The sequence below is a fragment of the Pseudophryne corroboree genome, chromosome 4 (genome assembly GCF_028390025.1).
Source record: "Pseudophryne corroboree isolate aPseCor3 chromosome 4, aPseCor3.hap2, whole genome shotgun sequence".
Taxonomy (NCBI): Eukaryota; Metazoa; Chordata; class Amphibia; order Anura; family Myobatrachidae; genus Pseudophryne; species Pseudophryne corroboree.
In genome coordinates, this window is record NC_086447.1 from 820,313,578 (window position 1) to 820,385,666 (window position 72,089).

Sequence of the window (72,089 nt, forward strand, 5' to 3'; positions counted from 1 at the left end):
TATATTAGACATTTATTACCCCACACAGTGAAGCCAGAGACATGCCCAGCAGCCCAGCCTGTGAAGAACAAATGCCGCTCAGTGCACTGCCGATGCGTCACACGAGCTGAGTGAATGGAAACAGCGACACAGCTGCTCCCAGCAAGGGACACTGCGGGAAAGTGCAATCAGGCTTTTCTCTTCACGCCAGCCACAGCCGCCAGAGGAGGAAGTGTGATGTGATTTCATGACGCCACCGTTGCGCTCCCAGTAACCCTGACAAAGTGGGAGGTGCCGTCATGCTGCCAAGCACCATGGTCTTGTCGCTTTCTGATTGCATTATAATTGTGGTAATTGCGGTCATGGGTGCAAAATGTGTGGCAGGTGGTACTGTGTACCCACTGCCAAATTCTTAAGGGTAATCCATACCTGAGCGTACCTGCATACTTGCACCACTGGTTAAAGGTCAGTTGTTCACTTACAACATACACTCTTTCCCTCTCTCTCTTCCTCTTTGCTTTAAAATGTTAACAACTAGCGTTTGTGGCCCGCATATCCTGGGAGCGTACGCCTTCGATACACACAATTTTACCTAGCCCCACTGACCAATCCCCCATCGTGGTGCCTCCCCTGTCATATTTTCTTCTTTATCCACCCCTGGTGAGATGTACAGCCTTGGAGGAAGATAAAGTGGAGAGAGATAAAGTACCAACCAATCAGCTCCTCACTGTCATGTTACAAGCTGTGTTTGAAAAAAGTTGTGTGCTGATTGGTTTGTACTTTATCTTTTCCCACTTTATCACTCTCCAAAGCTTAGTACATCTGCTCCTGAGATGGCCCTGCTTTAACAGTAAGGACCTGATGCTGAGTCGCTGTGCCAGTATTTAAGGAGTTGAGCTTTTTCTTGATACTGTGCGTGTGTGAAAATCTTTAACATTTTGTACAGCTCATCTGTTACAATGTGTGTACGCACAGAGTCACAGTAGCGATTGAGATGCATGGTGTGTGAAATGTATTTGGCGTTTCTGAGCGGTGACTGGGAGGAGGCTACGCAGACACACAGAAAAGTTCTGCATTATGGGAGTGTTGCGGGCTTTGTGGTGAGCTGGTTGTGAACATAGGGGTACATATACTAAGCAGTGAAAAAAGTGGAGAAGTGAGCCAGTGGAGAAGTTGCCCATGGCAACCAATCAGCTGCTCTGTATATGTTTATAGTATGCAAATTTTAAATGTTACGTCAATGCTAATTAGTTACCATGGGCAACTTCTCCACTGGCTCACGTCTTCACTTTTATCACTGCTTAGTACATGTACCCCCAGATGCTTAATCTCACATTAGATGCTATACTCTGATGGGGCTGGTGCAAGTCTGGTAGCATCTAATGAGGTACCAAACAGAATTTAAGAGTACACAAGGGAAAGGACTGATACCAGTATTTGCATAAATCATACTTGCCTACTCTACTAGAAGATTTGGGAGACTCACAATTTTTCAGGTAGATGCCCGGAAGAGCGGGTGATTTTTCCTAGTGAAGTGGGCAGGATAGGGAAGGAATGTCAGGAATCGTAGGTCCTTATGGATGGGGCGGGGCTAAAATGACACAAATAGCATTACTTTAGCCATGCCCCGTATATTAGAGACCTGCGATTCGCAGCATTTTGCTACACCAAGGGGAGTGGCCTATTGGCATGAGAGCCCAGACGCTCCCACAAAGTAGTACGATGCATCATATCTCCAGGCCTCTCCTGCAAGTTTGGTATAAAGCTGCAGACGCGACTTTGGCAAAAGGTACTGAAGCCGTCGCAGCAGTGTACGACTTTGAATCAGGCCCCAAGAGTGATCATAGTGAAACAGAATGGAAGGGAAAAGCCTGGCAGCTCTGTACATGTGAGTCTCTGCTTAGATTAATATGAATCATGGGGGGTGGCACATCTAATAAGCAAAAAATAATATAAAATGGAAATAAAAATTAGTGCCATGATGTAACTTTTACTTAGTTAAATCCCAGCTACATTAGTAATTAGACTATTGATATCACAGATACCGCAGCAAATCTCAGCTAAGCAATTGCCACGCTACATTTAGATGTATTTGCTAATCGTCATTCAAAGGAGCAAATTGCAGCCTATTTGTTCAACCAGAGCTCGGTTATTATGGAGCCTAAAGGGCATTACTAATATAATAGCTTATATTACTACAAGTAGCAATGTATTCATATTACTACACCCTTGTCATATACTGTAGGTGCTTTTGAGCTGATAAATAACAGTGGACAATGAGAGTGAGACTATCGCTGGTAAATATGAATACATTGCTACTTGTAGTAATAAAAGCTATTATATCAGTAATGCCCTTTAGGCTCCATAATAACCGAGCTCTGGTTGAACAAATAGGCTGCAATTCTGTGTGTCTCTGTTCTATGTACTTTGTTATGGTTTAAGCTACCAATTTACATTTGTTTAGTCCTCATGAGTGACAATTCTGTTTTGTTACCAGAATAAACTGATTCTGATGTATTGTGATACTTTGTCCACGTACTCTTTTTATTGAGTGTCTATTGCTACAGTCTGAAAAATACCGCTGCATATTTGTTTATTGTTGTACTCAAATGAACACTTTATTTAATGGGCTCTATACAGTAGCTGATGCACCATATTTACCCCAAAAAATGTCTCAGTATTGTCATTATTACTTTATTTTAATGTACAAAGTAAATGTTACGTTTTAGAAGCAATAAAGTTTTTCTGTAACGGCAGGAAATTTGGAATAACAAACGGTATAGTGGGCCTAATTCAGCGTGAGTTGTTGTTGTGTGACTACCCCCCGACCCCCAGTTAACATGCGACCGCTTCGCTAAGTAGCAAAGCGGTCGCATGTTAAGGGTAGCCCTCTTCCTATGCAGCCTAGTTGCGTAGCCAGACAGCTACCCACCATCTTTTTGATCACTGCGGATGCGTGTGATGTCACGTAGCCACAGCGACCTGTTGCTCCAACAGTCCGGACATGCTGACTTTGTCCAGGTCGCGCCCCTAAAACGGAGCATCGATGCCCACAAAATGCGGTGCCGATACCCCGTTCACGACCCCTCCAGGTCTTAAACAGCATTCTAAAGAGAACGCAGTTTAAGACCTTGCGCATGCGTGTACGTGCGTACCCCCCTTATGTGCTGAAATCATTCCATAGCGATTTTATCAGATCAGCAGCTGATGCTGAATCCACCCCTGTGATCAATCACTGGAATCTGCAGAAGGAACATCGGCCCTCATTCCGAGTTGTTTGCTCGTTCTTTTTCATCGCATCGCAGCGATTTTACGCAAACTGCGCATGCGCAATGTTCGCACTGCGACTGCGCCAAGTAAATTTGCTAAGAAGTTTGGTATTTTACTCACGGCATTACGAGGTTTTTTCTTCGTTCTGGTGATCGTTGTGTGATTGACAGGAAGTGGGTGTTTCTGGGCGGAAACTGGCCGTTTTATGGGAGTGTGTGAAAAAACACTGCCGTTTCTGGGAAAAACGCGGGAGTGGCTGGAGAAACGGGGGAGTGTCTGGGCGAACGCTGGGTGTGTTTGTGACGTCAAACCAGGAACGAAACTGACTGAACCAGTGGCAGAGTAAGTGTAGAGCTACTCAGAAACTGCTTAGAAATTTCTATTCGCAATTTTGAGAATCTTTCGTTCGCAATTTTGCTAAGCTAAGATTCACTCCCAGTAGGCGGCGGCTTAGCGTGTGCAATGCTGCTAAAAGCAGCTTGCGAGCGAACAACTCGGAATGAGGGCCATCATTGGCCCTCATTCCGAGTTGTTCGCTCGCAAGCTGCTTTTAGCAGAATTGCTAATAGGCTAAAATCCGGCAGTTCTGCGCATGTGTATGCATCTCAGGGCGCACGCGCTAAGCAAATTTACACAAAACTATGCTATTTTACTCACAGGCGAACAAAGCTTTTCAATCGCTCTGCTGAGTGACAGAAAGTGGGAGTTTCTGGGTGGAAAAACTGGCCGTTTTCAGGGAGTGGGCTAAAAAACGCAGGCGTGCCAGGTAAAAACGCAGGAGTGTCTGGAGAAACGGAGGAGTGGCTGTTCGGATGCTGGGCGTGTTTGTGACGTCAAACCAGGAGCTAAACGGACTGAGGTGATCGCAATCTAGGAGTAGGTCTGGAGCTACTCAGAAACTGCAAGGAAATTGCTTTCGTTAGCAATTCTGCTAATATTAGCAGAATTGCTAATCTTTCGTTAGCAATTCTGCTATGCTGAAATACACTCCCAGAGGGTGGCGGCTTTGTGTTTGCATTTCTGCTAAAAATAGCTAGCGAGCGAACAACTCGGAATGAGGGCCATTGTGAAGTAAAAAACCTTGCTTACCTTGCACCCAATTGTGGATTGCCATGGGTATGTGCCCTCCCAATACCCATGATATCCAGTAACAAAAAAGTGGTTACAGGGTTTTCAGTGCTGAAAACCATGCGACTTGTAAAAAAAATACATGACTAAAATGATACCTGTCTGGATATCTCCGGGAGTCTCCATGGCTTCTGGTGATCTTCCCTTCATCTTGCGACTGGGGAGAAGGCTGCAGGGAGGCGCAAGGGTGGCTGGGAGATGTAATTCTCCCAGCAGTCAGTTCCAAGGGGCGTGGGTCAATACACTCACACAGAAACATAGAAACATAGAATTTGACGGCAGATAAGAACCACTTGGCCCATCTAGTCTGCCCCCTTTTTTTTTACCATATTTTTATTTCAAACCTTATTTGATCATTATTTCTTTGTAAAGATATCATTAGGTCTATCCCATGCATGTTTAAATTGCTCTACTGTCTTAGCCTCTACCACCTCTGATGGGAGGCTATTCCACTTGTCCACTACCCTTTCTGTGAAGTCATTTTCCCTCAAATTTCCCCTGAACCTCCCCCCCTCCAGTCTCAGTGCATGTCCTCGTCTCCTATTGCTTCTCTTCATTTGGAGAATGTTCCCCTCCTGGACTTTGTTAAAACCTTTGATATATTTGAAGGTTTCGATTATGTCCCCCCTTTCCCTTCTCTGCTCCAAACTATACATATTGAGATTTCTTAGTCTTTCTAGGTATGTATTGTGATGTAGGCCATGCACCATTTTAGTTGCCCTTCTTTGAACAGTCTCTAATGTATTAATATCCTTTTGAAGATATGGCCTCCAGAATTGAACACAGTATTCTAGATGATGCCGTACCAATGACCTATACAGCGGCATTATTACTTCTTTCTGCTGCTGCTGATTCCTCTCCCAATGCAGCCAAGCATCTGACTAGCCTTCCTCATTGCTTTGTTACATTGCTTACCTGACTTTAAGTCACCTGAAACAGTGACTCCTAGATCCCTTTCCTCCTCAGTAGTTTCCAGTATATCCTCAGTAGTTTCCAGAAGGGTAACATACACCAGGATCACACACACACACACACACACACACACACACACTAACACACACAGACTCGCCATACAACTCACATACTCACCCTGCTGCAGAGGACCCGGCTTCCGACGCTGAATGCAGAAGACACCACTTTCTCTCCTGTGATTGTCTTCCAGGTTCCAGCTCCTGTCTCAAGACTTCCACCATAGAGACCCGCACCAGCATTCCACCTGCGGTGTAGCCTGACTCTCCGATCCATTGTGGATTCATCTGTTTCCAGCTACAACATTACCTGCTTCCAGCCCAGCTTCCAGCAGAGTACAGCTTCTCTTAAAGGGCCGGTGTCCTTTCTACACTTTACCACTCTCCACCGGTATTATTATTTCTCCGCTCTCAAGTTCTACATTTCATTCATATTGCATCGCTCTCAAGCTTCATTTATTATTTAACTGGTTCCAGCCAGTATCCACTCCGTGCTAACAACAGTCTGGTTCCAGCCAGTATCCACAGCAGCCGTTTTATCTTCAGCAACCCAGCTTTTCCTGGAACACCAGCTGGTACAATCCTGGGTTATCTCCATTGCTACAGTCGGGCCTGGTAAGGACTTTACATCTAGAAGATTATAAGAACTATCTCACACTACCAGTGCCCTGTGGCTCCTGCCACCCTGTAGTACCCAGGAACTGTATTTATTCTTTGCTGACTTTTATGTTTTCTTTTACTGCTGCTGTGTTGCGGAGTTGTCATAATAAACATCATTGACTTTTATCCAAGTTGTCGTGGTCACGCCTTCGGGCAGTTATTATTCATGTTACTTACATGTCCAGGGGTCTGGTACAACCTCCCAGGTTCCGGTACATCTCAGCCCCTACAACTGAGGCTGCCTCCCGTCAGCTCAGGCCCTCAGTTGTGACACTCTGGTTCTTGCCATAGTAGAGACAAGCAGCCAAAATCCACCAAAAGGGGAGAGTCTCAGCTTTTGGATTATACCCTCAGACAAACTCTAAGTCAGACAGAACCCGAGATATCTGTCTGGGAAGAGCAATTAACAGGCTTGGATGGGGACCACTGCTTTCAAGTCGCATATCCCCGGTTCCCCTGGGCCGATTTTCAAAATTCTGGTACCCCTGGAAAGAGGGAACCCTCAGCTATCAGCCTAGGGCCCTTATACTCCTGGGGCCCTTGGGCAAGAGCCCATTGAGCCCATACGAAAAGACGGCCCTGGATATGGGGTGCTGTTGTCACATGTTGTGGGGGTTATCATGTCCAGGGTTGGCAGCTCTGCAACATTATTTTTAGTCAGGCATTAGGGGAGTTACCAGTTCAAGGGGGCAATTCAACAGTGCTTTAAATTTATATCTGGCGAGATATTATATCTTTATGTACTGCAATTCTGCACATTGGCCCTCATTCCGAGTTGTTCGCTCGCTAGCTGCTTTTAGCAGCAGTGCAAACGCTAGGCCGCCACCCTCTGGGAGTGTATCTTAGCTAAGCAGAATAGCGAACGAAAGATTAGCAGAATTGCTACTAAATATTTTCTTGCAGTTTCTGAGTAGCTCCAGACCTACTCCTAGATTGCGATCAGCTCGGTCCGTTTAGTTCCTGGTTTGACGTCACAAACACGCCCTGCGTTCGGCCAGCCACTCCCCCGTTTCTCCAGACACTCCCGCGTTTTTCCCTGACACGCCTGCGTTTTTTAGCACACTCCCGGAAAACGCTCAGTTACCACCCAGAAACGCCCCTTCCCTGTCAATCACTCACCGATCAGCAGTGCAACTGAAAAGCGCAGCAGGATCAACAGCAAAACTGCTAAGTTTTTAGTTAAATAACTAAGCGCATGCACGCTGCGTACAATGCGCATGCGCATTTAGCAACAAATCGCAGCATAGCGAAAATCGGCAACGAGCGAACAACTCGGAATGACCACCCTTGTTCTCACTCTCCACCACTAATTCTTTTGGTCATGTGCTTACATTTATATGCATTGTAGATATATAGTGATTGTTTTTAATTGAATTGAATTGAACAAGTATATAGTTAAATACAGCTACTTCCATAGCGGCTCTGCTGTGGTGTAACGCGTATAACAGGTTCTACTGTGTGGCGTAATGTGTATAAGGGGTACTAATGTGTGGTGTAATGTGAATATCATAATGTGTTTACGGAATAACTGCTGTGTAGTATAATATTAACTGTTACTATCCTGTGGCTACGCTCCTTCCCCATTAAGTCACAGCCCTATATATTTGAAGCATGCCTTCGGCATGCACTGTACCTAAATTGAGTATGGGGAGCAAAGGAAACTACCAGCCTGAGCTCCATAAGGTTTTGAACCGGCCCTGACGGTATTAATAATGAGTCAGGTTGACTCATTACAGTTTGCTGTGGCCAGCCTTGGGCCGTAACAGAACAGGTGGAGGCAGTCCGGCTGGAGTAGAAGAGGGGGCTCTTCCCCTCCCGTTTCCTCCCCTCTTCTTACCTTCTCCTCTCTGACACTGCTTGTTGCTGGGGCTCCCAGCAGAGAAGTGGACCAGGCCTGCCTTCCTAGTTTACCCCAATGTACGGCATGCTGGTCCTCGTCTCTGTCACTCGTTGGGCCTGAGCTTTGCCCCTACTTTGTTGGCTGTGTTCACTGCATGCACAAGGATCCATCATTGGGTGAAAGGCAGTGGTGCACGTAGAAATATTTTCTTAGTGGTACTGAGTGGCAAAAAATGGGCGTGGTCATGTGGTGTGAGGGTGTGTGGCCACATACCATAGTGGGAGTGGCTACATGACACTATCGGTGTGGCCACATGGCACAGCCCCTTTTCTTTGCACTTTGGAGACAAGGCCAGAAATATATAGAAATGCCTCCAGTATAATAGAAATAAATAGTGATACCCCCAGTATAAACGAAATATATAGTAATGCCCCCAGCATAATAAATATATATATGTATAGTAATACCCCCAATTTAATAACAATATATAGTAATGCCTCCATTATAACAGGAAAATATACTGTAGTAGTGCCCCTGGTATCATAGAAATATATAGTAATAATAATAATAATAATCATAATAATAGAAATACTGTATATAGTAGTGTCCACATTATATTAGACATTTATTACCCCACACATTGAAGCCAGAGACATGCCCAGCAGCCCAGCCTGTGAAGAACAAATGCCGCTCAGTGCACTGCCGATGCGTCACACGAGCTGAGTGAATGGAAACAGCGACACAGCTGCTCCCAGCAAGGGACACTGCGGGAAAGTGCAATCAGGCTCCTCTCTTCACGCCAGCCACAGCCGCCAGAGGAGGAAGTGTGATGTGATTTCATGACGCCACCGTTGCGCTCCCAGTAACCCTGACAAAGTGGGAGGTGCCGTCATGCTGCCAAGCACCATGGTCTTGTCGCTTTCTGATTGCATTATAATTGTGGTAATTGCGGTCATGGGTGCAAAATGTGTGGCAGGTGGTACTGTGTACCCACTGCCAAATTCTTAAGGGTAATCCATACCTGAGCGTACCTGCATACTTGCACCACTGGTTAAAGGTCAGTTGTTCACTTACAACATACACTCTTTCCCTCTCTCTCTTCCTATTTGCTTTAAAATGTTAACAACTAGTGTTTGTGGCCCGCATATCCTGGGAGCGTACGCCTTCGATACACACAATTTTACCTAGTCCCACTGACCAATCCCCCATCATGGTGCCTCCCCTGTCATATTTTCTTCTTTATCCACCCCAGGTGAGATGTACAGCCTTGGAGGAAGATAAAGTGGAGAGAGATAAAGTACCAACCAATCAGCTCCTCACTGTCATGTTACAAGCTGTGTTTGAAAAAAGTTGTGTGCTGATTGGTTTGTACTTTATCTTTTCCCACTTTATCACTCTCCAAAGCTTAGTACATCTGCTCCTGAGATGGCCCTGCTTTAACAGTAAGGACCTGATGCTGAGTCGCGGTGCCAGTATTTAAGGAGTTGAGCATTTTCTTGATACTGCGCGTGTGTGAAAATCTTTAACATTTTGTACAGCTCATCTGTTACAATGTGTGTACGCACAGAGTCACAGTAGCGATTGAGATGCATGGTGTGTGAAATGTATTTGGCGTTTCTGAGCGGTGACTGGGAGGAGGCTACGCAGACACACAGAAAAGTTCTGCATTATGGGAGTGTTGCGGGCTTTGTGGTGAGCTGGTTGTGAACATAGGGGTACATATACTAAGCAGTGAAAAAAGTGGAGAAGTGAGCCAGTGGAGAAATTGCCCATGGCAACCAATCAGCTGCTCTGTATATGTTTATAGTATGCAAATTTTAAATGTTACGTCAATGCTAATTAGTTACCATGGGCAACTTCTCCACTGGCTCACGTCTTCACTTTTATCACTGCTTAGTACATGTACCCCCAGATGCTTAATCTCACATTAGATGCTTTACTCTAATGGGGCTGGTGCAAGTCTGGTAGCATCTAATGAGGTACCAAACAGAATTTAAGAGTGCACAAGGGAAAAGACTGATACCAGTATTTGCATAAATCATACTTGCCTACTCTACTAGAAGATTTGGGAGACTCACAATTTTTCAGGTAGATACCCGGAAGAGCGGGTGATTTTTCCTAGTGAAGTGGGCAGGATAGGGAAGGAATGTCAGGAATCGTAGGTCCTTATGGATGGGGCGGGGCTAAAATGACACAAATGGCATTACTTTAGCCATGCCCCGTATATTAGAGACCTGCGATTCGCAGCATTTTGCTACACCAAGGGGAGTGGCCTATTGGCATGAGAGCCCAGACGCTCCCACAAAGTAGTAAGATGCATCATATCTCCAGGCCTCTCCTGCAAGTTTGGTATAAAGCTGCAGACGCGACTTTGGCAAAAGGTACTGAAGCCGTTGCAGCAGTGTACGACTTTGAATCAGGCCCCAAGAGTGATCGTAGTGAAACAGAATGGAAGGGAAAAGCCTGGCAACTCTGTACATGTGAGTCTCTGCTTAGATTAATATGAATCATGGGGGGTGACACATCTAATAAGCAAAAAATAATATAAAATGGAAATAAAAATTAGTGCCATGATGTAACTTTTACTTAGTTAAATCCCAGCTACATTAGTAATTAGACTATTGATATCACAGATACCGCAGCAAATCTCAGCTAAGCAATTGCCACGCTACATTTAGTATTTGCTAATCGTCATTCAAAGGAGCAAATTGCAGCCTATTTGTTCAACCAGAGCTCGGTTATTATGGAGCCTAAAGGGCATTACTGATATAATAGCTTCTATTACTACAAGTAGCAATGTATTCATATTTACCAGCGATTGTCTCACTCTCATTGTCCACTGTTATTTATTAGCTCAAAAGCACCTACAGTATATGACAAGGGTGTAGTATGGCTGACCGGCGGTCTCCTGACCGCCGGTCAGCTTACCGACGCCGGGATCCCGGCAGCATACCGACGCCAGGATCCCGGCGGGGAGGGGCGAGTGCAGCAGGCCCCTTGCGGGCTCGCTGCGCTCGCCACGCTGCGAGCTCGGTGGCGACCTGCGGTCACCACGGGTTCTATTCCCACTCTATGGGTGTCGTGGACACCCACGAGTGGAAATAGTCCCTGTTGGTCGGCATGCCGACCATCGGGATACTGAGCTTGCGGGATGGTGGAGGAGGTCATGTGACTGTCGGTCAGCAGACCGGCGGTCACATGAATACCACCCATATGACAAATGTGTCTCTGTTCTATGTACTTTGTAATGGTTTAAGCTACCAATTTACATTTGTTTAGTCCTCATGAGTGACAATTCTGTTTTGTTACCAGAATAAATTGATTCTGATGTATTGTGATACTTTGTCCACGTACTCTTTTTATTGAGTGTCTATTGCTACAGTCTGAAAAATACCGCTGCATATTTGTTTATTGTTGTACTCAAATGAACACTTTATTTAATGGGCTCTATACAGTAGCTGATCCACCATATTTACCCCAAAAAATATCTTAGTATTGTCATTATTACTTTATTTTAAAGTAAATGTTACGTTTTAGAAGCAATAAAGTTTTTCTGTAACGGCAGGAAATTTGGAATAACAAACGGTATAGTGGGCCTAATTCAGCGTGAGTTGTTGTTGTGTGACTACCCCCCGACCCCCAGTTAACATGCGACCGCTTCGCTAACTAGCAAAGCGGTCGCATGTTAAGGGTAGCCCTCTTCCTATGCAGCCTAGTTGCGTAGCCAGACAGCTACCCACCATCTTTTTGATCACTGCGGATGCGTGTGATGTCACGTAGCCACAGCGACCTGCTGCTCCAACAGTCCGGACATGCTGACTTTGTCCAGGTTGCGCCCCTAAAACGGAGCATCGATGCCCACAAAATGCGGTGCCGATACCCCGTTACCGACCCCTCCAGGTCTTAAACAGCATTCTAAAGAGAACGCAGTTAAGACCTTGCGCATGCGTCTACGTGCGTACACGCTGATGTGCTGAAATCATATCATAGCGATTTTATCAGATTAGCAGCTGACGCTGAATCCACCCCCGTGATCAATCACTGGAATCTGCAGAAGGAACATCGGCCCTCATTCCGAGTTGTTCGCTCGTTCTTTTTCATCGCATCGCAGCGATTTTCCGCAAACTGCGCATGCGCAATGTTCGCACTGCGACTGCGCCAAGTAAATTTGCTAAGACGTTTGGTATTTTACTCACGGCATTACGAGGTTTTTTCTTCGTTCTGGTGATCGTTGTGTGATTGACAGGAAGTGGGTGTTTCTGGGTGGAAACTGGCCGTTTTATGGGAGTGTGTGAAAAAACGCTGCCGTTTCTGGGAAAAACGCGGGAGTGGCTGGAGAAACGGGGGAGTGTCTGGGCGAACGCTGGGTGTGTTTGTGACGTCAAACCAGGAACGAAACTGACTGAACTGATCGCAGTGGCAGAGTAAGTCTCGAGCTACTCAGAAACTGCTTATAAATTTCTATTCGCAATTTTGAGAATCTTTCGTTCGCAATTTTGCTAAGCTAAGATTCACTCCCAGTAGGCGGCGGCTTAGCGTGTGCAATGCTGCTAAAAGCAGCTTGCGAGCGAACAACTCGGAATGAGGGCCATCATTGGCCCTCATTCCGAGTTGTTAGCTCTCAAGCTGCTTTTAGCAGAATTGCTAATAGGCTAAAATCCGGCAGTTCTGCGCATGCGTATGCATCTCAGGGCGCACGCGCTAAGCAAATTTACACAAAACTATGCTATTTTACTCACAGGCGAACGAAGCTTTTCAATCGCTCTGCTGAGTGACAGAAAGTGGGAGTTTCTGGGTGGAAACTGGCCGTTTTCAGGGAGTGGGCTAAAAAACGCAGGCGTGCCACTTAAAAACGCAGGAGTGTCTGGAGAAACGGAGGAGTGGCTGTTCGGATGCTGGGCGTGTTTGTGACGTCAAACCAGGAGCTAAACGGACTGAGGTGATCGCAATCTAGGAGTAGGTCTGGAGCTACTCAGAAACTGCAAGGAAATTGCTTTCGTTAGCAATTCTAATATTAGCAGAATTGCTAATCTTTCGTTAGCAATTGCTAATCTTTCGTTAGCAATTCTGCTATGCTAAAATACACTCCCAGAGGGTGGCGGCTTTGTGTTTGCCTTTCTGCTAAAAATAGCTAGCGAGCGAACAACTCGGAATGAGGGCCATTGTGAAGTAAAAAACCTTGCTTACCTTGCACCCAATTGTGGATTGCCATGGGTATGTGCCCTCCCAATACCCATGATATCCAGTAACAAAAAAGTGGTTACAGGGTTTTCAGTGCTGAAAACCATGCGACTTGTAAAAAAAATACATGACTAAAATGATACCTGTCTGGATATCTCCGGGAGTCTCCATGGCTTCTGGTGATCTTCCCTTCATCTTGCGACTGGGGAGAGGGCTGCAGGGAGGCGCAAGGGTGGCTGGGAGATGTAATTCTCACAGCAGTCAGTTCCAAGGGGCGTGGGTCAATACACTCACACAGAAACATAGAAACATAGAATTTGACGGCAGATAAGAACCACTTGGTCCATCTAGTCTGCCCCCCCTTTTTTTTTTAACCATATTTTTATTTCAAACCTTTGATCATTATTTCTTTGTAAAGATATCATTATGTCTATCCCATGCATGTTTAAATTGCTCTACTGTCTTAGCCTCTACCACCTCTGATGGGAGGCTATTCCACTTGTCCACTACCCTTTCTGTGAAGTCATTTTCCCTCAAATTTCCCCTGAACCTCCCCCCCTCCAGTCTCAGTGCATGTCCTCGTCTCCTATTGCTTCTCTTCATTTGGAGAATGTTCCCCTCCTGGACTTTGTTAAAACCTTTGATATATTTGAAGGTTTCGATTATGTCCCCCCTTTCCCTTCTCTGCTCCAAACTATACATATTGAGATTTCTTAGTCTTTCTGGGTATGTATTGTGATGTAGGCCACGCACCATTTTAGTTGCCCTTCTTTGAACAGTCTCTAATGTATTAATATCCTTTTGAAGATATGGCCTCCAGAATTGAACACAGTATTCTAGATGATGCCGTACCAATGACCTATACAGCGGCATTATTACTTCTTTCTGCTGCTGCTGATTCCTCTCCCAATGCAGCCAAGCACCTGACTAGCCTTCCTCATTGCTTTGTTACATTGCTTACCTGACTTTAAGTCACCTGAAACAGTGACTCCTAGATCCCTTTCCTCCTCAGTAGTTTCCAGTATATCCTCAGTAGTTTCCAGAAGGGTAACATACACCAGGATCACACACACACACACACACACACACACACACACACACACACACACACACACACACACACACACACACACACACACACACACACTAACACACACTAACACACACAGACTCTCCATACAACTCACATACTCACCCTGCTGCAGAGGACCCGGCTTCCGACGCTGAATGCAGAAGACACCACTTTGGATGGTGAGTAATAACTAAATAATTAAGCTTATCAGTCGGTTATTACTCACCAGTCGTCCCTGTGATTTTCCTAAAATTAACGATTTTAGGAAAAATCCGACTTGCTCTGGAGGAGCAAGAAAAAAGATGCAATGATTTCTATAGAAATAATCGCTTCCCATTTTCAGTCCCTGTGGCTGCGGTAAAATCCCAGTGCCGCAAGTTTTTACAATTCCCGCCAGCGATTGGATTTCCCCCATTGAGAAAGACAGGAGAGATAACTGTACTGTACCTTCACATACAGTGGCTATCCTATGCATTTACTACCTATGGCAGCTCCTCTGCTCCAGGACTGGATAATACAGTATGTCAGAATGGAGAAAAATATATCCTGGTGGAAAAACTACCCTAGTCTGCCAAAGGCTCTGGACTTGTAAGAAGATTTATATTCTAGGAGGACAATGCTCACAACAAATATACAGCTTTAATAATGTTTTGTAGTGACTCGCACAAAGGGCAGACCCTCATTCCATCCAGAATCTGTAAAAGGATTTAAGGAGGATGCTTTCCACCACTGGAAACAGATTAAGTAATATGAAATAACCTCCAGTTAAGTAATAAGGTGATGACAGTATATTTGAAAAGACAATTTACTAAACTATTGTAACACAGATACTAAAATAAGGACTCGCAGACAGGTATTACGGTAACAGCACAGCGTCTTTACTGGTAGCAGAAACTGTGCAGAGTATATTCAGGCTTGGGCCTGGTCACGCAGGTACAAACAGAAAAATAAAAACACAAACATAAAAAGTCCTAGCACCTCTTGTGCTCCACCATCAGTCCTCTGTAGTGGCTTGCAGCCAAACACATGCCATGCTCTCTGGCACAGCCAATGTCCATAGTCCCTGGCACTGCAAACTAATCCCTGCTCACTGGCCACTAATAGGTATCAGCGTCCAGAACTCTGGGTAAATGGGATTATTAAACCCCTCTCATGCACCTGACTTCCTGCTGTCTCTGGGTGAGCTGGAAATCCCAGACCTCTGTTTCCTCAGTTGCAGCTATGCAGAATGTGCATGTCTGGTTTTCATCTCCCTTGGAGGGAGCTAATTCCACCAAAATGTGAACAAATCAGGTGAGAGACCACCCCTCTCACCACAGTATGTAACATAACAATAGCTAAAAAGCAGCATATCCAATGGATGTAGTACTAATCAGAGCCGGATTAAGACTTAAAGGTGCCTGGGCACCTAAAACAGGTGGGCCCTGGTGGAGGGAGGGGGGGTGAGGGTGTATATTAGATTGTGCATATTGACTGGTGTCACCTGTGTTAAACTATTTAATTGATAAGAAGGTGTTTTAACACAGGTGATAGCAATCATAATTTTAGAAGGAAGTCCATGTAGAGAGCATTTTGTATGGATTGTGTATATCAAAGTTAAACCAATGTTGTATATTAGATTTAAACTAATAGTTTAATAATGCCTGGGTACTGTTTATAGCTCCACCTAATTGAAAGGCAACTATTTTATAAAATATACTTGAGTACAACGAAGGCAACTTAACCAACCTTAAAATGCACATAGAAAAATAAAATCTATAATTTATCTTGTCACATACAAGAATAGCAATATCCTGTGTGCTACTTGCACGCTGGGACAGGACGCAGGAGGACTCTGTGTGTGTTTCTCTGTTTAGACCCTCATTAGATAGCAGGTTACACAGGACCCATATGCCCAGGCAGGGAGAAGGAGAAACTGGGATCCCTGTGTCACTTACAGCTCTCTCCACCCTCCTATCTCTACTCTGGTCGGTATCTCATGAAACCTGATATTCCTGTGTCTCTGCCAGCACTGCATGCTGTCCTGCTTGCATTCTGGCTGCCTGGTTCTGCTTTTGCAAAAGAGGAAAGCTAGTGATGTCAGTGTGCTCTGGCTGATAGGCCCCTTGTACAGTATGCCCTGCATCGCCCCTTAATCTGGCTATGGTACTAATTAGCTGTGAAGCAGAAGGTATAATACAAATGAGCTCTGAAGCAAAAGGTTAAAAAATAAAATTAGCATGTAGTTATCTCTGAGGTACAAAACCTGCCAAACACATGAACTAAAGCTCAAAAGCAGATCACAGTCCAGAGTATCTCAAAGAGGGAGTTTCCACAGAATGTGGCACTCGTATGTTTGTTACTAAACAATTAGCTCTGAAGCAAAGTAGGTTAAAAAAAGTGACACAACAGTTCCAGAGAGTCAGAGCAGCATAACTGTAATGAGCAAGAGAGGTTTCCAAAATGTCTCTGTTTTTCTCACCGTTATTATTCTCTGGGTACCCGTAACAAGATGCAGCATGCACAGACGGGTGCGTTTTCAGCTTCTAGTACTCTTTTTCAAGATAGCACATGCTCTCCAGAAGTGGTCATGATTTCCAGTTCATGTTGGTTTGCATCGGACTGAATGTTTCCTTTAGTTGGTGTTGGACTGGAAGTAGTCATCCTTCTTCGTGCCTGCCGCTGACCATGATTTGGAGATTTAGGTTATGTCACACACTGTCATTTATTACATTGCTTGGTGTGTGTCTTGGAATGAACTTCTTTGCTACAGTACAACGTCAAGGCGAAGATTGCGTCATATTATACAGTAAGTATAGGATGAGACCAGTGCAGAGGTGATAAAATATCAAGTCCTTTTGTGAATGACTATGACTGTGCAACTCTCTGCAAAGCAAAAAATCCCCCTAAAAATGCAGCTTCTTCACCTCTTAATCTGTGCCCTGTAAAAGGAAATCTTGTTTCTGCATTGCTTGTTAGGAGGTGCCCTGATTTACATTCTCTGTACGTTGCATGTGTACTCCCTCACTTTGCTCCACTCCTTCCATGAGCAAACACAGGTGGGAGTGTTAAGGGTTTCTACCAAGTTTGCTATGTGTGTGGATCTGAACTCAGTGCACGGGACCAGAGAGTAGCTGCCAGATAGGAGAGACAGGTGCATTACCATGAGGTGGAAGAATGTGCTTAGAAAGTGCAGTTCTTTCTCCTACTGATTCTATTATATTTGTATATTTATTTATTAATTAAGGGATGGTTAACTTTTCCTGACCACAGATTTTATTGGGTTACATACAATATCTCGGCAGTCGGGATGCCTGCAGTCAAAATACTGACTGCGGCATCCCGACACTGGGAATCCCGACACACCTGCAGAATAAGGTAGCTAACCCTAATCCCTAACCCTCTCTCCCTGCAGCCTAAACCAAACCCTCCCACAGGACTTGTGCAACTTTCTTTTTTTTTTTTAAAGCAGCAATCATTTACAAGGCAAAACCAGGTTGCTGCTTTAAAAAAGCGGACAGACTCACACTTCCAGCAACTCACAGACTATTACATTTAGCCTCATGTCTGTATTGCATGTGTTTCACCACATCGGCTCGTTGGGATCTATGAGTATCGTGCAGCTATCCTGATGTTGGGAGTTGATCTGACGAATTTGTGAATGACAGTTGGCGCCGGTTGTGTACTCACTGTGCAGTAATCGGACCTGAGAACTGGCTGATCTGCCCAGTTATTGCACAGTGCTAACCTACCTAGCATTAGTTTACTCTCCAGCTATAAGAGGGAAACAGGCTAATTCAGACCGGCCTTTGTCTTGCTCTGTACAGTGAGGCAATGAATCACCTTCCCTTTGAAGACCATACTGACCGCCTTCTTGGAATTTATGTGCAACAGGGTGCCTCATTACAAAGGCAACATGTCATCTTCATTATAAAATAACACATCACTGGATTATTATAGAAAGTGTCTCATCTCCCGGCATGTGTTCTAATTAGTCAGCTCTCCAGCTGTAACGTATATAAGATCTTCTTTGAGAATTTTTAATTGCACAATGTTCTCGATTTTATTTCTTTTTTACTTTACTATTAAGTATGGCAGATCCTGTACTGTATATCTATAGTATTATGGTTAGCCCTACAATAATATTAGTGATGTGCACCGGACATTTTTCGGGTTTTGTGTTTTGGTTTTGGATTCGGTTCCGCGGCCGTGTTTTGGATTCGGACGCGTTTTGGCAAAACCTCACCGAAAATTTTTTGTCGGATTCGGGTGTGTTTTGGATTCGGGTGTTTTTTACAAAAAACCCTAAAAAACAGCTTAAATCATAGAATTTGGGGGTCATTTTGATCCCATAGTTTTATTAACCTCAATAACCATAATTTCCACTCATTTCCAGTCTATTCTGGACACCTCACACCTCACAATATTATTTTTAGTCCTAAAATTTGCACCGAGGTCGCTGGATGGCTAAGCTAAGCGACACAAGTGGCCGACACAAACACCTGGCCCATCTAGGAGTGGCACTGCAGTGTCAGGCAGGATGGCACTTCAAAAAAATAGTCCCCAAACAGCACATGATGCAAAGAAAAAAAGAGGCGCACCAAGGTCGCTGTGTGACTAAGCTAAGAGACACAAGTGGCCGACACAAACACCTGGCCCATCTAGGAGTGGCACTGCAGTGTCAGGCAGGATGGCACTTCAAAAAAATTGTCCCCAAACAGCACATGATGCAAAGAAAAAAAGAGGCGCACCAAGGTCGCTGTGTGACTAAGCTAAGCGACACAAGTGGCCGACACAAACACCTGGCCCATCTAGGAGTGGCACTGCAGTGTCAGGCAGGATGGCACTTCAAAAAAATTGTCCCCAAACAGCACATGATGCAAAGAAAAAAAGAGGCGCACCAAGGTCGCTGTGTGACTAAGCTAAGCGACACAAGTGGCCGACACAAACACCTGGCCCATCTAGGAGTGGCACTGCAGTGTCAGGCAGGATGGCACTTCAAAAAAATTGTCCCCAAACAGCACATGATGCAAAGAAAAATGAAAGAAAAAAGAGGTGCAAGATGGAATTGTCCTTGGGCCCTCCCACCCACCCTTATGTTGTATAAACAGGACATGCACACTTTAACGAACCCATCATTTCAGTGACAGGGTCTGCCACACGACTGTGACTGAAATGACTGGTTGGTTTGGGCCCCCACCAAAAAAAGAAGCAATCAATCTCTCCTTGCACAAACTGGCTCTACAGAGGCAAGATGTCCACCTCATCATCATCCTCCGATTCCTCACCCCTTTCACTGTGTACATCCCCCTCCTCACAGATTATTAATTCGTCCCCACTGGAATCCACCATCTCAGGTCCCTGTGTACTTTGTGGAGGCAATTGCTGCTGGTGAATGTCTCCACGGAGGAATTGATTATAATTCATTTTGATGAACATCATCTTCTCCACATTTTCTGGAAGTAACCTCGTACGCCGATTGCTGACAAGGTGAGCGGCTGCACTAAACACTCTTTCGGAGTACACACTGGAGGGAGAGCAACTTAGGTAGAATAATGCCAGTTTGTGCAAGGGCCTCCAAATTGCCTCTTTTTCCTGCCAGTATATGTACGGACTGTCTGACGTGCCTACTTGGATGCGGTCACTCATATAATCCTCCACCATTCTTTCAATGGTGAGAGAATCATATGCAGTGACAGTAGACGACATGTCAGTAATCATTGGCAGGTCCTTCAGTCCGGACCAGATGTCAGCACTCGCTCCAGACTGCCCTGCATCACCGTAGGTTTTAAATCTAGGATCGAGCACGGTGGCCAAAATGTAGTGCTCTGATTTCAACAGATTGACCACCCGTGAATCCTGGTTAAGCGAATTAAGGGCTCCATCCACAAGTCCCACATGCCTAGCGGAATCGCTCTGTTTTAGCTCCTCCTTCAATGTCTCCAGCTTCTTCTGCAAAAGCCTGATGAGGGGAATGACCTGACTCAGGCTGGCAGTGTCTGAACTGACTTCACGTGTGGCAAGTTCAAAGGGTTGCAGAACCTTGCACAACGTTGAAATCATTCTCCACTGCGCTTGAGTCAGGTGCATTCCCCCTCCTTTGCCTATATCATGGCCAGATGTATAGGCTTGAATGGCCTTTTGCTGCTCCTCCATCCTCTGAAGCATATAGAGGGTTGAATTCCACCTCGTTACCACCTCTTTCTTCAGATGATGGCAGGGCAGGTCCAGGATTGTTTGGTTGTGCTCCAGTCTTCTGTACGCGGTAGCTGAATGCCGCAAGTGGCCCGCAATTCTTCGGGCCACCGACAGCATCTCTTGCACGCCCCTGTCGTTTTTTAAATAATTCTGCACCACCAAATTCAATGTATGTGCAAAACATGGGACGTGCTGGAATTTGCCCAGATGTAATGCACGCACAATATTGCTGGCGTTGTCCGATGTCACAAATCCCCAGGAGAGTCAAATTGGGGTAAGCCATTCTGCGATGATCTTCCTCAGTTGCCGTAAGAGGTTGTCAGCTGTGTGCCTCTTATGGATAGCGGTGATACAAAGCGTAGCCTGCCTAGGAACGACTTGGCGTTTGCGAGATGCTGCTACTGGTGCCGCCGCTGCTGTTCTTGCTGCGGGAGGCAATACATCTACCCAGTGGGCTGTCACAGTCATATAGTCCTGAGTCTGTCCTACTCCACTTGTCCACATGTCCGTGGTTAAGTGGACATTGGGTACAACTGCATTTTTTAGGACACTGGTGAGTCTTTTTCTGAGGTCTGTGTACATTATCGGTATCGCCTGCCTAGAGAAATGGAACCTAGATGGTATTTGGTACCGGGGACACAGTACCTCAATCAAGTCTCTAGTTGCCTCTGAATTAACGGTGGATACCGGAACCACGTTTCTCACCGCCCAGGCTGCCAAGGCCTGAGTTATCTGCTTTGCAGCAGGATGACTGCTGTGATATTTCATCTTCCTCGCAAAGGACTGTTGGGCAGTCAATTGCTTACTGGAAGTAGTACAAGTGGTCTTCCGACTTCCCCTCTGGGATGACGATCGACTCCCAGCAGCTACAACAGCAGCGCCAGCAGCAGTATGCGTTACACTCAAGGATGCATCGGAGGAATCCCAGGCAGGAGAGGACTCGTCAGACTTGCCAGTGACATGGCCTGCAGGACTATTGGCTTTCCTGGGTAAGGAGGAAATTGACACTGAGGGAGTTGGTGGTGTGGTTTGCAGGAGCTTGGTTACAAGAGGAAGGGATTTAGTGGTCAGTGGACTGCTTCCGCTGTCACCCAAAGTTTTTGAACTTGTCACTGACTTATGATGAATGCGCTGCAGGTGACGTATAAGGGAGGATGTTCCGAGGTGGTTAACGTCCTTACCCCTACTTATTACAGCTTGACAAAGGCAACACACGGCTTGAAACCTGTTGTCCGCATTTGTGTTGAAATAATTCCACACCGAAGAGCTGATTTTTTTTGTATTTTGACCAGGCATGTCAATGGCCATATTCGTCCCACGGACAACAGGTGTCTCCCCGGGTGCCTGACTTAAACAAACCACCTCACCATCAGAATCCTCCTTGTCAATTTCCTCCCCAGCGCCAGCAACACCCATATCCTCATCCTGGTGTACTTCAACAGTGACATCTTCAATTTGACTATCAGGAACTGGACTGCGGGTGCTCCTTCCAGCACTTGCAGGGGGCGTGCAAATGGTGGAAGGCGCAAGCTCTTCCCGTCCAGTGTTGGGAAGGTCAGGCATCGCAACCGACACAATTGGACTCTCCTTGGGTATTTGTGATTTCGAAGAACGCACAGTTCTTTGCTGTGCTTTTGCCAGCTTAAGTCTTTTCATTTTTCTAGCGAGAGGATGAATGCTTCCATCCTCATGTGAAGCTGAACCACTAGCCATGAACATAGGCCAGGGCCTCAGCCGTTCCTTGCCACTCCGTGTTGTAAATGGCATATTGGCAAGTTTACGCTTCTCCTCAGACGCTTTTAATTTTGTTTTTTGGGTCATTTTACTGAACTTTTGTTTTTTGGAATTTACATGCTCTCTACTATGACATTGGGCATCGGCCTTGGCAGACGACGTTGATGGCATTTCATCGTCTCGGCCATGACTAGTGGCAGCAGCTTCAGCACGAGGTGGAAGTGGATCTTGAACTTTCCCTATTTTAACCTCCACATTTTTGTTCTCCATTTTTTAATGTGTGGAATTATATGCCAGTAACTATCAATAGCAATGGCCTACTACTATATATACTGCGCACAACTGAAATGCACCACAGGTATGGATGGATAGTATACTTGACGACACAGAGGTAGGTAGAGCAGTGGCCTTCCGTACCGTACTGCTATATATCAGTGACGTGCGGTGGGGTGAGGCAGGTGAGGCAGAGCCTTTCCTGCCATACTTACATTTGTATCAGAGTTTTGATTGTATAAAGTCTATGAAAAATATGAAGAATATGTTTGAAATATCTTCTTCGCATTATTCTAATCATTTTTATAGCCAAAACTCTGGAGTAAAAAGTCTTTGGCAGGTGAGGCAGTGCCTCACCTGTGTATCTTTTCTGCCCATCTATGATCAAAACTCACCAAATTTCCAAGAGTTTATACTGCTGCACCTGTGTATAATGCCCATATGTACCCATTGGCTTATATTTTGTGTGTAAATCTGGCTCTGGTGCTAGCTAGTGCCTATTTAGCCTTTTAGCTCACCGCACGTCCCTGCTATATATACTGGTGGTCACTGTCAGCAATCTGCAAAACTAAAATGCACCACAGGTATAGAATGTAGATGGATAGTATACTTAATGACGACACAGAGGTAGGTACAGCAGTGGCCTTCCGTACCGTACTGCTATATATAGTATACTGGTGGTCACTGTGTCAGCAAACTGCAAAAATAAAATGCACCACAGGTATAGAATGTAGATGGATAGTATACTTAATGACGACACAGAGGTAGGTACAGCAGTGGCCTTCCGTACCGTAATGCTATATATTGTATACTGGTGGTCACTGTGTCAGCAAACTGCAAAACTAAAATGCACCACAGGTATAGAATGTAGATGGATAGTATACTTAATGACGACACAGAGGTAGGTACAGCAGTGGCCTTCCGTACTGCTATATATAGTATACTGGTGGTCACTGTGTCAGCAAACTGCAAAACTAAAATGCACCACAGGTATAGAATGTAGATGGCTAGTATACTTAATGACGACACAGAGGTAGGTACAGCAGTGGCCTTCCGTACCGTACTGCTATATTTAGTATACTGGTGGTCACTGTGTCAGCAAACTGCAAAACTAAAATGCACCACAGGTATAGAATGTAGATGGATAGTATACTTAATGACGACACAGAGCTAGGTACAGCAGTGGCCTTCCGTACTGCTATATATAGTATACTGGTGGTCACTGTGTCAGCAAACTGCAAAACTAAAATGCACCACAGGTATAGAATGTAGATGGATAGTACACTTAATGACGACACAGAGGTAGGTACAGCAGTGGCCTTCCGTACCGTACTGCTATATATAGTATACTGGTGGTCACTGTGTCAGCAAACTGCAAAACTAAAATGCACCACAGGTATAGAATGTAGATGGATAGTATACTTAATGACGACACAGAGGTAGGTACAGCAGTGGCCTTCCGTACCGTACTGCTATATATAGTATACTGGTGGTCACTGTGTCAGCAAACTGCAAAACTAAAATGCACCACAGGTATAGAATGTAGATGGATAGTATACTTAATAACGACACAGAGGTAGGTACAGCAGTGGCCTTCCGTACCGTACTGCTATATATAGTATACTGGTGGTCACTGTGTCAGCAAACTGCAAAACTAAAATGCACCACAGGTATAGAATGTAGATGGATAGTATACTTAATGACGACACAGAGGTAGGTACAGCAGTGGCTTCCGTACCGTACTGCTATATATACTGGTGGTCACTGTGTCAGCAAACTGCACAACTGAAATGCACCACAGGTATAGAATCTAGATGGATAGTATACTTAATGATGACACAGAGGTAGGTACAACAGTGGCCTACTGTACCGTAATGCTATATATTATATACTGGTGGTCACTGGTCAGTAAAACTCTGCACTGTACTCCTCCTATATAATATTATACTGGTGGTCCCCAGTCCCCACAATAAAGCAGCACACTCACTGCCTGAGTGTTTTTCAGGCAGACAACGTATACTGGTGGTCACTGTCAGCAAAACTCTGCACTGTACTCCTGCTATATAATACAGCTGCTCCCCAGTCCCCACAATTAAGCAGTGTGAGCACAGATATATGCAGCACACTGAGCACAGATATGGAGCGTTTTTTTCAGGCAGAGAACGGATAACTGGTGGTCACTGATCAGCAAAACTCTGCACTGTACTCCTCCTATATTATACAGCTGCTCCCCAGCCCTCCCCACAATTAAGCAATAGTGCACAATCAAGTTCAACAATAACGGAGAGGAAGGCAGCCACGTCCTCTCCCTAACATTTTCAATGCACGAGTGAAAATGGCTGCGACGCGCTGCTGCTTATATAGAATCCGAATCTCGCGAGAATCCGACAGCGGGATGATGACGTTCGGGCGCGCTCGGGTTACCCGAGCCATACGGGAGAATCCGAGTATGCCTCGGACCCGTGTAATATGGGTAAAGTTCGGGGGGGGTTCGGTTTCCGAGGAACCGAACCCGCTCATCACTAAATAATATCAAAGCATTATATGTCAACTTACTTAAGTCTCTTGCAGGGGCGTAACTAGAACTTTGGGGGCCCCATAGCAAAATCTTGAAAGCCCCACCCCTTAACCATTGTCACTACAATGCCCCTTATGGGAGCAGGGGAGAGAGAGAGAAAGAGAGAGATACACACAGGGGGGTGTCAAGGGAGAGAGAAAGAGAGAGGCGCAAGAAAGAGAGGGCGTGAGAGGGTGGTCAGAGAGAAATTTTTATGGAAAAAGAGGGAATGAGAAAAAGGAGAGACAGGAGCAAGAGAGAGGGTGTCAGGTAAAAAGAGAGAAAGGGATGAGGGGGCATCAGGGAGCGAGAGACGGTGTAAGGGAGGGAGAGAGAAAGTGTCAGGGAGAGAGATAGTGTCAGAGGGAGAGAAAGACAGTGTCAGAGAGGGAGAGAGAGTAATAGTGTCAGACAGAGAGAGGGGGATAGACAGTGTCAGAGGGAGATAGAGAAAGTGTCAGGGAGAGAGAGAGAGAGAGAGAGAGAGAGAGAGAGAGAGAAGGGGACAGTATCAGGGAGAGAGAGGGGGGAGATAGTGTCAGAGAGAGTGTGAGACTTTCAGGGAGAGAGCAACAGTGTCAGGGAGAGAGGGATAGTATCAGGGAAAGAGAGACAGTCTCAGAGAGAGATACATAGTGTGATACATAGCACTCAACGCCCCAAGGTGATCTCCATTTTTAATACAAATTACTACTTTTGGGTGAATTGGGACACCCTATGGGAGGAATTCAAATCTTATCGCGGTTCCCTTCACCCGTGAGCGCCAGCCAGCAACTATTCGAATGTAGCTGCCATCAGGCACGAGAAGTAAACTTCAGCTCACTACCCCGGGGGTGGCGAGCTGAAATGTACATAAAGAGACCCATTTGAGTGTCTAAATGGATCCTTTCACCCTTGCACCCATTAGTTAAGTCTGGATTAGGCGCGCCTAAACCAGACTCTAATGGGTGCATCAGAGTGATAAGTCGGGACAACTGACTATTGCCCTGCGATCTTCCGTCACTTTAGATGGGAAATCGGGCACTATTAAACAGCTGAATTCCCCCCTATGTCTTGACCCAATGGCTTACATATGCTCTCAATTAAATCCTCCACAGTCATTAGCTGTGTTGTACAGGCTGAAAGCTCCAGTCTGTGTATTGAACTAAGACAGGAAAGCTGCTCCATGCTGTGCCCGCAGGCAATGACTAACAGTGGTGTGCGATTACTCATGCAGTGCCGCTGTCTCTGTGAGATGCCCACTGGTATTGTACAGATGCCGAGACCGAAGAGACTCGGAAGGGAAGATTGGTTCAGGCAGCGGGTGACTGGGAGGTGCCGGGACAAAGAGAGCTGGTGGGCGGGCAGCCACAGTTAAACTTTTTGACAGGTGGCGGGTATGCGGGCAGGGTTAGGTCTAAAACCAAATTGGAGAAGGGACCTCGGACATCACCAGGGGAGGAGCCGCGTCAACAAGGGTAGGAGCCATGGCTGAAAAGGGTACCCGAAATGTACCCTCGCGGTCTTGCTTCGCTCGCCACGCTTCAGGCACGGGGACTCGATCCGCTTCGCTTGCCACCAGGTTACTAAAGGGAGTAGTTGGTGGCATGTATAGTAGAGGAACTATCCCGTTGGCCTAGCCCCTCCCCCTCATGTCATGGCTCCTCCCCCTGACATCAGAGGTCCTTTAGCTCACTTGATTCTAGCATCTACCATGCGGGCAGTGGCGAGAGATGGTGCTCTTACAGTTGGACGCCGTATGTTAGTCTTCACGTAATGGGTTGGCTGACGCTGATCACAGATCAAGGGCCCCCATGGCCATGGCTGGAGGAGCTGCTAGTGCTCCTCGGAAAAGAGGTGCGTGGCGCCCAGCAGCCAGACACCCGACAGCGGCGGAAACAAGGTGTTGTCTGCCCCCAGCCCATTACTCCAGCACTGGCTCCTGTGTCGTTGCAATCTCTCTCAACTCGTATGACAGCGGCTCCTCCTCACTGCGTTCTGCTACAGAACAAGGAACATACATACACAGGCAGAGCCTTGAGAGTGCTTCAGCGTTACTGACTTGGTGCAGGGTGAGCAGCGGTCACTTTGGTCTCTTGACAAAATACCATTGACTTGAAAGTGACCCCTAAACTTCATTTGACCCTCTAAATACAGTAGATATGTCACTAGTACTATGTTTTCCTCAGACAGCACAAGCTGTAGTCTGGTGTCCTGTAGGTGGATTCTGTAGATTAGGGGGTTCCTGACACTTTTGCGTAAAGCCCATATGTCATGGTATTGGTTACTCCCAGGAGAGGAGCACTTGGCTGGGGTAGCTATCGGACACAAATTGATCAGTCAAGCCACTTATCCCTGATAGGACGGGTCATGAGGGACAAATCACAACTAACACTCATTTATATTATATATAATTTATATTATACTATCTGGAGTACCCGGCATTGCCCGGGATTTTAAGAATGTTTGTTTACAAAAATTAATTTAAATATTAAACACACAGTATAAATAACAAATTTCCCGATATTCGCTTGTAAACTGTTTTTCTTATATAGCACAGCACATTATGTATCGCCTGATATAGTCTGTGCTGCTGGGGGACTGTGCTACTTCCACAATATAACTCTCAGTGTGTGGGTTCGTGCTACCTCCATTCCCCTCCTCACATCATGTCACTGCCCCTGTCACATGCAGCCCTGTCATCACTGACATATCATACATGTCCTGATATAGTCTGTGCTGCTGGCCCACCCCTAGAGGTGCTAGTGGTGTGTAACACAACTAGCACCCCAAAGTGTTTGTTCACAGATTGTAAGTAATATGTGTTGCAAGTTTGGTGTAAATTGGTCCAGGCATTCCAGAGTTATGCTGTCTGCTGAAAAACTCTGTGCTGCTGTCTCAAATCTAGGGGTGCTAGGGGTGTCTTACCCCCACAGTGTTTGTTCCCAGCTTGTAAGTCATATGTGTACCTAGTTTGTTGTAAATTGGTGTAGGCATTCTGGAGTTATGCTGTCTCCTGTAATATTCTGTGCTGCTGTCCCACCCCTACGGGTGCCAGGGGTGTCTAACCCCCACAGAGTTTCTTCCCAGATTGTAAGTCAGATGTGTACCAAGTTTGGTGTAAACTGCTCCAGTCCTTCCACAGTTATGCTGTCTGCTGACATACTTTGTGCAGATGGCCCACCCCTAGGGGTGCTAGGGGTGTCTGACCCCCACAGTGTTTATTTCTAGAGTGTAAGTCATATGTGTATACCCAGGTTGTTGTAAATTGGTCTAGCCATTCGGGACTTATGCTGTCTCCTGAAATACTCTGTGCTGCTGTCCCACCCCTAGGGGTGCTAGGGGTGTCTAACCCCCACAGAGTTTGTGCCAAGATTGTAAGTCAGATGTGTACCAAGTTTGGTGTAAATTTCTCCAGCCCTTTCATAGTTTTGCTGTTTCCTGAAATACTCAGTGCTGCTGTCCCACCCCTAGGGGTGCTAGGGGTGTCTAACCCCCACAGAGTTTGTGCCAAGATTGTAAGTCAGATGTGTACCAAGTTTGGTGTAAATTGCTCCAGCCCTTTCATAGTTTTGCTGTTTCCTGAAATACTCAGTGCTGCTGTTCCACCCCTAGGGTTGCTAGGGGTGTCTGACCCCTATAGTGTTTGTTTCCAGAGTGTAAGTCATATGTGTACCCAGTTTGTTGTAAATTGGTCTAGCCATTCGGGAGTTATGCTGTCTCCTGAAATACTCTGTGCCACTGTTCCACCCCTAGGGGTGCTAGGGGTGTCTAACCCCCACAGAGTTTCTTCCCAGATTGTAAGTCAGATGTGTACCAAGTTTGGTGTAAATTGCTCCAGCCAGTGGCGTAAGTTCGTCACAGTTGCCCGGAGGCAAGATAAATATTGGTGCCCCCCTATTTCCTATATTAAGATAGATGTGTGTGTGTGTGTGTGTGTGTGTGTGTGTGTGTGTGTGTGTGTGTGTGTGTGTGTGTGTGTGTGTGTGTGTGTGTGTGTGTGTGTGTGTGTGTGTGTGTGTGTGTGTGTGTGTGGAGTGTTCTGAAAAAAATGTATATACTATATTTATACATTTAATTGTCTTTTATTTTAAATCACACATTTCTTAGCAGTCATACCCAGGATTAGAAACCATGACCTGTTACACTAACAGCAGACACTTTACTGATGGAGTTATTTGCTCCTGTAGAGGTAGCATGAGAATTCTAACTATATGAAGTTACGTGTAATTGTCAGAGAAGTATCTTCATATAGGCCCTCATTCCGAGTTGATCGGTCGCAAGGCGAATTTAGCAGAGTTACACACGCTAAGCCGCCGCCTACTGGGAGTGTATCTTAGCATCTTAAAATTGCGACCGAAGTATTCGCAATATTGCGATCACAAACTACTTAGCAGTTTTAGAGTAGCTCCAGACTTACTCTGCCTGTGCGATCAGTTCAGTGCTTGTCTTTCCTGGTTTGACGTCACAAACACACCCAGCGTTCGCCCAACCACTCCCCCGTTTCTCCGGCCACTCCTGCGTTTTTTCCGGAAACGGTAGCGTTTTCAGCCACACGCCCATAAAACGCCGTGTTTCCGCCCAGTAACACCCATTTCCTGTCAATCACATTACGATCGCCGGAGCGATGAAAAAGCCGTGAGTAAAAATACTTTCTTCATAGCAAAGATACTTGGCGCAGTCGCAGTGCGAATATTGCGCATGCGCACTAAGCGGAATTTCACTGCGATGCGATGAAAAATACAGAGCGAACGACTCGGAATGAGGGCCATAGTTAAAATTCTCATATTTCCTATACAGGAGCAAACAGCTTCATCAGTAAGGTGTCTGCTTCCAGTGTAATAGGTTGTGGTTTCAAACCCTGGGTGTGATATTTGTAAAATGTGTATATTCAGTATAATAAAGAGGGTGTGATTTGTAAGGTGCAGGGACCAGTGAGGAAGTCGGCCACTGAAAAGACAGCGACAGCTATCACGTAACTTAATTCAATGGTGTCACAGAATGGGAGGAGAGGTGCCCCCTTCAGAGCCGGAGCCTGGCGGCAGATGACTCCATTGTCTTCCAGAGTTCTGCCTCTGGCTCCAGCCCTTTCATAGTTTTGCTGTCTCCTGAAATACTCAGTGCTGCTGTCCCACCCCTAGGGGTGCTAGGGGTGTCTAACCCCAACAGAGTTTGTTCCAAGATTGTAAGTCTGATGTTTACCAAGTTTTGTGTAAATTGCTGCAGGCATTCCAGAGTTATGCTGTCTGATGAAATACTCAGTGCTGCTGCCCCACCCCTAGGGGTGCTAGGGGTGTCTTCCCCCCACAGTGTTTGTTGCCAGATTGTAAGGCATATGTGTACAAATTTTTGAGTACATTGCTCCAGCAATTCCTGAGTTATGCTGTCTCCTGATATACTCTGTGCTGCTGTCTGCCCCCCTAGGGGTGCTAGGGATTTCAAATTGTTTTAGTTGCCTCCGCCATGTTTTAATATGCTTGTATGTAAAAATTTCACGATCTTTGCTTGTAAACTGTGTATTTGTATAGAAATACATTACAGAAAGACAGAATGACAGAAGGACAAATTTTCATTTTTATAAATTAGACAGGGACGTGCAGTCAGGGGAGGCAGGGGAGGCAGTGCCTCCCCTGTCATAATAATTAAAATAATAAAAAGAAGATATTTATAGCAGAGTCTGTGATAAATATCTTCTTTTATTATTTTAATAATTTCTCCCCCCCGTGAAAATGTTGGGCTGGGAGGCAGCGGGAGAGGTGCCTCCCGCACCTAACATTAAAGTCCGGGCAGCGGGGGGCGGGCAGTGGGCGGGGCGCTGCAATGGGCTGTGAAAGCCCATTGAGAAAGTACAGGGAAGCGGCACCTATACTGGTGCCGCAATGACAGGGGAGTGCATTCAGCCCCGACGAATGCACGCCCCTGTCACTGCCCCAGATGTGATTGGCCCAGCGGATCCAGTGCTGGATCCGCTGTCCAATCACTAGCGAGCCCCCTTCCCGGCTGCAGCAGGCGCCGTGGGCTGTGTGGGCGCCCGCTGCAGCCAGCGCCGCTGACTGACAACAGGGGTCATAATTGACCCCTAGTGTCTGAGCGGCGCTACAGTGGGAGAGACGTCATGAGTCATGACGTCTCTCCCATAGTACAGCAGAGACGAGCCGGCGGCCGGAGACGGAGGACGGCACTGCAGGAGCGGTAAGTATGTTTTTTTTAAATATATGTGTGTGTTTGAGGTGCAGCTACAGGGGCACAACTACCAGGGGCGCAGCTACGGGGGCACAACTATCAGGGGCGCAGCTACGGGGGCACAACTACCAGGGGCGCAGCTACGGGGGCACAACTACCAGGGGCGCAGCTACGGGGGCACAACTACTAGGGGCGCAGCTACGGGGGCACAACTACCAGGGGCGCAGCTACGGGGGCACAACTACAAGGGGTGCAGCTACGGGGGCACAACTACCAGAGGCGCAGCTACGGGGGTACAACTACAAGGGGCACATCTACGGGGGCACAACTACAAGGGGCGCAGCTACGGGGGTGCAGATACGGGGGCACAACTACAAGGGGCGCAGCTACAGGGGCACAACTACCAGGGGCGCAGCTACGGGGGCACAACTACAAGGGGCGCAGCTACGGGGGCACAACTACAAGGGGCGCAGCTACGGGGGCACAACTACAAGGGGCGCAGCTACGGGGGCACAACTACAAGGGGCGCAGCTACGGGGGCACAACAACAAGGGGCGCAGCTACAGGGGCACAACTACCAGGGGTGCAGCTACGGGGGCACAACTACAAGGGGCGCAGCTACGGGGGCACAACTACCAGAGGTGCAGCTACGGGGGCACTACTACAAGGGGCACAGCTACAGGGGCACAATTACAAGGGGCGCAGCTACTGGGGCACAACTACCAGGGGCGCAGCTACGGGGGCAAAACTACAAGAGGCGCAGCTACGGGGGCACAACTACAAGGGGTGCAGCTACGGGGGCACAACTACAAGGGGCGCAGCTACGGGGGCACAACTACAAGGGGCGCAGCTACGGGGGCACAACTACAAGGGGTTCAGCTACGGGGGCACAACTACAACGGGCGCAGCTACGGGGGCACAACTACAAGGGGCGCAGCTACAGGGGCACAATTACAAGGGGCGCAGCTACAGGGGCACAACTACAAGGGGCGCAACTACAGGGGTACTACTACAAGAGGCGCAGCTACAGGTGGCACAGCAACTGAGGACACAGCTACAAGGGGCACAGCAACTGGGGGCACAACTACAAGGGGCACAGCTACAGGGGGCACAGCAACTGGGGACACAGCTACAAGGGGCACAGCAACTGGGGGCACAACTACAAGGGGCACAGCAACTGGGGGCACAGCTACAAGGGGCACAATTACAGGGGGCACAGCCACAAGGGGCACAACTACAGGGGGCAATGCTACAGGGGGCACAGTGACTGGGGGCACAGCTACTGGGGGCACAACTACAGGGGGCACAGCTACAGGGGGCACAACTGCTCAGGGCACTGCTACAAGGGGCACAGCTACAGGGGGCACAACTACTGGGGGCACAGCCACAAGGGGCACAGCTACTGGGGGCAAAGCTACAGGGGGCACAGCTACAAGGGGCACAGCGACTGGGGGAACAACTACAGGAATTACAACTACTCGGGGCACTGCTACAGGGGGCGCTGCAACAGTGGGGAAAGCTACTGGGGGCACAGCTAGAGGGATCACAACTACTGGGGGGCACAGCTACTGGGCTCATAACTATTGGGGGCGCCTGCTCCATCCTGCCAGCCGGCAGCAGCAACTGGGGGCACAACTACAAGGGGCACAGCTACAGGGGGCACAGCAACTGGGGACACAGCTACAAGGGGCACAGCAACTGGGGGCACAACTACAAGGGGCACAGCCACAGGGGGCACAGCAACTGGGGGCACAGCCACAAGGGGCACAGCTACTGGGGGCAAAGCTACAGGCCAGCCGGCAGCAGCACTCTCCCCTGTCTGTGCTAACGTCTTCCCGTGTCAGCGAGTACATAATATTCATTCATTTCTCTCTCTCTCTCTCTCTCTCCTCCTGTGGATTACTACGTTTGGTAAGTATAATTTTCATTTTTACAGGTACCCCTATTGGAATCTACTGGACAAGTGGACGTGACCGGCGTGGGATGTAGGTAAGTAATCTCTCTCTCATTTTTACAGGAACCACCTATTGGATTCTACTGGACAAGTGGACGTGACCAGCGTGGGATGTAGGTAAGTATGTGTGAGTGAGTGTGTAAGTGTGTTTTAATAAATTTTTACTTTCACGGTGTGTGTGTTGTGTTTTTATTTGGGTATTTTTGTTGTTGTAGAACTACAGGTACCAGCGGGCCCGTTATTTCCCCACATGCTGGTACTTGAGGTTCTCCAAGTACCAGCAAGCGGGGGAGGCTTGCTGGGCCTTGTAGCTCCACAACAAAAAACAATATTCTTTTTTTTACACACTTATGGCTATCAGCCCGGCACCCACCGCCCAGGGGTGCTGGGGACAGCCTCAAACTTCACCCCTAGCCCTTGGGTGCCTGGAGAGGGGAGACCCCTTGATTTAAGGGGTCCCCACTCCTCCAGGGAACCCCGGCCAGGGGTGACTAGTTGGGGGGGTAATGCCACGGCCGCAGGGACCTACATAAATGTCTACCCCGGCTGTGGCATTATGTCCCTGGCTAGTGGAGCCCGGTGCTGGTTTTAAAAATACGGGGGACCCCTACATCTTTTGTCCCCCGTATTTTTGGAACCAGGACCGGTCTAAGAGCCCGGTGCTAGTTGTCTAAATACGGGGAACCCCTGTCCAATTTTTTCCCAGTATTTAAACAACCAGGACCGGCTCAAAGAGCCCGAGGCTGGTTATGCTTATGAGGGGGGACCTCACACATTTTTTTTTTTACATTTTTTAACCTATTCAGACCCTTCTCCATTAAGTTAATGGAAGCCCTGGACAACAAAATTGCATTCATGTCCTCCTCCCACTCCCTTCCCAAACACTAATTTTTATTTATTTTTCTATAAAAATGTACAATATATCACAAGTATGATGAGCAGGCAGGCAGCGGGCATTGGCGGCATCGGACTGAGATGCAAATTAGTGGCAGAGGGCTGGGTCAGTTGATGGTAGGCAAGTTTGTAAGCCATTGGCGGTGGCAGCAGACATTGGCTCAGAGGCAGTAGTGGGCATTGGCTCGGCGGCGGTAGGGGTCATCGGCAGGATCTGGCGGACATTATGGCTGTAGTGCCTCACCAGCCACTGACCTCACCGCACGCCACTGAAATTAGATTAGCCACATACTGTACTCAGCACATTCACATTGCTAACACACAATAATATCCTCTTGTCAGATTAAGCACAAATTATTGAATTACAGGTTATTATTAGGGAAGGTTATATGTTTACTGTGTGGTTATTCCTATTAAATATGCTATCTGTTCAAAACAGTCGTGTAGATAGGAGGTCACAATAGAGACAGATATCTGTCTCTATTGTGACTTCCTATCTACACGAATTGAAGGAGGAGACATAAAGGATATCTGTAAATGCAATGAACACTACTGTTGCCTAATTTCTATGTATTTTAAATAAATAAATGTATTAAGTGGAACTTCTATTGTTTTAAAGTGTTCTAAACGCTGTATTCCGCTAATAGGTGCATTGACTGATGGTGTGAACGGTTTGAGCCGTAACAGCTTGAAGGCGCCAATTCACTGTTGTTACATGTATTCGCCATTTCAGTTATTTCTAACAGAGAACTTAGTGTAATACGGCTGCCTATCGTTATTTAAAAAGGGATGCGGTCAGGATGCCGCCAGACGGAATCCCGGCGGTCGAAATACCGACGCCGGAATCCCGACCGCCACAATCCCGACATATTCTCCCTCCGTGGGTGTCTACGACACCCATAGAGGGAGAATATAATAGTGTGCCGAGCGTAGCGAGCGAAGCGAGCCCGCAAGGGGCTTCGTTCCGCTCACCACCCCTGTCGGGATTGTGTGGTCGGGATTCCGGCGTCGGTATTTCGACCGCCGGGATTCCGACCGGCGGCATTTAGTACTGATTCCTTTAAAAAAAATCTAAACATATATATATATATATATATATATATATATATAAAAACAAATACTCTCCCTCTGCGCTTTTACACAACAAGAAAATGGGGAATATAGATATGGCTGCCCAAATTCCGCTTAGACCCTTGTTAGGAGGGACTAAAAATAGAAATATGTAGCAATAGAGGAATAGGCGCCCTTGGGATATACTTCCTCCCAATAATAAATAGGATTCAGCAGGAATCTCTAGACATGTATAAGTATATGTTTGCTCAATATTTTAGAGCATAAAAATCACATTAACATGTTCCATATAAAATTTATTAAAACATAAAAACACAAGCAATGGTACAGAGAATTAAGTATCCATCCTTAACAAATGACACCAAACAATTATACAGAGGACAAGTAGAATAACTTTTACAGACTCCTCCTTCTCCTTATAGCAAGTTTGGAGATTGGTGAAACAAATAGAAAAACCCAACGCGTTTCGTCTTGCTCAAAGACTTCATCAGGGGTATATCTCGAATGCTTGATAAAAATTGATAGAATGTCAAATGAATTAACAAATAGGCGTTCAGGATACTTGAATACTACCCACACATCAGTGGGATATATAGATGAAAAATAGATTGGGCCTTTTATTTCAAATGAATATTTGTTCACCTACTATGTCCATATCTAAATCTATTTGCCAGGGGGCACATATCTTTGACCAAATGCGGGGAGTAGAGACCTGAAATAGGTCTTCATACAGGTACCTTGTCGTGTAAGGAATTGTTTTGATTAAGTTCAAAAGCGTCCACAGTGGATCTGAAGACACCGGGGGAAGACCAGACCCATATACAGACATAGCATAGTGTTTGACTTGAAGATATGGTAATAAATACTGATCAGATAAACCATACGTATCTTTAAAGGTTAAATAGGTCATCAGCCGCCCCCCGGGGTCAAAAACGTCAGTCGTAAGCCTTAACCCCTTAGCCCTCAGCCGAACAAAAGCCGTGGATTCCAACCCCGGTGTGAATTGGGGTTTACCCCATAAAGGTAATGCACGGGAGACACAAGGGTCCCTGCCTAAACTTCTATTAATTGCCCAGCACGTGTAGTGAGGAGCATATTTATTGTTATGCCTCGATTATATTGTACAATACCCGTATTCATTATTTAAGCCTTTTTTATACCTGAGAATGTATGATTTTTCTTAAGTACTGTTTTTTCGGCATTGTTCTATTGCTGTACTTGCATAGTGTCAAAGTTTAGCCTAGAATTATAATGTAATAATGCTTCGCTGCCCAAAATTTATTATGCAGTATTTACTACATTCTAGAGGGTGAATTGAATTAGGCGCGTTTAACTACCGCTTGCTAATTGATAGGCTGTGGTTATTCAGTTATATCCTGCGGCAGCCCACGAATGCCCGAATGCTGTAGTAAACCTGGATTTCTGTTTGAGCCTGAGGAGGCTCGAACATAAAAATGCTTTAACTGTTCTGTATATCTGTATACGAAGTGCTATGGTGCCGCTTCTTTTTTAAACGCCATGTTCGTTTAAGCTTCCTATTCAAATTCAGACTCCATGGGATATAGATATATAGGTCTCGAACATCAAATTAATACATATCAAATTGTATGGCACTAATTACTAGTCCGTCAAAATGACGCAACAACATAACCGTAATGTGAGCGCCGGCAGCTGTGTGTGCCCGAACAGAACAACACTTGAACTGCTCCGTCAGGTGCCATCCAGTGGCCACCAGCGAACACAACACTTGAACTCCCCATATAGAGGTGAGGAGCAGAGTTAGCCTTTTATTATATAGGATATGTCCAGGGCCGGCTCTGGGTTGAGTGTACATTGAAAACATTATGTTCATAGAATACAGGCTAAAGATTGGATAATACAGATAAGTTCTCTATTAGAACACTCTAGAGTAAAGATCTTATCTTAAGCGCTTAATAACGATTCCAGCTGTGCTTTCCAAAGGAAACTGATCAGCTAATCAGTAAACATAGAATCCACACAAAAAAAAAACCTTATAGAATTTTCACAGCGCCGTTAAAATCAGCTCCACATTAAAACACCCTGTAACTTTCCATGCAACAGATTAAGAAAAATTCTGTTATCTCAAATCTGGTGCTTTCTATTTTGAATGAAACTTCCAGACATAATATATTTCGAATACACACTGTCCTCCAAAGGGAAATCCAATGAGGAAAAGGTTTCAATGTTTCAAAAACCAAACACTTAATGTTCTGAATCCACAAATGCACAATCCAGGCTCTCCAGATCCAAAGAAAAATTAAAAGTTTATTTATAATCCACTATTAAAAACATCTAAAACGACTTTCCGGTATGAGGCAGTAATAAGCAGTTACAGTTCGGTGATAAACTTTTTTGATCTCACCGGACCTCCAGGACACCAGCGTTTTTGCCGTGCAGGTATTTCCCCTTTATCTGGTTTTAGCTGCCAGAAGTTTCTTGCAATCACAGGGGAACCTTACGTCCCGCTGGGCTCCGTCCTGACGTTTACCGTGTTAACCGCTGTACTTAGCTATGTCAATGCGGCTTCTGCTCCCGGCTTCTTCCCTCATAAAATAAAATAATGACCGAAATCACTCATTAGCCGCCGACGCGTTTCTACCCTCCAAGCGGGTCTTTGTCAAGGCATGAATGATTCCGGTCCGGTCACTATTTATGGATTCCAAGGACCTGGCACTATACATTAGTAGCATACTATTCACCAAAAACAACAAGATTTCTAATTATTACTGTTTACTAAATGCACTGATCTGATTGGTACACATCTACCATGCCAATTAGATTCTTGTATTGACAGTCACAACCTATATTCAATACTGCAAAATAAATGTTCTAGGCGTACTTTACACTACCAGAGGCTAATAAACAACTGAACAATTGAACACTCTATTTACCCTGTACTCTGTAATGTTAATAACCTATATAATGCAGTATACAGTATATATAAAACATACCCACAGTGTGCGATACCAATCCAGACACATACTGTCCTATGCTCTACGGTGGCAATATATTAGCAGTCTATACAGCGAATAATAAAGGAGATATATATATATATATCTTCTTTTAGTTGCACAGTGAAGTGTATTTGAGGCATTGCAACATAATAACCATACGTTAATTCTTTAACAACTGTATAACTGTTACTATCACTGTGTTACCAATTTACTATTGAACAATCAAATAGACACTTCTGAGATTCAGGCTGCAGTGTTACTAAGGATATTTAACGCCTAATATTCATTCTTTCCATAAGGGTGATAAACTGATTGAGATGCAATGTATTTTTGGCTATTGGTAATGGCGATATTTGCCACAGTCCAAAAATACACTGGTAGGTTAATTGCCGCCCAAAAAAATATATAAATAACCCTAGAGTATACATGGGCAGAATAGATGTGCCAAGTGGTTCTTATCTGCCATCAAATCTATGTATCTATAAGGAGTGCCCAATCCCAAAGTGAGTGTAAGTGGTTCTACCTCAGTGGCCTCATATGCCGGCACTGTGTGTAGGTTAATACTGTCCTGTTTGGTGTGTGTGTGTGTGTGTGTGTGTGTGAGTGTGTAGGCTGGCACTGATTCCTGTTTGTATACTGGCACTGACGCATGTGTATGTGTGTAGGAATGGCACTGACCCCTGTGTGTGTAGGCTGGCACTGACCCGTGTGTGTATGTGTAGGCTGGCACTGACTCCTGTGTGTAGGCTGGCACTGACTCCTGTATGTGCAACTACATATACCACCCATTCACACACACACCCTGGCAGCATGGCATGCTGCTCTAAGTTATTTAGTTTCTACCTACAGGACATCCCCCTGAATGGCAATAGACACACCCATGGGTGGTGCTAGACACACTCTTTAGGTGGAGCATGACACGACCCTTCAGTGGTGTGCCAGCAAGCTCTCATACCATCTTGAATCTCCCTGAAACTAGTTTCCAAAAGTAGGCAAGTATGCTGTAGACCTAGTTTTCTTCTGAGTAATGTTTATAAGCCAGGACAAAAAGCATTTTGGGCATGGGATAAGCAGCTTAATAGCAAAGTTCATATGTAATGTCGTAGTACTTTTGTTCCATTTGCTTTTTAAATGAATGGTATTATAGAACATTGTGTTTAGACTCAGATTGAGTTACAGATAAAATCATGTCAATTTAATCCACAATTTAAGAAAACATTCATGACGTTCTCGTCTTTTTCATCAAGTGCTGAAAATAACAAGTGATTTGTACAGTGGTAGGAATTATCTCCCCTTCTTCTCAATCTAAATGCTTTTATTTCTAAAATGCTTTTGTTTTTTTGTCACTAATCTCCCTCTCTTTCCGTCCACCATACAGTACATACAGGTCATACGTGAATCTAGCAAGGCATGCATAAGCATCAATAAGTTTGACTCTTGTATTACTCTGTTACACTGTTACTCATCAGAAGTACTGCTTTTCATTCCAGGGTTGTCCTAGAATTGTCTCTTCAGCCAGCCATTATTCCTACTGGCCAATCACCTATACTTCAGGCTGGCCCTGTTGTTCCTGCTGATCTGGACCAATACTTCAGCTTACTCCTGTTATTTCTGCTGACAATCACCTATTCTTCAGCTTACCCCTGTTTTTCCTACTGACATCACCTATATTTCAGCTGGTATACATTCAGGATCCTGGCTGTTGGGATCCCGGCAGCAGTAATACCGACACCGGAATCCCTACAGCCATCAGAACACCAACGACGGAATCCCGACAGTCAGGATCCCGAAGGTAAGTATTAACGCCCATCTTAGGTTTAGGCTGCAGGAGGGGGGTTAGGTTTAGGCACACTCCCAGGAGGGTTAGGGTTAGGCTGCGGGGTGGGGGAGGCTAGGGTTCAGTTGCAGAGAGGGGTGGCTAGGGTTAGGCACCAACGGGGAGGTGTTAGGGTTAGGCACTAAGGTGGGAGGGTTAGGTTTAGGCTGCAGGAAAGGGGGCGGGGTTATGTTAGGTTTAGGCACTACCGGGGGGGAGGTTAGGGTAAGGTACCAATAGAGGAGGTTAGGGTTAGGCTGCGGACAGGGAGGTTTAGGGGGTAGGGGAGGGATGTTACGGTACCTAATGCACCGCGATCGGGATGCCACATCGGTATACTGTCCACTGGCATCCCAACTGCCGGCTTTACATACTGAATCACTTCAGCCTATTCTTCTATCATCACCTGAATTTGTGGGGAAAAATGCTACAAAGTAAGAATGCTTTCAGAAATAGAAGTGTTAGTTCTTTGTTATCAATTAACAAAATGCAAAGTGAATGAACAGAAGAGAAATCTAAATCAAATCTATATTTGCTGTGTCCACCCTTTGCCTTCAAAACAGTATCAATTCTTCTAGGTACACTTGCATACAGTTTTTGAAAGAACTTGACAGGGAGGTTGTTCCATACATCTTGGAGAACTAACTACAGATCTTCAGTGGATGTAGGGTTCCTCGCATCCTTCTGTTTCTTCATGTAATCCCAGACAGACTTGGTGTTGTTGAGATCAGGGCTCTGTGGGGGCCATATCATCACTTCTAGGACTCCTTGTTCTTCTTTACGCTGATGATTGTTCTTAATGACATTGGCTGTGTGTTTGGGGTCGTTGTCCTGCTGCAGAATATATATAAGGAGCCAAATAGACGCCTCCCTGATGGTACTGCATGGTGGATAGGTACCTGCTTGTATTTCTCAGCAGTGAGGACACCATTAATCCTGACCGAATCACCAACTCCATTATACCTTCAACACATTCATTTTAGCCTCTGTACATGTCACACTGATCTTTAAGATATTATATGGTCATTATCTTCTATTTCTCAGTCTTCCACAGACTTTCATGAAGCTGTCTGCTTTACCGAATCAATGCTCACTCTAACAAAGTATTTTAATAACAGCCTGGCTATCCTGTAATACAGTACATTGTCACACCTAAAAAGCTCTGTTCCAAAATGGCACTTGTAAAGCTAATTGAAGCCTAAATTAAACTCACTGCACCTAAGTATGGTTGTATTAAAAGTATAAAAAATATAAACATTTGACATACAATTATACATTCAGTGCCACAGTGTGAGATCGTTATTGTATATATAATGTAGGATTTTCTTTAGTTTATTTTTGAAAAGCTAAAATACAGTATTTTGCAAGCACTCAGACTGTATTTAGTGTTAGATTTGCTACATTCTTTGTGGTTTTCATGTAACGGACAAACTGCTTTAGTGCAACCATTAGCTAAATGTTATGATCTTGCAGTAATTTTGCAGAAAGATATGACCCTCACAGATTCTCATATCAAGCTTTCAACTGCTTACAGTTTTGCATATTATTTTTTGAAGTTAAATATACCCTAATAGAAATGTGACATTAAGTACTTTATTTTGTCACATGCTGACATACGTACCTAAGAGTCTATTATATAGTCTTAGGAGCTCTAAAAACAATCTCATACTTATACTAGAGTGTGGATTATTAGATCTACACTAAAAAGGTGTACAGTCAATAGGTCCACCACTAATGGTAGACATGCATTAGGTCAACAGGGTCAAAAGGTCGTCAGGGTCAAAAGGGTGACATAGAATAGGTAGACAGTAAAAAGTTCACCAGAGTAAAAAAATCAACATGAAAAAAATGGTAGACACAAAAAAGATAGACACAATTTTTTTATTTTGTTTTTTTTTTGGGGGGGGGGGGGGTTGTCACTTTTCTGCTACATACAAGCCCCATTAGTGCACCATATCCCCTCACATGGTTCACTTTGCTCGCCATGCTTTGGGCAAGGTGCCTCGCTACGCTACAGCTGCACTCAGCACATGTTTCTATTCCCAATTGGAGTCCACGTGGATGGTAAAGTATGAAAAAGTTGAAATAAATGACATTTCTTTAAAAAAAACTTGTGTCCACCATATGTTTGTCGACCATTGTCATGTCAACCTTTTGACCATGCCGACCTTTGAACCCTGTCGACCTTTTGAACTGTCTACCTTTTACAGGTCGACCTTTTGACCCTGTCGACCTAATGCATGTCTACCATTAATGGAAGACCTACTGACTGTAGGCCTTTTTAGTGTAGATTTATAGTCCGGATACCCTTATACTAAACTTCATGACCTTCAAATGGAATACATACAGTACGTGATCCTGGCTGACGGGATCCAAGCTGTCACTTTAATGACAGTGGCATACTGCCAGCCTGAATCCCAGTAGCGAGCACAGCGTGTGCGCTTGCAATGCTTTGGGCCCGGTGGCGAGCTTTGCTCACCACAGGTTATATTCCCACTCAGGGGGTGGCGTTGACCCGCCACCCGAGTGGGAATACCGGGCTGCTGTCAGTATTCTGTGAACGCTGGTATCCCGACAACCAGTATATTAACTGCATCCCCCTTCAAATATTTGGTATCCCTGTAAACATCAGCAGGCGTGGAATAAAACAAGGGGAATAGTTAGAGGTTTGGATTAATTACTTGGAAGAACAAAAGTAAAATAAACAGATTTTAATAACTATTTCTCTTGTTTAATGCCCACTGATTAAAAATATATTTACTCATCTTAAGTACCACATGCTCCTCCCCCCCCCCCCCCCCCCCCATAAAAAGGAACATTTATTTAGATAGATTTAAAAAGATGAAAAGAAAAAAGTTATTCAGAGTGAAGCAGATGCAGCTTAAACAGCCAAACTATGGTGGGTTCCCCTGTGCACAGACGTCTCTGGCAGTGAGATTATGAAAATTTATTTCGTTGAGTAACTAGCAATTTTTAATGACAACTGACTCCATACCGTGGAATCCAACATGCTGCAATGGAGCTTTTTCAATTGAAAACATTGTGTCAAATCAGATTATATTTTCTGTTTCTTTTTGTAAATAAAACAAATACCATAACATGTTCTAAAAAGACAAAGAACAGAATTCCTAATCAAATCTAGTTTTTTTTAATTCGTATCCCAGATTCTTCTTCTTCTTTGAAAAATAAGCACACTGACATGTATAATTTATTTTGAAAAGACACAGTTGTAGTCTCTCATCCTATTTACATATTTTTCTACAATAGAACTTGGTAGGCAATCAAGACTGCTATTATTTGTTTAAAATAGTTGCAATAATGCTGCATAACAATTAACTGTTGTTGAATCAGAGCAGTTTGATAGAGTAGAACCAGGACCTGATTCATATTTCAAGCAGATATCCTTTATTTCAGAGCAGATATCACCTGACAGTGTTCTCCAAGGTAATATCCCAGGCCCATGACTCTCTCTGCTTGTGGTTTCCCAAAGGACCATGCAGTCAAGCTGCCCTTCCATTTTGCGACCAACTAATGTTGCATTTTTGCAGCACAGGAACCAAATCAGTCAGGGGCGACTATGAGAAGTCCTCTGTTGGGAGCCTATACTCTGCTCACAGTCATACCACACCCCCTACACACTGTATTGCATAATGGTGCAAGAAAGGACACAGGGGATGCATTTAAGATTACAATAGTAATATTACTGTTGTGATATTTTTTGATCCATAAATAGCTTTAACTGCCAGCGGTGCCTTGTCCACAGCGCATGTGAACTGTGGACGCATCATACGGCAGCACCACCCGCACAGCGGCTCACTACTGCCGCCACTAACGCCTACGCCCATTTCCACGCACAATAAGACTCTCCACTAGTCTCCAAACCTTTAAACGTTCCCTGAAAACTCATCTCTTCAGACAAGCCTACCAAATTCCTGACCCACACACATAACCTTCAATGCTTCCCTATCCAGTTACATTCCCTCTGCACAGTCCCATAACCTCACATTTTGTCTTCCAACATTGCTGGGTGATCATATCATATACAACCCATTAAGAACCTAGCAATCTGGGGAAACATTATGTAACAGGTTGCATCTATCCTTGTGTATCAATACCTATTTCCCTATAGATTGTAAGCTTGCGAGCAGGGCCTTCCTACCGCTATGTCTGTCTTTGCCCTGTTTTGTTCTATAACTGTTGTTCTAATTGTAAAGCGCAACGGAATATGCTGCACTATATCAGAAACTGCTAATAAATAATAAATAAATTTCCTGCAGCACTACCCACTGTCCTGTATGAAGTGGTGCAGTTGGCTCTTTCTCTGCTGAGCGCACCACTATATAAAAGGTAGCGCGCCCGTCACGCAGTGATGCAGCTTCTCCCCTGATTCTCCGCCCCCTGCAGTGTCTCCAGAGTCCAGGGAGAGACGTGATGATGTCTCTCGCAGCCCAAGCTCACTCCCTCAGTGCCCAGCGCTGCGAGGTCAGGAGCGGAGCCTCTGCGTTTGGTAACTCAAGAAGGTTATTCAAGTACAATTCATTTATTACATGAATAGATGAAGAATGTGATTTTTTTTTAAACCTATCTATACTGGGAAAACGTATGCTTTTCATTCCAGCTCCAGCTGTTCATATATTTTGGATATCTGTGCAATGCTCTATCCCCAGTAGCCTTAATTATTTGATTTAAGCTTACCACTGTATTAGTCATTAGTTTCCCCTGTGTCTAGCATTACCACAATACAACATGTGCATGGCCATTGGCTCTGTACCAAAAGGGACTGTATATTACTAATTATGCAGTGTAGATTAATATTCAGAATACATATAAAAGAACTAAGTATATCAATTTATTTTGTCTATCATGGACTAACTCTTTTATTTTACATCAAATTGAAAACAGATGCCTTTAGATACTGCTTTTAAAAAGTGGGTAAAATCTTGGAGTATAAATGATTTTGTTTTCCACCCTAGAATCCCACTTTTTTTACATCTCTTTCATTGTATGTAGTTAATGTTATTATTATCATCAGGCCCGTAAGTAGCATTGTGCCAGTACTGCCTTGTCCCCAGCGCATGTGTACTGTGGGCGCACCATCCAGCAGCACCGGCATAGCGGCTCGCCACTGCCACCTGCCTGTTACTCCTGTTCTGACCCTGTTCCTCTTGGTCCTGTCATCTCTATCCTAGACCCTCTGTCCTGGTCCTGTCCCTTTCATCCCTGTCCTGGCCCTGTTACCCCTGTACTGGTTCTGTCCCTCCTGGTTCTGTCTCCTCTAATCTAGCCCCTCTGTTCTGGCCCTGTCCCTGTCACATTTGTCCTTATTCTGTTTATTTCACCTCTGTCCTGGCCCTGTCCATGTCACTTTTATTCTGTGTCTTTCACTTTTGTCATGTCACAACTGTATTTAAAAATGATGCTCTTAATTATTATAGCAGGGACAGATATACTGCACTACACTACTGTACGGTGTAATGTGAATAACGGACACTACTGTGCGGTGTAATGTGAATAACGGACACTACTGTGCGGTGTAATGTGAATAACAGTCACTACTGTGGGGTGTAATGTGAATAACGGACACCACTGTGGGGTGTAATGTGAATATCGGACACTGTTGTGCAGTGTAGTGTGAGTAATGGGCCCTACTGTGCAGTTTAGCTTGACTAATGGACACTACTGTGTGGCATAGTGTGACTAACAGACACTACTGCATGGTGTAGTTTGACTAACAGACACTACTGTGCTGTGTAGTGTGACTAACAGACACTACTGTGTGGTGTAATGTTAATTATGGACACTACTGTTCGGTGCAATGTTAATAACGGACACTACTGTGTGGTGTAATGTTAATATCGCACATTACTGTGTGGTATAATTTGAATAACGGACACTACTGTGGTGTAATGTTAATATCGCACATTACTGTGTGGTGTAATTTGAATAACGGACACTACTGTGTGGTGTAATGTTAATAATGCACTTTACTGTGTGGTGTAATTTGAATAACGGACACTACTGTGGTGTAATGTTAATATCGCACATTACTGTGTGGTGTAATTTGAATAACGGACACTACTGTGTGGTGTAATGTTAATAATGCACTTTACTGTGTGGTGTAATTTGAATAACGGACACTACTGTGCAGTGTAATGTGATGGTGTACCATTATGTGGCCACGCCCCTTCCCCACGATGTCCAGCACCTTTACTTTTGCTATCCATTTAATGCATGTTGGGAGGGGGTGGGGACACCAAGCATCAAAATGTCCAGTTACGGCACTGAGAATTAATATAACATCTAATAAATGAAATATAGTCATATTTTGGGAATCTTCATAGATGGCAAAATATATATTTTTTTAAATTGGATAGTAAAGAAAGAATAATTATTTGGGAAAAATAGTATTTCATTAAGACATTGCTGCAGCCACTAATGTTCAGTGTAGCCTATAGTTATAAACAGGGCTATATTTGTGCCCGAACGCTTCAGAACGCTGTTCCTGAAACTCTTTTGGAAAATGCCGTTATCAAGAATGGTGTTCCAGAATCTCCCGCAGCGCCACTTTTTTTTTTGTCCAGGCATGGGGTGAAGGACACAGTGGAGGAAGCCCCCGCTTCCCCCACCGTGTCTTGGGAGGATCAGGTGCTGCAGGGGAGGGCCTTTTACACAGGGGTGTAAAAGGCCCTCCCAAAATGGACGCAGTGACACAGGAGACAGATGCTAGAGCTCTTACTTGACCTCTAGCATCTGTCAGTGATGCTGAAGTGCCGTGAGAAGATGCAGAAATACATCTTCTCCTGCAAAACCCCTTGGAAATGAGCAGGAGCCCCTATCAACAAGCAGGAAACCCCTTGGCAGAGAGCAGGAAACCCCTGACAATGAGCATGAAACCCCTGCAACAAGCAGGAGACACCATAAAATGAGGAATAGACCCCTGGCAGTGAGCATAAAACCCTTTGCAATGAGCAGGAGACCACTTTGCAATGAGCAGGAGACCCCTTGACAATGAGCAGGAGCCCCTGGCAATGAGCATGAAACCCTTGGCAACCAGCATAAAACCCCTGGCAATGAGCATGAAGCCCTAACAATGAGCACTGGACTCTTGACAACGAGCAGGTCATTTAAAACTATTTAGAAGCCTTATTGTAGGGCATCATTTGTAAGGGGCATTATTGTGTGTGGGACATAAAATGGTGTCAGGGGCATAACTGTGTGTGGCATAATGTGTAATGGGCATTATGGTGTGTGGCATAATGTGAAATGGGCATTACGGTGTGTGGCATAATGTATAATGGACATTACCATGCATGGCCTATTGTGTAATGGGTATTACGGTGTGTGGCATAATGTGAAATAGGCATTACAATGTGAGGCATATTGTGTAATGGGCATTACAGTGTGTGGCATAATGTGAAATGGGCATTATGGTGTGTGGCATATTGTATAATGGGCATTATGGTGTGTGGCATAATGTGAAATGGGCAATATTGTGTCTGGAATAATGTGTACTGGGCATTACAGTGTGTGGCATAATGTGTAATGGGTATTATAGTGTGTGACATAATGTGTAATGAACATTGTTTGACTTAAAATATCATCTCTATGCTGGTGATACTCAAATCTGCCTTTGCTCCCCTGACCTCACCCCTGCTCTCCTCACTCGTGTATCCAACTGTCTCTCTGCTATCTCTTCTTGGATGTCAAAGACTGAGCTGATCATCTTCCCACCCTCCTGCACAACCTCACCTCCCACAATCTCATTATCTATAGATGGCACTACTATCTCCTCTAGCCCCCAAGTGTGCTGTCTTGTAGTAATCCTTGACTCCTCCCTCTCCTTCAAACCACACATTCAGCACCTATCACAAACCTGTCATCATCTCAAAAATATTTCCAGGATCAGACCCTCTCTTACCCACGATGCCACTACGACCCTTATTCACTCACTGGTCATCTCCAGACTGGATTACTGTAATATCCTCCTGACTGGCATCCCTGATAAATACCTCTCTCCACTCCAAACTATCCTCAATGCTGCTGCCCAGATCATCTTCCTCACCAAACGCACTACATCCACCTCTTCTCTCTTACTAGCCCTTCACTGGCTTCCCTTCCTCTTCAAAATCCATTTCAAGCTACTCACGCTCACAAAGCCCTCACTCACTCCTCTCCCAGTTACATCTCTGACCTTATCTCCCTTTACACTCCTGCCCATCCTCTTCGCTCTGCTAATGTACGCCGCCTCTCCTGCCTTCTGATTACCTCCTCCCACTCCTACCTCCAAGATTTTGCACATGCTGCTCCCTTTTTCTGGAAATCTCTACCTCTCCCCCTCAGACTCTCCACCTCTCTACAAAACTTCAAACGGGCTCTCAAGACACACTTCTTCACCAAACCCATCTGTCTTTCATTCTAAGCCTTCTGTGGCCCACGCTTACTTTCTACTCCACCTGTGTCACCCCTGTTTGTGTACCCCTCCCCTTTAGAATGTAAGCTCTCACAAGCAGGATCCTCTACCCGTATGTGCTTTTATGTCTCTTACTTAACCTATCTTCTTTTCAATATTCCCTTTGATGGCACCAAATCCTTTGGTTTTCTGCCACCCTAATCCTTATTTCAGTGCTGTTTACTGATACAGCTATGTTTATATACCCGCTACTTGTCCTATATTGTATTGAACTGTAAGTCACTGTCTTCATGTTTTGCTTATTTGTTTACTCCGTAATTGGGCACTGCGGATCTCATGTGGCGCCATATAAATATATGATAATAATAATAATAATAATAATAATAATAATAATAATAATAATAATAATAATAATAATAATAATCATGGTGTGTATCATTTTGTGTAATGGGCATTACTATAAGGAGAAAAAAATGGCAAATAATGTAAGGGCATAAATCAGGATTTTTTTTTTACCTGTGGTGGTCAATGACTGGGGGTGCAGGTTGCAAAACTGGGGTATAAGGTAGTCTTTTCCTGCAAGGTCACGGCTCTTACAGCAAGGCCACGCCCCCTTTTGGCACGCACAAATTCTTTTTTTTTTTCTAGGAAAATTCTTTATTCTTACAAAGGTGACTTGTCCACTGTAGTTTCACCCACATTACCCACAGCTCCGCCCACCAGTGCCCAGCCCCGGGAGTTCCTGAACCTTTTTTTCTACAAAAAAAGCACTGGTTATAACTAATGATATTATAATTTACTGCCTTATGTGGCATAGTTCTAGCCAATCAGCTTCTAACTTCACGTCAGTTGGAAGCTGATTGGCTAGAAGTATGCTACAGTCTGTGCTTGAAAAATGTCAGGAGCTGGTTGGCTGTTACATTATCTACTTCCAAGTCTTAGTACACAGACCCCTATATTTCCTTAATATCATATGGATGTAAATCCCCGATATATCCGAAATACCCCTCATTAATTGCTTTAATACAAAGCTTCCTACAGCCAGAATATGATAAGGCTGCTCAGTTATAGTGTATCAATTATTATTTTACTTTTGTATTAAGGTGTATTATAGTCATACTAAGCACTATCCTTATAATATTATCATTGCTCTGCCAATAGTAACTAATAAGGCAGTTAATTAATTGCACATCTATTAAATTGCAGTTGAATTTTGTTTGTCAATTTTTCATAAAGTGCTCATAGCAGACTACCATGCATAAATATTTACAACCATGTCAATAATTAGATTTTATTTAAAAGTTGTTTGCTGTTAGTTATTTGAATTCAATAGCACGCTGCACAAAAGAGAGAGACCTTCCTGTATCAAAGGGTTACAGGTCTCATTAAAGCGCTTTCAGTTCATATAGTATATACAATGTTAATTTTTAACCTCAACTATAGTTGTTATTTCTGTCTCCCATCAAGAAAGTTGCAGCTTTGTTCCAAAGTGTTTGCTTTTCAATTTACAGCACAATGATCCTACATAAGAAGCTTTTATGCGCAATGTTGCTAGGACAGGCTTGGTAGCTTAGCTTCACTGTTTGTCTCTCTGACCATGCCTGTAAGTAGTAACAGCTTTGTTAAAAGTTAGCATTAGAGTACAGTTATAGCTTAGCATCCAAACAAACTACCTGTCAGTTTCAACTAATAACAGCTATATTACAAAGATAGCATTGGAGTACAATCATAACATCTCCTGGCGCAGCCCCAGGCGAAACGCGTGATCATTATCAGGCTGTGAATTGAAAAGCAAACACTTTTTAACTAGGCTGCAACTTTCTCAGTCTGAGAGAAATAGCAGCTATAGTTGCTGTACAAAATAACATTGGGGGTCATTCCGAGTTGATCGCTCGCTAGCAGTTTTTAGCAGCCGTGCAAAAGCTATTCCGCCGCACACTGGGAGTGTATTTTAGCTTAGCAGAAGTGCGAACGAATGGATCGCAGAGCGGCTACAAAATAATTTTGTTGCAGTTTCAGAGTAGCTTCAAACCTACTTAGTGCTTGCGAACACTTCAGACCATTCAGTTCCTGATTTGACGTCACAAACACGCCCTGCGTTCGCCCAGCCACGCCTGCATTTTTCCTGGCACGCCTGCGTTTTTCCGAACACTCCCTGAAAACGGTCAGTTGACACCCAGAAACACCCTCTTCCTGTCAATCACTCTGCGGCTGCCTGTGCGACTGAAAAGCATCGCCTGTGTAAAACTACATCATTCGTTGTAATAGTACACCGCGTGCATTGCACCGCATACGAATGCGCAGAAGTTCTGTTTTTTTGCCTCATCGCTGCACAGCGAACGAATGCAGCTAGCGAACAACCCGGAGTGACCACCCTTATTGATACTTAACTGAAATAGCATAATGACCCCCCCTCCCCCAAAACGGTATCGTTCGTACACAGTGAACGATATCAATTGCTTCTTGTTAGTGACGGCATGCACCCACATTCAGGTGCATGCCTTCTTGTACAATATCTTTAGATTTCAAGGTGAAAACTAAAGATATTGCACATCGTGAACATACCCGCAGGAGTGCGCATCGTTAACGATATAGTGAATACACACCGGACGATGTGAACGATATATCGTCCGATCCAGTGGACTGGACGATATATCGGGTGCACATCACCAAGTGCCTTAATAAGACGAGTAACCCTTTGATACGGGCAGATCTGGCTCCTTTGCGCAGCGTGCTATTAAATAAAAACACAAACCACAAACTACTTTTAAATACAACCTAATTATATAAATGGTTGCTAATGTGTAAGCACTGTATAAGCACAGGGGTGCATGGTAGTCTGCTATAAGCACTTTATAGAAATTGTCAAACAAAATCCATTTACGATTTAATGTGTAAATAATTAACTGTAATAAATTAATGTCATAAAAATTATAAAGTTATAAGGAATGATTCAGCTGTGGTTGGAGGTGCGTCCACCGGCCCAAAGTACCAATTTTCAGTACTTTGCGCATTCGCAGAACTCATTCTGCACGTGCGCAAATGGGTTCTGCGACATAGGACGCAGAGCGGCCGCAGGCTATCAGTGATTGACAGTCTGCTGACGTCTGGAGTACAGGGAGGGAGTGGCGAGAGCCTCCATTTAGCAAGAGGGAAGAGGCCAGGAACCGCCATCGTAGGAAGGAGATTTCCTGGCCCCTGCGACGGGCAGCTTGCACAGCAACATGGGTGCTACAGTCTGCCAGGTGGTAGGTGAGAGATCCAATGCTCCGTTTTAGGATGCAGGTCAGATCACTGCTGCAGCAGGTGGCGTCTGCTTGTAATAGAGGCCTTCTGCTGCATCACCATACAACGCCAAAGAAGCAGCAGTGATAGCAACTCCAACCACATCTGAATGACCCTATAGGTTCCTATGACTATAATACATCTTAATAAAATCGTAGAGTAATGGCACCTGATTATCATGTTCTCGTTGTAGGAGGTTCTGTATGAAGGCAGCAATTAATGAGGTTATTTATGGTTTATCTAGGATTCATACCCTTATGATATCAGTGAGCTGTAAGGCCCAATTTAGCATGGAACGCATCTATGAAGCCCTTTTCCAGTGTGTGCAGGCGCAGAAGCCGCACTACAGTGAGATGCGACGACATCTCACATATGCGGATGCCTCTGCCTGATTGAAAGGCAGAGGCGTTCGCGGGGGGTTGTCGACGAGGCATTTAGGGGGCGGCATTGGGGTGCTAGGGTTATGGTCTGGACAATGCAGGCGTGTCCAGAAACAGTGTGGGATGGACAGCGGCAGCTACATGACATCACACGCAGCCTCTGTGACCCAGAAGATGGCTGCCAGCAACCCTAAATCATACAAAAGTTTTGCTGCTGAGCAAAGCATTCACATGGTAGCGGGCGGGGGGTTTCAGGACCCGGCATGTGGGGCAGATTTGCACTGTGCTGGGTGTCCCCCCGCATGTCAGTGTTAAGAGTTGTAGTTGTACGATTTTTCGCACAACTAGAACCCATGCTGAATTAGGCCCTAAGTCCCAAATCTTGAAGCATGCAACATGTAGCAATAAATAATTTACAGCAGCACTGGATACAATATCATTATTTGAAACTATAGTACAGTGGTTCCCAAACTGTATGCCTAGGCACCCTGGGGTGCCCCGAGGTTCTTGCAGGGGTGCGTTCGGTTGGTGGACCAGGACCAAATCAAATAATTTATGGTCAAAATGATAGGAAAAACCAGTGCAAGTGGCTGCCAATCATACAACATGTGGACGATCAGAAGCACAATTGTACACCACCACATAACTAACCCTAAGGTTAACAGATCAGCACAATTTACTTTTTAAATAAATTTATTAATAAAAAACTTTTATCCTAGGGGTGCCATGAAAAAAATGGTGATACTCTAGGGTATCGTGATTCAAGAAAGTTTGGGAACCACTGCTATAGGATATTCTGGACATCAGCCCCCGCAACATATGTTTATAAAAACAAATGAAACCCTTTTCCTCTATTTCCCACACAATTATGCTTTCTTTAAATTACATTTAAAAAAGTATTTTGCGGTCGTTGAAGATCCCCAAGATATTTTACTGCAGATTAATAAAGATATATGAGATTTTACCGCAAAGTCAAGAATAATATATTGGCTCTATAGTATACCACACTAAGGTCTCTTCTGTGTGTTTTCTCTCTCTCTCTCTCTCTCTATCTCTCTTTTGTGCTGTTGAAAGCCTGGCATGAGATGACCACATGAGAGCTGTTCCTCGAATGTACCTGCAGTTGTTTTCACTGCGGGAAGTCTTACTCCACTGGGAATTTCTCTTCCTTCATCACTAATGAAAGCCTGAAAGCTGTCCTTGACCGAGTGATTGCTCTGGGGAATCCTATTACATTGCTTCTTCAGTCTTTTATAGCATTCAAATCAAGGACCCTCTTATTATTTATTTATTAACAGTTTCTTATATAGCGCAGCATATTCCATTGCGCTTTACAATTAGAACAATAGAAATAGAACACAGCTGGGTAAAAACAGACAGACATTGGCCCTCATTCCGAGTTGTTCGCTCGCTAGCTGCTTTTAGCAGCAGTGCACACACTAGGCCGCCGCCCTCTGGGAGTGTATCTTAGCTTAGCAGAATAGCGAACGAAAGATTAGCAGTTCTGCTATTAAATATTTCCCTGCAGTTTCTGAGTAGCCCCAGACCTACTCCTGGATTGCGATCACTGCAGACTGTTTGGTTCCTGGTTTGACGTCACAAACACGCCCTACGTTCGGCCAGCCACTCCCCCATTTCCCCAGCCACTCCTGCGTTTTTGGCTGGCACGCCTGCGTTTTTTAGCACACTCCCGGAAAACGCTCAGTTTCCGCCCAGAAACACCCACTTCCTGTCAATCACTCACCGATCAGCAGAGCGACTGAAAAGCGTCGCTCGGACCTGTGTAAAATTGCATAGTTTTGTGTGAAAATACTTAGCACGTGCGCCCTGCGGCCCGTACGCATGCACAGAATCGCCCATTTAGATTGGGATGAAAAACCAGCCTTGGAAATTTATGGAAGCAGCCCTAATGGGGGTGTGGTCTGATGGGGGGGTGGGTGGGGTCTGTTGAGGGAGGTGGGATCCCTCCTCATAGGGCTTGTTTGTACGCAATGGCGGCCTTCCTTGCGATTTTTGCTTCAGATCAGGGGTAGATTGGGAACTACAGGTAAGGCCCTCATTCCGAGTTGTTCGCTCGCTGGCTGCTTTTAGCAGCCATGCAAACGCTAAGCCGCCGCCCTCTGGGAGTATATTTTAGCTTAGCAGAAGTGCGAACGAAAGGATCGCAGAGCGGCTACAAAATAATTTTGTGCAGTGTCAGAGTAGCTTCAGACCTACTCAGTGCTAGCGATCACTTCAGACTTTTCAGTTTCTGTTTTGACGTCACGAACACGCCCTGCGTCCGGCCAGCCACGCCTGCGTTTCCCCAACCACGCCTGTGTTTTTATCTGGCACGCCTGCGTTTTTCCACACACTCCCTGAAAACGGTCAGCAGTGCGACTGAAATGTTTCGCTAGACCTAGAACAACATCGTTCGTTGTAAGAGTACGACGCGCGTGCGCATTGTGGCGCATACGCATACTTCGCTAGACGCTAGAACAACATCGTTCGTTGTAATAGTATGATGCGCGTGCGCATTGCGGCGCATACGCATGCACAGAAGTGCCTTTTTTTGCCTGCGAACGAAATCTGCTAGCGAACAAGTTGGAATGACCCCCTAAAAGAGACCATGGAAAAGTTTGTAGAAGTGGCCCGACATGGGCAGCACAAGAGGTATAACCTATGGCAGCATCCCTGGATGGCAGAGTTGCTGTAGTGCAGAGATGGAATAACAGATTGAATGGGGACAATGCACTGTACTGAGGGCCTAATTCAGACTTGCTTGTAGATGTGCAAAAAAACTCAATAACTCTGACATGCGGGGGGATGCCCAGCACAGGGCAAGTCCGCCCCGCATGACGAATCCAGCTAACCCCCCCTCCCCTCCGCTGACATGCAAAAGCATTGCACGGTGGCGATGCTTTCGCATCTGTCGAGTAGCCCTCTGCCTATGCAGACGGCAACATGCCATGTTTAGGGTCGCAGCCCAGGCATGTGACATCACACAGCCGCCGCAGCCCACCCCGCAAACAGTCCGGACATGCCAGCCTTGTCTGGACCGCATACCCAGAGGTGATCGCACAAGTGAGATGCCGTGGCATCTCACTGTGCGCGCACGCACAGTGCGGCTTCTGCGCGTACGCACGCTTCACCAGGCATCAGACTGCGAACGCCGCCGCAGCAGCGTTCCAGTCTGAATTGGGCTCTGAGTGCGGTGGGATGCCTGTCATGTGGGGGGGGGGCGCCATCTGACAACACGCAAAACAGGTCCCACAGACACATCGGCCTACCAGGAATCTTCCTGGTGAGCCCTATGGCCAATCTGTCCATGATATGTAGAAACCTGTGTATGTGCAGTGTTGTAGAGTTATATAGGGGCTATGAGCAGGAGTCTGTGGCCACTTTTCCATACAGCCGTGGCAGCCTGCTTATTGGTTTATACTAATGTGGGAAGTTTAAGCGCCACAAGTTTGTGCCGCCCACTGTTGTTGCTTAGCTTAGCCATCCGGCTACCTTGCTGCAACCTTTAGGCCTAAAGTGGATGAAAACAATATTGTGAGGTGGTCAAAACTGACTGGAAATGAGTGGACATTAATATTATTGAGGTAAATAATACTGTAGGAACAAAAACAGGCCAAAATGCTGTGATTTTAGCTATTTTTATGATTTAAAAAAAAATTCAGATCAGAAACCAATACAGATCCAAAACACGAAGAAGATACAGATCCAAAACCAAAACACAAAACATCTCTAGTAATTATTAGAGATGAGCGGGTTCAGTTCCCTGAGAACCGCCCCCCCTCCCCCCCCCCCCCCCCCCGAACTTGATTACCCGAGTCTGGATCCGAGTCAGGCTCGGGTTTTCCTGCCTGACTCAGAAACCAGAAGGAGGCAAAACGTCCTCATCCCGCTATCGGATTCTCGCAGGGTTTAGATTTCATACAAGGAGTCGCGCGTCGCAGCCATTTTCACTCCGGCATTGGAGAGTGTAGAGAGAGGACGTGTCTCCATTCTCAGTGTCCTGCATCAGTTCAGTGGTAGTGTCTTGTGCTGCATCAGTCCAGTCACAGTGGTGGTGTCCTCTGCTGCCATATGTCCAGTGCTGCTGTATAAGTCCAGTCCATTGCAGTGGTGCTGTGTCATCCTACATCAGTCCAGTGGTGGTCTCCCTGTATATGTCCAGTGGTACTGCCGTATATGTCCAGTGATACTGCCATATATGTCCAGTGATACTGCCGTATATGTCCAGCGTATATGTCCAGAGGTACTGCCATATAATTCCAGTGGTACTGGCGTATAAATCCAGTCCAGTGATACTGCCGTATATGTTCAGTGATACTGCCATATATGTCGAGTGGTACTGCTGTGTATTTCCAGTGATACTGCCGTATAAATCCAGTGGTACTGCCGTATAAATCCAGTCCAGTGATACTGCCGTATATGTCCAGTGGTACTGCCGTATAATTCCAGTGATACTGCCGTGTAATTCCAGTGGTACTGGTGTATAAGTCCAGTGATACTGTCGTATAAATCCAGTCCAGTGGTATTCGTGTATAAGTCCTGTAATACTGCCGTATAATTCCAGTGGTACTGCCGTATAATTCCAGTGATACTGCCGTATAATTCTCCAGTGGTGCTGCCATATAAGTTCAGTGCTGCTGTCCTGTGCTGTATATTATATACTCCAAATAAAGGGGTTATTAATATTTAATCAAAATAATTTTCACAGGGTTTGCTCTGTGTGGTGTAGAGGTACTCTCTCCTGTACTGCATATTGTTATATAACTCCAGAAAAATAATGAAGAACAAAAATTTGGAGGAATAAGTAGGGAAAGATCAAGAACCACTTCCTCCTAGTGCTGAAGCTGCTGCCACTAGTCATGACATACTGTAGATGATACAAAGGAGAAAGAAATGCTCTGCGCACCAAAAATCACTTTGAATTGATTGATTGATTAATTAAGTGCAGTCTAGCAAGGAGAATGATTGACTCAATGAAACTTGACCTTTTTTATAGTGAAAAATATTTTATAAAACAGTTAATGACACAAAACAAAGTAAATAAGACAAACAATACATATATATATATATATATATATAGCAGTATAAAAAACGGAGGTATTTCACCTCTTGCAAGTGTAAATAGAAACACTGTATCTAACTTTTATAAACGTGCTGTTTAAACAGCATACACTGTATCTAAAATGCAGATCGGATATCTTAAGTGAAAGAGGCTCTATACAAAGAGCAACAATCGATTCTAACACTGGCGTCCCAGTGTGGAATCAAATAAAATGTCCACAGATGGCTCCACAATAAAATTATTAGAAGCAAAGCAAGTAATAATAGTTACCCTCGTGCTGATTCCTGAGATGTAATGCAGAGTCCTGTATGCATTTGCACGGGGAGAATGTAAAGATTGGTAGTTGCTGCCACAATGGTAATTAAAAGACAGACTTGTTGGAATATTTATTCTCCGTAATAATAGCCGTCAGTTGACCGTCAGATGATGACATGTAGGGAGTTTCCCAGCAAGGGACCTGATCCGTATGGCTATCGGTAACAGCATGGAACGGCAAAACCGCTGATGGCTGGCGCCGCACTGGTCTCAGTGAGGAAGTCTCCGTTGCTAGGAGACGAAACGCGTTGACGCCCCTTTCTACGAGTGCAGTGCAGTGGATATCAGTTACTCCACAGACGGGCTCCTACCATCTCGGTCCTGCTATTCCGGTTCCGTCCACATCTAAGCCAAGTGACCTACAGTAATTATACCTCCGCAGTGAGGTTAAAGGGAGTCCAGCTGCTAACGGCACTTCTACATCAGAATCCCGCTGCGACAAGCTGGATATAGACGGATCTCCGCTGTGAGACCAGTGCGGCGCCAGCCATCAGCGGTTTTGCCGTTCCATGCTGTTACCGATAGCCATACGGATCAGGTCCCTTGCTGGGAAACTCCCTACATGTCATCATCTGACGGTCAACTGACGGCTATTATTACGGAGAATAAATATTCCAACAAGTCTGTCTTTTAATTACCATTGTGGCAGCAACTACCAATCTTTACATTCTCCCCGTGCAAATGCATACAGGACTCTGCATTACATCTCAGGAATCAGCACGAGGGTAACTATTATTACTTGCTTTGCTTCTAATAATTTTATTGTGGAGCCATCTGTGGACATTTTATTTGATTCCACACTGGGACGCCAGTGTTAGAATCGATTGTTGCTCTTTGTATAGAGCCTCTTTCACTTAAGATATCCGATCTGCATTTTAGATACAGTGTATGCTGTTTAAACAGCACGTTTATAAAAGTTAGATACAGTGTTTCTATTTACACTTGCAAGAGGTGAAATACCTCCGGTTTTTATACTGCTATATATATATATATATGTATTGTTTGTCTTATTTACTTTGTTTTGTGTCATTAACTGTTTTATAAAATATTTTTCACTATAAAAAAGGTCAAGTTTCATTGAGTCAATCATTCTCCTTGCTAGACTGCACTTAATTAATCAATCAATCAATTCAAAGTGATTTTTGGTGCGCAGAGCATTTCTTTCTCCTTTGTATTTCAATTAGTTGTTCAGCCTAACCAGCTGTTTTTGCTCAGCAGCCCTAGAGATCACAATTTTCACTGATTACCATCTGGTAAATTACTACCATACATTATTTTAGCGCCAGATATATATACAGTTTGAGATTTATCTCTAGCTGTAGGTATATATAAGTTTTCATACTGTAGATGATGAAATGCCATTGTCGAAGTCGAAAAATATTGCAATACACACATCACGTACAAACTACACACAGATGGCCTCCGTGTGTGTACTTGTTCTGCTGTGCGTGTGCATATTCGCAATTTGCGTATGGTCGCTCCCGCGGTCCTGCGCATTAGCGCGTGGTATGTGTATTTACGGTAGAGTTTGTGAACGCATGAAAAAGCCATCAAAACACATTACATATTTAATCCAAATAGTGCACAATGTACACATAGTCTCCCTGCACCACACCAGCAAGTAAAAATAGTTTAAATGGTATCAGAACAAAGGGATTCACCTTTACAGGATAGGAGGGAACAGAACAAGGTTATAAGGTGGTGTTTGGTATCCAGCTGTAGGGTATTTTAAGGGCAATATTCCAGTGTTGGTTTGCAGAAGATCGCACGCTCCTGCGAATAGTTATGCGCAGGAGCAGAATATGAATATAAACTGTATTTACTGTACATTTGTTATGCGGCGGGAACCCAGTGGAGACCACCTACAAGTGCATCTGGAACAGACATCGCCCACCTATTCAAACCAACCTATGACCTCTCCTGTACTGTAAATGACCATCCCTGTGTCCAATGGACAAAGAGATTACAGTATCCATTGTGTTAGGTTTTGGAAGATTGTATAAAAGAGCCAGCTGCATGCCTGGTCACACACAGACTCTTAAGGTCATCTACCCTGATGACTGAGGACCAGACTGGGAAGCGCAGGCGAAACTAAACAAGTATGTATCATTGCACAAGACAGTAGTACAGCGCCACTAGTGAAATTAAAGTCTCAGTAAGGCTATGTAAACTTTAAAAGTTTCACCACACAAAAATACTAAAAGCCCATTTTCCCTTATAAAAAGGTGTCAGCCAAACCCTAAAAATACAACAATGGTAAAATGTTGTTAAAAGTGCATAAAAAAGGGGGGGGGGGGGGTAGGGATACCGGCGACTAATGTGGCTAAAAGACCGTGTTTAAAAAATGTTTCTTTTAAAAAATTAAAAGCCAAAAAATATATATATAAAAGCAAAAAGTTTTTAATACATGAGAGTAACAAATGTTTGAAGTAAAAACAAAGATTTCATATAAAACCAAGATTTCATATAAAACAGAGTACAAAAACATACAAAGGTTAAGGGTAGGAAATTAACTTAGCTTGAAAACACTGAGTGGTCAGTACAGGCCCAACGCGTTTCGTCTCAACAGACTTCTTCAAGGGGTCAAATGGACAAAGATTACAGTATCCATTGTGTTAGGTTTTGGAAAATTGTATAAAAGAGCCAGCTGCATGCCTGGTCACACACAGACTCTTAAGGTCATCTACCCTGATGACTGAGGACCAGACTGGGAAGCGCAGGCGAAACTAAACAAGTATGTATCATTGACTGTAGCCATTATTGTATTGTATTGTTTTGTTATTGTAACCCCCTTTCAGTAATTATATGTTGGTGTGTCAGAACCCGGCATTTTAAATACAATCTGGTGTCGTGTTTCCTTTCCTTGCTAAGGTTATAAGTGTATTACAATCACATGTGTAGCTGCTAAGGGCTCACGGAGTATTTTTGGGAGTGTACGCACTGAGTGTACTTTGTACAGCCAGCGCGGCGTGTTTACGCAAAGTACGTACACGGTACGGGGCTCTGTACGCTAATGGTGTAATAAGTACGTAGGTTAAGGATTGAGTATAGCGGCCGCAGCGGCTCCATTTAAAGTGTATTAAATGTATTTTTAAAGTGTTGCTTTTAGTCCTGTAAGTAAACCAGCGTTTACACCATCAACGTCGTCTGCCAAGGCTGATGCCCAATGTGATAGTAGAGGGCATGTAAAATCCAAAAAGCCAAAGTTCAGTAAAAACACCCAAAAAATAAATTGAAATGGTCTGAGGAGAAACGTAAACTTGCCAATATGCCATTTACAACACGGAGTGGCAATGAATGGCTAAGGCCCTGGCCTATGTTCATGACTAGTGGTTCAGCTTCACATAACGATGGAAGCCCTCATCCTCCTGCTAGAAAAATTCTAAGAGTTAAGCTGGCAAAAGCACAGCAAAGAACTGTGCGTTCTAAGATGGTATCACAAATCCCCAAGGAGAGTCCAAGTGTGTCGGCGGTTGTGATGCCTGACCTTCCCAACACTGGACGGGAAGAGGTGGCTCCTTCCACCATTTGCACGCCCTCTGCAAGTGCTGGAAGTAGCACCCACAGTCCAGTTTCTGATATTCAAATTGAAGATGCGCATTCATATGAAGTCAGTGTCAAGTTGTGAAACTTTGGGTAAGAGTGTAAGCAGTCCATTGACACCTAAATCCCTTCTTTCTCTTGTACCCAAGCTCCTGCAAGCCACACCACCAACTCCCTCAACGTCAACTTCCTCCTCAGTCAGGAACGTCAGTAGTCCTGCAGGCCATTGTTATGAGCCACGGCTGTGGCTCATTCCTGTTTTGCATTTTTGTTCTGTATTTTATGTTATACTTCTGTTTATGTTCCCCGTGGGTGTCATGGGGTGCTCGGAGCTCACCCTTAAGGAGGGGATACTGTTATGAACCACAGGTAGTGGTTCATTCCTATTTTATGTTTATAAAGTTGTCTTGCATGCCAGGATTTACCGTTGCTCTGTTTTAGAATACTCTTGTCTGCTGCCGCTGGTGAGTCTGTGTAATTGCAGCTTGTTCCCATGTGTTCAGCCTCACCTGGCTGCTAATTGCATCTTGTCAGTTTAGAGTCATGCAACAGGGCAGCTGCATGGGATTATTAATTAGGCCTCTCTGTTATATGCTGGCTGTTTGCAATTCACAGATGCTGGTGATATTTCTTGGTTTTCAGTCTGCTTGAAGTCTGACCTGGTTCCTGCCAGTCCCTGAGCTCCTGTATAGCAGTGTCTGATTAGCTGCTTCCTGTGTTGATTCCTGTGTCAGTCCCTGTGTCGATTCCTGTGTCTGATCCCGTGCCCTGCTGTGAGGCGTTCCTGCCCTGAGGTCCAGTGGCTTTGCCTATCCCTGGTCTAGTTCCTGGTTTCCTGGTATCCACCGGTCTGTCATTTGGGATTCTGCCTGTCCTCCAGTTCTGAGAGTGTGTGTCGGCATCATTGAGGGTTCCTGTCCGTTTGCCAGTATTCGTACCGGTTCCGTGAGTAGCGGCTCTGCCGCGTCCGTTGGCCTAGGCCGCTGTATTCCATTATTGTTTCTGTCCCTGGTGTTTTGCAGAGGGTTCTGCTTATGCTGTCACCGCCGGTACACAAAAGGTATTGTGTCGGCGTGTGATCAGCATTTCCTTTGTTGTTATTTTCCTTTGGCGGTTTCTCCGCACATACTTTAGGTTTTTAGTTAGCTTGTAGCCCCTGGCCTGTTTGCTTAGTTAGAGGGCCTCTTGTTATCATCCTGTCTCGGATTTCCCTTTGTCTCTCACTAAGACCGGGGGGCATCAGAGTTGGGCAGACATAATCCGCCCTTCAAACGCGGCTGCCAAGGGCTCAAGAAACCATAGGGATTTCTGACAGCACGGGTGAGACAACAGAGTTAGGGCGCCAGGGTCTATTCCCTTTCCATTCCCCTTTCCCAGCGTTACGTCCTGGTGCTCTGGACTCACTTCATGAACATCTCCCTTGTTCTGAGCACCAGGAACCTAACATTATCACCAGCCATACCACAAAAAAGAAATAAAACTTTTTTTCTTTTTTGGCCCAGTCCAGTGTCTAGTCTAGAATCCAGTCCTGTCTAGAATTCAGTGTGCAGAATCCAATCCGGTGTTTAGAATCCAGTCTTGTCTAGAATTCAGTGTGCAGAATCCAATCCGGTGTTTAGAATCCAGTCCTGTCTAGAATTCAGTGTGCAGAATCCAGTCCGGTGTTTAGAATCCAGTCCGGTGTTTAGAATCCAGTCCGGTGTTTAGAATCCAGTCCGGTTTAAAAAAAAAAAAAAAAAAGTCTTGTTTTGTTTAGCAAAAATTTAGTCTTGCCTTGTCTTGCCTTGTCTTGCCTTGTCTTGTCTTGTCTAGTTTTAAATCCTCCTATGTCTACTATGCAAGCCCTGCAGGCATCTCTCGCAGCCCTGAACTCTGTATTCAGTGCTTTGAGACCAGAGCGACTAGAAGTTTTGCAGCAATCCCTAAAGCAACTGCAAAACCTTCTGACTAAAATCTTGCTCATCTTGCCAGAAGTCGTTGAGAGTACATCTATCTCTAAAGAGACTCTTGTTCACAGTATGGTGACAAGAGAATTGTTAGGGTCTCCTGCCCTGTGCTGCCACGTCGTCATGGCAACCGGGAGACAAGTGCTAGCGGAGTAACCTGAGCGCAGCTGATACTCCGGTTCGGGTCTTTTGCTGTGCAGTGGTTATAGGCTCTGTGCATGGCAGGGGATCCGGTGCTGGTTTTTGTGCTCACAGTCTGTGAGGTCTGAGTGGGGCGTGGACAGCACCTGCTTTATAAGGCCTCTTTTCAGGGTAAGCAGATGCTGCTGAATCTTTGTTGGTTAGTCAGTTTCTGAAAGTTAGCCAGTACTGTGTAGCTTTGTATTTGTTTGTTGCTTACTGCAAATAGGCCTGGGGATTTGGTATTACACTCTGCCAATCCAGACCTAGCAGTAAGACTGGAGTCAGTCGTTTAGCTTGCTGGGGTTCTGTTACTACTCTGTGAACTTAGCAAGTTTGCGGCTGTATTCTAAGACTTGCCTGTCTAATCCTGTCTCACTGTGCTAGGTGTCAGGGGTCAGTTTAGTGGCAGTAAACCGAACCTGTGCACTGCAAGTGAGAATTAGGATTGTGGAGAATCTCCTTGTGTCTATCATTCCATCTCTGACCAAGGAGTTTACTGCCACACCCGTTTGTATAACCCTTTAGGGTTTTGCTGTTGCCCTTAGCAACAGCATTTCGGGTTTTCTATGTATTAAAACACAACATCTTGCTTTTCACATCTGAGCAGTTCTAATACAAGGGAGATACCCAGTTCCTTAGCCTCTGGGCTTCTCTGTTCACGTTGTGTGTATTTTGTTACCCTACCACCTTCTGTGTACGTTATGTCATATTCCCTAGTCTGTCTGTGAGTCCATTTGTTTTGCATAACAGTTCAAACACCAGTACATTCCTGCAGGCACTGGAGTGCATAACAGTCCTGACACCAGTACTTTCCTGCAGGCACTGGTGTGCATAACATATTCAGCAGCCCAATACTCCTGTTGAAATTTTGTGGGAATATGGAGCATACCCCTCAAAATACGTTGCAACAGGTGGTTGATCAGGTGCAGGTCCTGACTCAAAAATTTAATGATTTGTCCATTAAAATGCACACCTCCCAGGCTGCTGGCGGAGCTCCCGCAGCAGCAGCACCTGCAGGGGTTAAGGAGCCGAAAGTAAATCTCCCGGATCGTTTTTCTGGAGATCGCTCGCAGTTCTTTTGTTTCAAGGAGAGCTGCAAGCTATACTTCCGGCTTAGGCCTCAGTCTTCTGGGTCGGAGATTCAGCGGGTGGGCATAGTGATTTCCTTGCTACAAGGAGACCCACAGGTCTGGGCATATGGGTTGCAGCCTGACTGTCCGTCGCTTAAAAGTGTTGATGCTTTTTTTACGGTACTGGGCATGTTGTATGATGACCCTGACAAGACGGCCTCAGCCGAGGCTCAGATTTCGATCCTTAAGCAAGGGCGAAGGCCAGTTGAGGTTTACTGTACGGAGTTTCGGAGGTTGGCCCATGATACCCAGTGGAATGACCCAGCCCTGAGACACCAGTACCGAAGAGGTCTTTCTAACCAGATAAAGGACCAACTGGTACAACATCCCTTGCCTGATAGCTTGGATCAGCTCATGCAGTTATCCATCCGGGTGGATAGACGGCTGAGAGAGCGTAGGCTTGAAAGGGAGACTGAGATTTCCTTCCTTCCCAAGGGAACCTCAGACTCTGAGGAATTTTCCGAGGAGCCTATGCAGATTGGGGCTACCTGCCTCTCCTCGCGTGAGAAGATGCGGAGGAGACAGCAGGGGTTGTGTTTGTACTGTGGGAATAAAGGTCATGTGGTAGTATCATGCCCAGAAAAGCCGGAAAACTTCAGGGCCTGAGGGTGATGGGAAATATCCTGTCAGGCCAGAAGTCAGAATTTCCCAAGAAGACTTTTATCATTCCGGTGACCTTGAAGATCCTCGGTCAAACTGTCAAGACTGAGGCCTTTGTGGACAGTGGGGCCGACGGGGTTTTTATGGACCGCCAATTCGCCCTGAAACACTCTGTTCCCTTAGTACCCTTGGCATCGGAAATTGAGATTTGTGGGTTAAACGGGGAACCATTATCCCAAGGTAAAATTACCTCTTGCACTAGCCAGATTTCTTTGTTTATTGGAGCCACACACTCTGAAAAATTGTCCTTTTATGTGACTGTCTGTACTTTTGCCCCATTGGTGTTGGGGTTACCCTGGTTAAGGGCCCACAATCCTCAATTTGACTGGGTCTCTGGGGAGATTCTTAGTTGGAGTACTGATTGTTTCAGGAGTTGCTTGAGCCTTCCAGTCAGGTTCTCGCAGCTAAATTTGCCAGGATTGCCAGGGTGTTATGCAGATTTTGCGGACGTGTTCTCCAAAAAAGTTGCAGAGGTACTACCTCCCCATCGCTCCTATGACTGTGCCATTGATTTGTTGCCAAATGCTAAGCTTCCCAAGAGCAGGTTGTACTCCCTGTCACGTCCTGAGACTCAGGCTATGGCAGAGTACATTCAGGAGAACTTGGCTAAGGGATTTATCAGACCTTCACAGTCTCCAGTTGGGTCGGGGTTCTTCTTCGTGGGTAAAAAGGACGGTTCGTTGCGACCCTGCATCGACTTCAGGGAATTGAACCGTATCACGATTAAAAACTCATACCCACTGCCTCTCATTTCGGTCTTGTTTGACCAGCTTCGTACTGCCACCATTTTTTCTAAGATTGACCTACGCGGTGCGTACAATCTAATCCGAATAAGAGAGGGGGATGAATGGAAGACTGCCTTTAATACCCACTCGGGGCATTATGAATATTTGGTGATGCCTTTTGGGCTCTGTAATGCCCCGGCAGTCTTCCAGGATTTCATGAATGATGTGCTCAGGGAATATTTGGATAGATTCTTAGTTGTATACTTAGATGACATCCTAATCTTCTCCCATTCTCTGGAGGAACATCGGAAGCATGTACGCTTAGTCCTCCAGAAACTCAGAGACCACCGGCTTGGGGCGAAGCTGGAGAAGTGCGAATTTGAAGTTCAGCAAATCGCGTTTCTAGGATATATTATCTCCCCAGAAGGTTTCCAAATGGAGGGTTCCAAGGTACAGGCAGTCCTGGATTGGGTGCAGCCCACTAGTTTGAAGGCGCTTCAGCGTTTCCTGGGCTTTGCGAATTTTTATAGACGATTTATCGCTGGATTTTCGTCTATAGTGGCGCCCTTGGTGGCACTCACTAAGAAAGGGGCGGATGTTGCTCACTGGTCTTGTGAGGCTAAAGCGGCTTTTGCCCGTCTCAAAAGGGCATTTGTTTCGGCCAAGGTGCTGCGACACCCAGATCCAGAGCGTCCTTTTGTGGTGGAGGTGGATGCCTCTGAGATGGGTATTGGGGCAGTGCTTTCTCAGATGGGAGTGTCAGATAATCGCCTTCATCCCTGTGCTTACTTTTCCCGTAAATTTTCGCCTGCCGAGATGAATTATGACGTGGGTAACCGGGAATTGTTGGCTATTAAGGATGCACTCGAGGAGTGGAGACACTGGCTTGAGGGGGCTAAGTTTGTGGTCTCAATTCTCACTGACCATAAGAATCTGGCATATTTAGAGTCAGCGAAGCGTCTCAATGCCAGGCAGGCACGATGGGCTTTGTTTTTTGCTCGCTTTAATTTTTTGATAACATATCGCCCTGGGTCAAAAAACATCAAGGCTGATGCGCTCTCGCGGAGTTTTGCTCCAATCCAGGAGACCACCGAGGAGCCGTTGCCCATTGTTTCCCCATCATGTATTAAAGTGGGCATTACCCAGGACCTCTTATCATTAGTCCTTAGAGCACAGGAGCAGGCTCCTCCAGACCTTCCGGTAGGTCTTTTGTTTGTGCCTCCTAGGTTAAGACAGCGAGTGTTCCTGGAATTCCATGCCAAGAAGTCGGCAGGTCACCCGGGTATTGCCAGAACTCGGGAGTTGCTATCTAGGGCGGTGTGGTGGCCCTCGGTGGCTAAGGATGTGGATCAGTGGGTTCGGGCATGTGACATCTGTGCCCGAAATAAGACTCCTAGAGGGGTTCCTGTTGGCCCACTACATCCACTCTCTATCCCATCTAAGCCATGGACCCACATTTCAATGGATTTTGTGGTGGACTTGCCCAAATCCTCGGGGATGACAGCCATCTGGGTTATCGTTGACAGGTTTTCGAAGATGGCGCACTTCGTTCCACTGGTTGGGCTGCCATCGGCCAGACGCCTGTCTGAATTATTTATGCTGCATGTTGTGCGTCTCCACGGGTTGCCACTTGATGTGGTCTCTGACCGCGGATCCCAGTTTGTGGCCAAATTCTGGAGGGCATTTTGTTCCGATCTCCAGATTTCTGTCAGCTTGTCGTCGGGCTACCATCCGCAGTCTAATGGGCAGACTGAAAGGGTGAACCAGTCCTTGGAGCAGTTCCTCAGGTGTTATGTCTCCAAGTGTCAGACTGACTGGGTTGCTCATCTGTCCATGGCGGAGTTTGCCTATAACAACGCGGCTCACTCTGCTACAGGGATCTCTCCCTTCCTTTGTGTGTATGGGCATCATCCTAAGGCCAATTCTTTTGACCCCCTGGACTCCACGCCTGGTGGTTCCTCTGTGGTTTCGGTCCTTAGAGGTATTTGGCGGAAAGTGAAGAAAGCCCTTGTGTCTGTGTCATTAGTGACCAAAAGGGTTTTTGATAAGCGGAAAAGACCCTGCAGCTTCAAATTAGGAGACTTCGTCTGGTTGTCTACCAAGAATTTGAAGTTGAGACAGCCATCTCATAAGTTAGGCCCCCGGTTCATCGGCCCTTATAAGATCACCAGGGTTATCAATCCGGTGGCATTTCAGTTAGATCTGCCCCGTTCTTTGGGTATCAATAAAACATTTCATTGTTCCCTTTTAAAACGGGCGATTAGTAATCCTTCTTCCAGTGGAAGACCTTCCCCTCTTCTGATACGTGGCCAGAGGGAGTTTGTTGTTGAAAGGATTCTTGACTCCAAGGTGGTTCGGGGTCGGCTGTCATTTTTGGTGCACTGGAAGGGGTATGGCCCGGAGGAGCGGTCGTGGGTGCGCAGTTGTGATCTTCATGCCCCCAGACTGATACGCTCTTTCTTCTCGCAGTTCCCCGATAAACCCGGTGGTAGGGGTTCTTTGACCCCTCGTCAGAGGGGGGGTACTGTTAGGGTCTCCTGCCCTGTGCTGCCACGTCGTCATGGCAACCGGGAGACAAGTGCTAGCGGAGTAACCTGAGCGCAGCTGATACTCCGGTTCGGGTCTTTTGCTGTGCAGTGGTTATAGGCTCTGTGCATGGCAGGGGATCCGGTGCTGGTTTTTGTGCTCACAGTCTGTGAGGTCTGAGTGGGGCGTGGACAGCACCTGCTTTATAAGGCCTCTTTTCAGGGTAAGCAGATGCTGCTGAATCTTTGTTGGTTAGTCAGTTTCTGAAAGTTAGCCAGTACTGTGTAGCTTTGTATTTGTTTGTTGCTTACTGCAAATAGGCCTGGGGATTTGGTATTACACTCTGCCAATCCAGACCTAGCAGTAAGACTGGAGTCAGTCGTTTAGCTTGCTGGGGTTCTGTTACTACTCTGTGAACTTAGCAAGTTTGCGGCTGTATTCTAAGACTTGCCTGTCTAATCCTGTCTCACTGTGCTAGGTGTCAGGGGTCAGTTTAGTGGCAGTAAACCGAACCTGTGCACTGCAAGTGAGAATTAGGATTGTGGAGAATCTCCTTGTGTCTATCATTCCATCTCTGACCAAGGAGTTTACTGCCACACCCGTTGGTAACCCTTTAGGGTTTTGCTGTTGCCCTTAGCAACAGCATTTCGGGTTTTCTATGTATTAAAACACAACATCTTGCTTTTCACATCTGAGCAGTTCTAATACAAGGGAGATACCCAGTTCCTTAGCCTCTGGGCTTCTCTGTTCACGTTGTGTGTATTTTGTTACCCTACCACCTTCTGTGTACGTTATGTCATATTCCCTAGTCTGTCTGTGAGTCCATTTGTTTTGCATAACAGTTCAAACACCAGTACATTCCTGCAGGCACTGGAGTGCATAACAGTCCTGACACCAGTACTTTCCTGCAGGCACTGGTGTGCATAACAAGAATCCTCTGGTTTAATTGAAGAGAAAAGGTTTAAAAGTTTTCTGCGGCCCAGGCTCTCAGAAGAGGAGCGTCTGCGTCGCAGAAACTTAAACTTATGCCTATATTGTGGGGGTTTAGGCCACTATCTGCAGACCTGTGAGTTGCGCAAGCCAAAGTGTGGTGACGAGTCTTGCCCTCTGGCCAATTTGAGTCATGATACAAGACCTACTCCTGTCTCTACTGTGGCAGAGGTACTTGTCACACAACCCACACTAAAAAGCTCTCTGTCCTATAATTGGGGTCCTTGGGCAAGGGAGCCCCATTATAGATTCAGGAATCAAAAGAGAATGTTTCTCTCCTCTCTTGAGGTTCCTGTGGAAGCGGAGTTGCAAGCCCCTGGAGTGGTGCCCGATGCCCAGGTTCCTGGAGTGGTGCCCGATGCCCAGGGTCCTGGAGTGGTGCCCGATGCCCAGGGTCCTGGAGTGGTGCCCGATGCCCAGGGTCCTGGAGTGGTGCCCGATGCCCAGGGTCCTGGAGTGGTGCCCGATGCCCAGGGTCCTGGAGTGGTGCCCGATGCCCAGGGTCCTGGAGTGGTGCCCGATGCCCAGGATCCTGTAGTGGTGCCCGATGCCCAGGGTCCTGGAGTGGTGCCCGATGCTCAGGTTCTTGGTGCGGTACCCGATACCCAGAGTGCTGGAGCGGTACCCGATGCCCAGAGTGCTGGAGCGGTACCCGATGCCCAGAGTGCTGGAGCGGTACCCGATGCCCAGAGTGCTGGAGCGGTACCCGATGCCCAGAGTGCTGGAGCGGTACCCGATGCCCTAGCTTATAGAGGGACATCAAATATTATAGTTCAGGTGTCCATACCGGAAGGGGTCTCAGAAGCTGTTACCCCAGGTAGGGACTTGAAAAGTGCAACCCTAGAAAGGGTCTCTAAAAACAAAGTTCTTGAAGGGAACTCGAGAAGCAAAACCCCAGAAGGGATCTTTGAAGTAATATCCCCAAGTGGGGTCTCGAGAGACGCAGCCCCAAAGAAGGGTCTAGAAGTCGCTTCCCCGGGAAAGAACTTAAGAAGCATAGCATTAGTGGAGGATCTGAACGTTATTGCTTCAGCAAAAGTCCCGAAAGTCATAGTCCCGGGAGAACTTTCGATAATTATCGACTCAGAGAGGGAGGCCGATGGCCTGATCCCAGTCAGGGAGGCCAACGGCCCGGTCCCAGTAAAAGAATCCGAGGTGCTGGCCCCAGCGGGGTTCACGAAGGCCACTGCCCCAGCGGGGTTCCCGGAGGCCACTGCCCCAGCGGGGTTCCCGGAGGCCACTGCCCCAGCGGGGTTCCCGGAAGTCACTGCCCCGGGTGGGGTTCAGAAAGTCACTGCCCCGGGTGGGGTTCAGAAAGTCACTGCCCCGGGTGGGGTTCAGAAAGTCACTGCCCCGGGTGGGGTTCAGAAAGTCACTGCCCCGGGTGGGGTTCAGAAAGTCTCAGCCCCAGGTGGGGTTCAGAAAGCAACTGCCCCGGGTGGGGTTCAGAGAGTCTCAGCCTCGAGTAAGGTCAATAGTGACCAGGTCCTAGCAAAGCACTCCAGTCAGTCAGATGAGAAGGAAACAGATCCTGACTCTGATATCTCAACATCCATAACCTTTGATGGGGACTTAGCCCAATTTCTGGCGCTTTTCAAACACTATTACACTATTATGTTGTCTAGACCATTTCTGGGCATCACTTCAGAAAACCTTGGGCTCTATCTGATTTATTCTTTTAGAGGAGAGCCTTTTGAGTGGGCGACCAGCCTAATGAAAGCTGAAGATCCCATTCTTCAGGATCCCCTAGCATTCTGTGATGCAATTATTAAAAGATATGGTTCCAAAGAAATTGGTTCAGGTTCCTCTAAGTCACCCGTCTTGTCTGCTGAGAGTCCACCAAATACTGTAAACTCGGCACAAGAGTCCCAGCCCGTTGTTTTGACTGCAGGATGTGCTTTTTTGACTTCTTCTAATAATAGTACTTTACCAGAAAGTTCAGGTCCCAAGGGTAAGAGACCTGTCTCTGATTTGAACGCAGCCTTGCTGGGTGGTACCATCAGTTCAGACAATGTTTGGGGAATTACCTTGGTCAGACCTAAAGAGCTTTGTAAAAAAAAGAAGAAGAAGAAAAAGAAATAATTTTTGACTCTTGCCTTGATAAAAAAAAAAAGATTTTTTTCCCCCCTTGTCTTGTGTCCAGTGGCCACCATCAAGGGGAGGGCACTGTTACAAGTTGTTGCTACAGCTTGTTTTTTGTTTTCTTGTCTGTTAGACCAGTGTGTCAGGTTTTTTTTTTTTTTATATCCCTTGTTCTGGATAGTCTGAATTTTGGGGTCTTTTGACCCCTCCTCAAGGGGGGGGGTAATGTTATGAACCACGGCTGTGGCTCATTCCTGTTTTGCATTTTTGTTCTGTATTTTATGTTATACTTCTGTTTATGTTCCCCGTGGGTGTCATGGGGTGCTCGGAGCTCACCCTTAAGGAGGGGATACTGTTATGAACCACAGGTAGTGGTTCATTCCTATTTTATGTTTATAAAGTTGTCTTGCATGCCAGGATTTACCGTTGCTCTGTTTTAGAATACTCTTGTCTGCTGCCGCTGGTGAGTCTGTGTAATTGCAGCTTGTTCCCATGTGTTCAGCCTCACCTGGCTTGTAATTGCATCTTGTCAGTTTAGAGTCATGCAACAGGGCAGCTGCATGGGATTATTAATTAGGCCTCTCTGTTATATGCTGGCTGTTTGCAATTCACAGATGCTGGTGATATTTCTTGGTTTTCAGTCTGCTTGAAGTCTGACCTGGTTCCTGCCAGTCCCTGAGCTCCTGTATAGCAGTGTCTGATTAGCTGCTTCCTGTGTTGATTCCTGTGTCAGTCCCTGTGTCGATTCCTGTGTCTGATCCCGTGCCCTGCTGTGAGGCGTTCCTGCCCTGAGGTCCAGTGGCTTTGCCTATCCCTGGCTAGTTCCTGGTTTCCTGGTATCCACCGGTCTGTTGTTTGGGATTCTGCCTGTCCTCCAGTTCTGAGAGTGTGTGTCGGCATCATTGAGGGTTCCTGTCCGTTTGCCAGTATTCGTACCGGTTCCGTGAGTAGCGGCTCTGCCGCGTCCGTTGGCCTAGGCCGCTGTATTCCATTATTGTTTCTGTCCCTGGTGTTTTGCAGAGGGTTCTGCTTATGCTGTCACCGCCGGTACACAAAAGGTATTGTGTCGGCGTGTGATCAGCATTTCCTTTGTTGTTATTTTCCTTTGGCGGTTTCTCCGCACATACTTTAGGTTTTTAGT